This window comes from Astatotilapia calliptera, chromosome 3 (assembly GCF_964374335.1).
Source record: "Astatotilapia calliptera chromosome 3, fAstCal68.1, whole genome shotgun sequence".
Classification (NCBI taxonomy): domain Eukaryota; kingdom Metazoa; phylum Chordata; class Actinopteri; order Cichliformes; family Cichlidae; genus Astatotilapia; species Astatotilapia calliptera.
Window position 1 is genome coordinate 57840106 of NC_137424.1, and position 53238 is coordinate 57893343.

At 41.3% G+C, this 53238-nt stretch overlaps 2 protein-coding genes, 1 long non-coding RNA gene and 2 pseudogenes across 5 annotated transcripts; 1 reads left to right on the top strand and 4 right to left on the bottom strand.

Annotated features, from left to right (window-relative positions):
- Positions 1-2479: 2479 nt before the first annotated feature.
- LOC113017240 (uncharacterized) lies at positions 2480-9475 on the bottom strand. Its single transcript, XR_013906272.1, has 2 exons — positions 7985-9475; positions 2480-5298 (listed from the first exon to the last, which is right to left on the bottom strand). It is a non-coding gene; the product is annotated as an uncharacterized LOC113017240 (long non-coding RNA).
- Positions 9476-15193: 5718 nt separating this feature from the next.
- LOC113017490 (tripartite motif-containing protein 16-like) lies at positions 15194-17908 on the top strand (annotated as a pseudogene). The gene has a single exon (XR_013906262.1). The product of XR_013906262.1 is annotated as a tripartite motif-containing protein 16-like (transcript).
- A 9777-nt stretch (positions 17909-27685) lies between these two features.
- LOC145423392 (tripartite motif-containing protein 16-like) lies at positions 27686-28451 on the bottom strand (annotated as a pseudogene).
- Positions 28452-28724: 273 nt separating this feature from the next.
- Positions 28725-39187, bottom strand: LOC113017282 (uncharacterized). Of its 2 annotated transcripts, none has more exons than XM_026160456.2 (4): positions 39016-39187; positions 36159-36581; positions 35813-36060; positions 28725-30192 (listed from the first exon to the last, which is right to left on the bottom strand). In XM_026160456.2, the coding sequence occupies exons 1-4, from the start codon at positions 39071-39073 to the stop codon at positions 30025-30027; spliced, it is 897 nt and encodes a 298-aa protein (XP_026016241.2). In that variant the 5' UTR covers positions 39074-39187; the 3' UTR covers positions 28725-30024. The 2 variants fall into 2 exon arrangements, with proteins under 2 accessions (XP_026016241.2, XP_080154766.1); XM_080298640.1 differs by having other exon boundaries at positions 35809-36060; positions 39016-39183.
- A 10153-nt stretch (positions 39188-49340) lies between these two features.
- On the bottom strand, positions 49341-51046 carry LOC113017226 (tripartite motif-containing protein 16-like). The gene has a single exon (XM_026160382.2). It carries the CDS (start codon positions 51004-51006, stop codon positions 49432-49434), a length of 1575 nt encoding a protein of 524 aa, XP_026016167.2. The 5' UTR covers positions 51007-51046; the 3' UTR covers positions 49341-49431.
- Positions 51047-53238: the final 2192 nt, after the last annotated feature.

The window sequence follows — 53238 nt, forward strand, 5'->3', positions numbered from 1 at the left end:
CTGTTTCTCTATGTCTATAAGCAGCAGCTACACCACCTACTGAAACTGAGGTGAAGTGCACCAAAACCTCTGTTAGTCGTGATCACGTGACGTGGGTGTTTTGAACCACGCTTCAGAGTTGTGTTTGAAAACATCTGTGCTCCAGAAGCTTGACTCAATGTAGAAACATCTTTTTATAGCGTCCCATCCGCACTGATATCACCTCTTCACTACACTCCAGCTCCAAAGGTTAACTGTAGAGTCAAAGTGAATTCCCAAAGAAGGAAAGCTTGTAACTCTCTCCAATCTCTTCAAATCTTCATCAGTGAGCTTCCACTTTTTTTTTGTGGTTCACTTGTCCAGCATATTTATTCAGGTAAATTAATCATAACAAAATTTAAACCAAAACAAACCTTTCATTCTGAGCTTGCAAGGACCTCTCTCACCACTGACTGGTTAGTCAGTCCTACTTTTGCGCACTACTCCTGGCATTGTAGTGGGTAAAAATCAGAAACAAAGAAAAACTTCAGCTGAATAAGAGAACACTCTCATGCTGCATTCACACATTAGAGCAGGGGTGGGTAACTCCAGGCCTCGAGGGCCAGGTCCTGCAGCTGATTCAAATGGCTAAATTACCTCCTCAACATGTCTTGAAGTTCTCCAGAGATTTGGTAACAAACTAATCATGTGATTCAGGTGTTGATATCTAAAACTTGCAGGACACCGGCCCTACTGAACAGGAGCATACTGAACTTTAACCTTTATAAAAATGTAGGATGAGTTTGGCTGATACAATTATAAGAATAAAGCATGAAACCAAATAAACAACGTCTTGAAATACTGTCTTGAACATGAATCATCTTTTCACTCAGGTGTTGCAGTGATTCGACTTCTGGGCCCTATTTCAGGAAGCCGGTTTAGTGCAAACTCTGAGTAAGTATACCCTGAGTTAACGAAAACTCTGGGTTTTCAGTTTCACAAAGCGAGTTTAGATTCATCTTGAGTGAGTCACTATGACGACACACTCCGTGAAGCTAACCTGCCCCCTAGCAGGTTTACTACTGAGCGCGTTTCCAAGGCTACCGTCTGTCGCGCAGTCAGGAATGTTACAGTTGCACTGAAACGTCTCCTGTACTCGTTTGTGGTGTTCCCCGGTCATAGACCCACAAGATTTATCAAAGAGGGATGCCACAAAATTGCAGGTAGCAGGATGAACAAAACTTAATTTATGATGTGGTGATACTTGAACTACTACTTAAATTTTACATTTATTTTCAGGGTTCCCAGGCGTGATTGGCTGTATAGATGGCACTCACATTCCAATCATTGCTCCTTCAGTAAATGAAGGAGACTATGTGAACAGGAAGTCTTTCCACAGCATTAATGTACAGGTACATAGTTCCCTGTAGCATTTCAAACTAACAAATTATTTCATTATAGTAATGGATGCTAATTTGTGTTCTCTGCACTGTGAAGATCATATGTGATGCTGCCAACATTATCACAAATGTGGAAGCTAAGTGGCCAGGCTCTGTGAGTGGTGGTGGTGGTGGAGGACCCCCACCTGTTTTTCGGGCCTCCGCTTTTTTGCTGTTGGCTATAACGGGCCACATTTGAGCATACAGAGTAAGCAAATATGTACTTGTAATGTGCTCAGATAATTTCAATAAGTGCTTACAGAAAGAAAATTAATGTAGCCTCTAATTGATTTACATGGGACAAACAGACCAAGCACTGTGGCTCATAATACAATTACACCTCACCTGTTTGGACTATATTTTTATATTTCATTTTTACTTGCTGCCAGGAACGTTTGGGGCCTGTTGGGTTGCACCTGCGCTCACATCACGTCACAAAATAAAATGTATAAAATATAAAATAAAATATAATAAAATAACGTGTTAAATGGGTGGAAATCCCTCGATCAATGTTTAAATTAACACTCACGCATTGACTCTGTCGGCTATGTTTTGCCATGCATGCTCCCTTTCTTTTGCAGCTGAGGCTGTGTTACTTTTTTTCTGCAAGATTTGCATGTTATCGGCATATGCTGCCATCAGAATTTCGGCGTCAAGCGCTGTAAAATACATTGACCGCGCCTTCTTTCCCTCCGTCTCCATGGTGACTTGCTTAATCTGTGCTCCACTAATCAGGGCTTTATGTATCCTCGTGCGCGCGCTTAACTTGGGGTTAAAGCAACTCCGTGTTGATTGAACTACTTGTTATCAGCCTTTCTGAAACCGAATATTCCGAGTTGGACAGTTCGGGGTTACTCAACCCTGAGTATCGTTTTTCACTCTGAGGTTTCTAAACCGGCTTCCTGAAATAGGGCCCTGGTCAGGGTGAGTTCTACCACCAACACATTGCTATGACTCAGGGGTGTATCACATTTTCAAAGTATTAAACATTTAACCAGTGTGAATTTTCATGTGTTTCTTTAAGTTCATCCTCTGACTGAATCTTTTACCACAAGTGCTGCAAGGATATGGCCTTTCACCAGTGTGCACTCGTGAGTTTTTAATGTTGATTTCTCATTGAATCTTTTCCCAACAATGTGGCTTCTCTCCTGTGTGAATTCTTGTGTGAGTTTTCAAGTGTGCCAGCTGATTGAATATTTTCCCACAGGTGTTACACGGATACGGCTTCTCACCTGTGTGAATTCTTACATGAGTATTCAATGATGATTTCTGATTGAACTGTTTCCCACAGGTGCTACAAGGATATGGTTTTTCACCTGTGTGAACTCTCAGATGTGTAGTAAGGTTGGATTTAAAGTTAAACGTTTTTCCACAGGTGTCACACTGTACAGACTGTTTCCTTGTGTCAGTTTTACTTTCTGACACAGGGGTGTTGTCCACTCCCTCATTGTGATGTCTCCTCTTCTTTAGCTTTGTATTGCTAGTAAATCCTGAGTCCACGTGATGGCTTTCTTCATGATCTCGGCTCTCTGCTTCAGGAGAGCTGTGAGAAAGGAGCTGCTTACTGTTTAGTTTTTGTTCACTGTGGGAACTTTCCTCATAAGTCGGAGTGTCCATGAAAATATCAGTCTCCTGCTTCATTCCAAGCTTCTCTCTCCTGACTGCTGCAAAGCTCCTCCTGTTCATCTTTAACCTGTGGAGGCTCTGGCTCCTCCTGGTCTGGGCTGGAGTTCCTCTCCTGGTTACAGACCTGCTGCTCATCCAGACCCTCCTCTTCCTCACAGTCATGTTGTTGTGGGAGGTCTTGAGGAACAAATAAATACAAGAAAAAGTCAGTTATGTGATGATAAATGGTGATCAGACCAGAGAGTCTATCATTTGACTGATCGTGAGCCCGTCTGTTTCATGCATGCACAACACACGCACAGCAGCTCAGGCAAACAGTTGTGCATACTCACAGCCACACACTAATATATTGACATTGAAGCTCCTCACTGCGAGCAAAGACCCAAAGTCCACCAAACTAAACTGCAAGGTGACCATTTTTGTGCAGCAAACCTGACCACACTCTTAAACACGGTCATGTTAAAGAAGCTAACAAAAGAAAAATGGCTAAACGTTCCCTAATGGTTCTACAAATGTAAACTTCAGGAAACATTGTCTGAAGGTCATGTGAAAGTTACATTTATGGAATGTGACCATCTCTTCTGTCAGTGAGAGAGCAGCAAAAGAAAGTCCTTATGTGGTACATGGCGCTCAAAAGTCTGTCAAAGAATGTTTCAGTACGACTTTGGTAAGCTATGAAGCTGCACCGCTCGATGGATTGTCTGAGCATTACAGCTACCGTAGTCAGGAGCCTCACGGAGTAATCTGGGTCTAAAGCTCCGTCCGCTTCAGGTCCCAAAATCAAATGAACACTGCGGCATCACTGAGAGTTAAAAACTGTCTAAACTCTTTCATCTTTAATAAAATGATCAGTGTTGTTGCGTTAACAGGTGTAACAATTAATTTTAACATCCAGGCATCCATGAAAACAGAATGTATTAAATTTAACAGAGTTAGAAGTTAGCTCGCTAGTTTCCACCTAAACATGATATAGCATGTTCTGACTGAGAGATTTCAGAAAAAACTTAAAATGGTACAGCTCTGCTATCACTTCCAACAGAAATTAAGACAGAAACAGCGGTGACTTTTTTAGGGTCAGACTAGCTGGTATATAATGATGTGCTACATGATCGCTAGCGACACAGCTATGTTAGCATAATATAAACACAGTGAAGCTGGAGTATGAACGCTAACTTTTTTCCACTTGATAAAAGTTAATGGTACAAATGTAATCGCATGGCAGGATGCTGAAAACAGATCAAACTTCAGTCAGGAGAACAACTGAGATAATCCATCCACAATACAAGGTTAGTCATTAATATACTGCAACAACACGGGAATAGAGCAGCTGCCAGAGAATTCAACATTAATGAATCAATGGTAGGGAAGTGGACGACGCAAGAAGAATGAGTTGAGTAAAGTTTGAGTTATCTGACTGTTTTGTTTAGCTTAATGTGCCTTATGAACTGAAAAGTATGGTACTACAAAAAAAACAAAACAAAAAAAAACAAAAAAAAAACAAAAAAACACAGAGACAAAAATGAGAAAACACCCACAAATGTTTCCAAAAATGTAGTGTTTTGTTTTCTTTTTTGTAATCAAACTGTTTATTAGAGGGGAAGTGTGTTTTAGGACACTCGAGCCTAACATTAGCTGGCATAAAGTTAGCTCAAAACCAGCCGTTATTGTTGTTTAGCAGGCTCCTTTTGTGAGCAGTCCAGAGACCAGAGGTTCACATGTCTGATCTCTTGAAAAATCAGTAATTGCAGCAATAGCTGAAATAAAAAGGATGTTTCTGTCCATGTTCATGTGTTAGTGCTCTGACTTCAGTTCAGGAAATTAGAATGTGAACAGTTAAAAACATGTCCATACCTGTGATGTGTGAGTTTCTGTCGGGTTTCCGGCTGATATCCAGCAGTCTGTGCTGACGGTGTATCTCCTCCTCATACTGGACGATGTTTTTTTTGAACCTCTGAGAAGATTTCTTCACAAACAGCAGTTAGTCTCTCCTTGATGAACTCTCTCAGATACTGAACTGAACTCATTGCTGCTTCCGCTGAGGCTGGACGGATCGATATAAGCATCGATGACGTGAAGCCGACATTGGGATCCGATCCACAGATCGATACTTTAGTTTGTGTCTCTCTTCCGACTTCAGTCCACTTCATCAAATAGCAGCCATGTCTATTCACACTGCTCCACTTGAACAGCCACACTTGCCCTCCACCTCCTTGCTTCTCATTTTTCTGAGCTTGATAGTAGTTGGCAAACCAGCTTACAGGTGTATTACTGCCACCTATTGGAGTAAAGTGTGGACAGGAGAATAGCAGGAAAATTTTTTAATTTTTTATCATTCTCTCCCAGGTCATCCCAAAATTTGATGTTAATACGATGGGTTTTTACAGGCTTTGCCAGTGCCACTATAACTGCATGCTTTCAGACTGATGGGACCGATATAAGACAACTATCATCCCAATAACGATATAAATCACAAAAATGTAAAAATTTTCTGTAAATTCTGTGAATCTTGGGCAGCTGAAGTGTTTCCAGCTGGGTGTCGTGTACCTGGAGTCTAGTGTTTAACCGATGTGTAATGGAGACCAGGGGTTCCATGACCTGGTTGGTATTGTTAGTGATTAATTGTTGGATTAGGAATTTAAAATAGGGTAATAAAGAAAACACATTAGTTCTTATGGAGTCTTTTATTAGGTTATTTGACATACATTTAATAATTTGACAGCTGGTAACGGAAAAGAGACAGTGGGACTGGCCATCCTACCTGTGTCGGAGAAGAGCCAAAGTTAGAGCTAGTGATGAGACGTTCTGTATCGAGGCATCGAAGCTTGTGTCGAGTAATGGAGGGGGCGTTTCCGCGATGCGCGTATCCGGTTGTTCAGTGATGACGCGACGAATCCTACTTCCGGGTCTAAAGTAGTCTGCGTTTAATATGGCTTTTGTGTTGTTAACATGTTTAATGTTATGCATTTTCTTCTATTTGATCTCAAAAAGCTCCTAAAACAGTCAGTGATCACTGTTGACCTCCCTCGGCTTTTATTATCGCTAACCATTTATTTAAGCTCAGTTTTTAAAACCTTAGGATGTAGCTACAGCCCAGCCCATGCAGCAGTATATGAATGACTAACCTCGTATTGTGGATGGATTATCTCAGTTGTTCTCCTGGCTGAAGTTTGGTCCTTTTACAGCATCCTGCCATGCGATTACATTTACAGTGGAAAAAAAGTTAGCTTGTTTATATTATGCTAACATAGCTGTGTCTCTAGCGGTCACGTAGCACATCATTATATACCAGCTAGCCCAACTTCAGTAACCCTACAAACGTCACTGCTGTTTAGTTTTCTGTCTTCATTTATGCTGGAAGTGATAGCAGAGCTGTACGTTTTAATTTGTTTCCAAAACCCCGCAGTCAGGACATGCTATATTGTATTTAGATAGAAGCTAGCGAGCTAACTCCATGCTAACTTCTAACTCCGTTAAATGTCATAAATTCCGTTTTCATGGATGCCTGGAAGTTAAACTCAATTGTTACACCTGGTAGAGCAGAACGCTGATCATTTTATTAAAGATGAAAGACTTTAGACAGTTTTTCAACTCTCAGTAATGCCATAGTGATCATTTGATATATAGACCTGCAGCGGAGTTTAGACCCAGACACGGCTAGTGATGTCAGACTGAACAACCGGATAGAGGCTTGCTTCATTTATGGGAGGAGCTGAAAATGATGACGTCCGAAGCCTCGCTGCCCGGCTGTACCACGTGACTGGTTCATGAAGTGGTTCGAATTTTGCCGCGAGATATGACAGCGATATAAACCCCCTCAGACTTCATTCAAAAATGTGGGTGTTTGATGGAGAGTTGTTAGTGAGAGTTTGGAGACAGTTTGGAGGTTTAGGAGAGTGAGGAGAGAAAGTCAGGAGAGAATGGAGCCAGCTAAGAAGAGGAGGATGTCCTCCCCTGTGTGGGAACATTTTGATGATATTCCTCCCAACAAGGTATGTAAATTTCCACAGAAGATGTATTTTCATAATACTGATGGTGCAATACAATTTATGTTAAGCTGTCTGTACTTTTGTACAAGTTGAAGTGTTTGCTATGTGCCAGGGAGCTGGGATATAACAACAACACCTCATCCATGCTTAGGCACTACAGAGCTTTGCATGAGAATAAGGGGAACACCGATGGAGCAAGACCAGGTGAGCCATCAAATGCCATGATAATATAGCATGCAGTAATGTTACTAAATGATATAACAATATTATACAGCTGTTATAAGTTACGTGTGTGATATTTATATTTGTGCTTCGTCTTTATTGTCTTTCCTCAGGGGAACGATCTCAAATAGATGAAAACCTGGTTAGCATGGTGATTGAGGACTTCCAGCCATTTAGCATTGTGGAGGACAAAGGATTTAAAAGATTTGTTAAATCATTAAATCCTAGCTATGTTCTCCCCACTAAAAAGGCCATAAAAGCAGTGAAAATTTAGTTTTTACAGAATAAAATGTGAACAGGCAGGACTGAGGCTCAGTGTGTAGCTGTCCATACCTCAACGTTACAAAAGCACAACCACTGTCCACACCCCAACCACACCTCACCTCACAGTAAATGATCATTTTAAGCATTTCCAAATAATCATTTTCCATACTGCCAGTATAAATATACACAGTATACTGCATCACTACAATATACATGTTTTACACACTCCTTTTGTTGTTGACATTTACAGGCTGTGTGCAAAAGGCCACACTCTTCAAATTCATGCCAACTAATATTTTTACGTCCAGTAGGTGTCCTACTAGAGCAAATGAAGCTTCAAGAAGCTTTGCACTGGGGTGAACCAATTGGATGGAAAGCTTCAGTGCTTCATGAAGCTTCATCTGCCCATCACTAGTTAGAGCTGCTTGCAGTTAATCACTTATCAATAACCTAAACATATGTGAAATGAGAACTTTTAAAGGTACTCACCTGTCCTGGTTGCTTCTTGCAGGATGTGGAGCAAAAGAGTGAAAGCAGCTCAATCACCTGTTTAAGAGCTCTTGGAGCAGACCAGTGTGCCGGGTTAGGGAGTATGGATAAAGAGGGTTTTAATTTAGATAGAAATGGGTGAAGCTTATGTTATTGGTTTGTTTATAGTACGTGTTGGAAATATGTATATGTTTGTGATGTGCTTTAATGTTATTGTATGTTTGTTTGTGTGGAGGGTTATGTGTTTCATTTTGATTAGTTAACCCCATACTTGGGCTATTCTGGATGCTCACCTGAAAAGGTAGAGTATAAAGGGAAGCCATTTTGTTTAGTTGTAGTTAGTGTTTGTGCTGTTATCATGCTCCTTCTTTAATAAAGTATCAATCCATGGATGTCTTTTACTCCAGTCTCGTGTCATATTCTCTTTTTTTGCTTCTCTTTTTCTTTTTTTTTTGTCCCGTTTGGATCTATAGCCATCAGAATTGTTGTCTTGAGGCCAAGAAAGATGCCAAGCGGATTTATTTTACCAAGTGGATCATCATGGCCTTGCCATATTGGTCCATTTGATTGACCTTTATTATAATTATGGATTTATTTTATTTTCAGTTGCTACAAACGGGACAGACATGACTGTGGGATAGGACAGGGGGAAAGAATGAAAGAAAGAGAGGGAGAGAAAGAAAGAAAACCAAAGGGGAGAAGAGACGGTGAGAAGGGGGGGAAGAGAGAAAAAAACACAAACAAACAAAAAAAAAACAACTCCTGGGTCACCTGTATGGAGAAAAAAAAAACAGAAGAGAAAGCAAACAACAAAGAGCAACATAATAAGAAAAAAAAGCACCATCACAATAAACTAGCTAGCAGTAGATATCAATAGTTACTAAATAATAAACGATATTGTGCAGCACGCAAGATAGACAGCGCACAATGTGCTTTGAGGCAGCAGCCAAGAAAGGCCTGGCTTGCAGTCTCCACTCTAATTCATCTCAAAGGCGTTCTACCGAGTTGAGGTCAGACTCTGCTAGTCAGTCAAGTTCTTCCTCACCAAACTCCCTCATCCACATCTTTATGGAGCTTGCTTTGTGCACTGGTGTGCAGTCATGTTGGAAGAGGAAGGGTCCATCCGAAAACTGTTTCCACAAAGTTGGGAGCATGAAATTGTCCAAAATGTCTTGGTACGCTGACGCATTAACCCTCTGGGCTCTATCCTGGGACTTTTCTTTTTCCAACCATTTTCATTCTGTTAATACAAATGGAATGAAATTTCCCAAAGGTTTATATTTGTTCAGATGTTTTAATTTTCAACATCAGCTCCTTAATAATGTCAATAATATTCACTATACACCAAATTGTTCCTCTTGACTCTATCGTGGCCATTTTTGACCAATTGAAACCCATTATAACCACTTTTTTTGATTCCTTTTTATTGACAGTAGTAAATCATGCAATTTAGGTAAAAATGCTTTCATTTTAAACTCAACACATGAAAATTGTAGTTTTTAATTTTTTTTTTTTTACAAAATTGCACCAATTACCCATTTTTGGTTAAACAAGCAATTTTATTTAATATTCTGAGTTTCTAGTAGCGGCCTTTGATGGCTGACCACACTCCAATGGACCAAAATAATGAAACAATTTTGACAAAGGTTTATCTTAAGGATCTAATAGTTTGTGTTTGTGCATGACATTGGAGCACAAACATATATTTGCAAGATAGACTGGAATAAATTATGACGCATCAAATATTACATAGGCTGCAGTGAATTTCTGTGGCTGCTATTGAGCTTTGAGGTTCCCAGTCAAACTCAGCTTTGCAGCACATGTTAAAAGCACTTTTACTCTTGTATTTTTCATAAAAAGATATCATACCCAAAATATTAAGTCTAGAAACAAAAACAAAAAAACCCAATCACAGGACATTTTGCAGAATTCAAAGAAACAAACAAAGAAACAAACAACAACAAACACTAAACGTGTCCTGGAGTTTCTGCAGGTGCAGACAGAGCTACTGCTGTAAGTAAGCCTAACAGCTTCCACATCATTTATTCTGGCTATATGGCAAGAAGGTCATCACTGCTTCAAGCACTGCCTATATGATCTGATCAGAGAGCAAGGACAGCAAGCAGTTCTCTGCCATTGAAGAAAAGACATCTGCCCAAGATGAAGAAACTTCCTCTCCAGAAGATGAGGGGACAATCTCCAAAGAGGCTGACTGCAACATCACAGATGATGAGTACTAGCCAGTGCTTGAATCCTCAGGATTGGGGTCGGGGGGCATGGAGGTGGAGGCCAAGCAGCTGATGGAAAAGGAGCATTTTCTGAGAGCGAGGAGCCGGTGACTGAGTGGATCCCTCGTGAAAGGAAAACCATGTGGGTCCCACTACTGAAGAGAGACTGCTCTACAATCCAGTACCCACTGGTATCAAACCAGGGGTCACCCTGTATGCAGTTTCCTGCATTAGCAGCCTGAGATCTACTTTTGACTTTTTTATAACAAAGGAGATCTTTTAGCTCTTGTGCACCCTTACAAACCTGCACGGGAGGCGAAGGTGTGAGGATTAAAGGACTACAGATAAGGTAGAGATGTCAGCCTACACCAGAATAAAGCAATACATAGCATGTTGGATGACAACACTGGAAGTTCTCAGGAAGCAAAAAAGCTCAAGGGGTTCAGACTCCAACTGACGGAGGAGCTCCGAGGACAACGTCTTTCCTTCGGTCACCTTGGTAGAGGAACTCCTCAGATGAAAACGGGCGCAGGGGAAACAACCTAGAGCTTCCTCCCCAGCTCCTCCAGTTGCAACAGAGAAAGACTTTGTTGTCTGTCTGTCTTCACCAAAACTACCACGGCGATGTCCCACATGCCAAAGCAACGGAGGAATGTTCTTCTTTTGAGCACAACACACAGTGAACCAGCAGTCAGTCATGGGGAATAAAGGATGTGTGAAAGCAAGAAGCAATCCTGGACTACAATAGGCACAAATACAGCTTGGATAATTTAGAGATTGTGTTGGCACCTCGAGTTGAAGGGAAACTAACTGATGGCTCTTTTCTCCAATCTCCTGGATGTCTTGGGAAACGATGTCTTTGTCCCGTTGGAAACACCTTCACTGAAGTGGGGGAGTCCTCTACAACCTACAAATGAAGAGTGATGCTGGGAGAGCTGGGGCACATGCTGGTGACCTCAACAACTGCAAGACACCCTTGTCCCTGATTCTCAGCCACTTCTGCCATTGATCTCAAGATACAGTAGTCTGAACCAGAGTGTGACCCACACCCCACCAACAAAATGAGAAGAAGGTGCAAAAGGCGCACCACCAAGATTGGAACAGCAGCCCCTTGCACCAGGTGTAGAAAGTGCGCCTACAAAAACCACTCTAATGTGGTTAGTACATCTTGGTGCTAATGAGGATGCACACAGAAGCTCACACACACTGGAATATAAATTTTGATCATTTCAGTGGTTATTTGGTCATTAAATGGCCTTTTTGGCCACTAAAACACCATGTGTGATTTTCTTTTTTTGGCCATTCATTCCCCCCAAAAAATGATACTAACCTACAATGATGATTAAAAATATATTAGGTTTCATCATACATATGCTGAATTTATTTGCTATTCTCCCCCAAAATGTAGTAATAATACATAATCTGACTGGTGTTCAAAGCGTATAATTTCTGAATTTGAATTATATTTTGGTTTTCATTACTAGGAGCGGTGCTAATTTAAAAAAATTAAGTCAATGAAAGTAGAAAAATGTTTTAATATATATGAATTTTATAGCATTTTGTAAACATAAACAGGGGGTGGCCAAAATAATACTTGAACTCCCAGTCCTGTATTGTGTTCATGAAGGAACTGAGGCTCAGAGTCTGTCCAGAATCAGGACTGATGACTCTTGTCTGTACCTGTGTGAGGTGGATCAATATCATGGCTTTGGCAGATTTATCTTAGTGACACTGGTAACTGGATCATGTAATTAAGTAAAATTTTAAACTCCTTCAGTTCTACATGACTTTCTTTTCAGATGAATAATAATCTGCTTGGAAATGTGTGTGAAAATAATTTTAGTGGTTATTAGTGATTTTAAAAACTTGTTTAAGATGTGTTTGTGTCTCTGCAGCAGGGAGAGAAAACCTGAGACATCAAACACAGAGAGTGGAGGAAGGATCGGCCTCTACTGTGGACTGACAGCAGCTCTGCTGCAGATGGTCGATATCACTTTAAATAGAACACGTGTTTGAGTAGAGGCATAAAAAACACAATCAATGAAATATAGCCATCCCAAATCCACTCAGTTGTGTGGATGTGCAGAAAGAAATTAAGAGCAATTAGAGAAAGAATAGAGTCTTCAGAGCCTCTTCTTCTCCATGCACCTTGAAACTATAAGTGAAGTTGTGGTAGAAGTTTTTCATTCTGATTTGTTTCTGTTGCCGTGTTTCCATTTATAAAGCTATTGGTTTATTATTACTTATATTGCAGTAATGTTTCTACTGTCTGCCAGTTTTTGACTCCTCTGATGAAGCTGCAGTGTTTGTGTTCTGCTTTGATCCACAGTGATCTGCTTCTTTATTGTCTGATCTCATAAAAACTGTCAGACTGCAGCTGTGAGTTCAGACCTTCAGGACCCATTTACAGCTTTAATTCTTACACACTATAGATTAATCTTGTTATTGTTAATCTGAAACTCTGCTGCATTCACTGATTTTAATCCTGTGTCTTGCAGCGCGCTGATATTTTCTGTCTGATAATAATTGCTATCCTGTAAATGTGAATCAGCCTGAATTGAAATCAGTGAGTTGTTAACACTGGTGTTGTTTTATTGCACTTTTTCTATAATGAAATCTTCACCTGGCTGCAGGTTTACAGCTGTGTGTGTTTCTGCACCATCGGGATCTTTATGAAACGACCCAAAGACCTCTGACTGGTTCCAGTAACCTGATAGATTTTTGGTTTGTGTTTATTTCTACTTTTGTGTTTCTGATTGAGTCCAGACTAAACTCCAACATTCACTCATGTTTTTAATAATGTGCAACTATTCAAATGTTTCCTGTTTGCTCTGCATCTTTTTAAACAAACCTTTTAGTTTTTTCTTCATTTGTGTTTCCACCTTCAGCCTCTTTGTTCTTTCTTCCAGCTGAGATGGATTTAAGGTGGAAATGAGACAATCGGTCCATGAGCTGCCAGGACGTCAGATATCAGTGGACTGCTGTGCAGTTTATTTATTGTGTTTGACTTTATCGCCTCCATGTGGACATTTATGGGAATCAGTCAAGTGAAGAAGTTGAATGATTGTTAAATAAATGGCAGCTTTAATAATGGACAGCAGGGTGATTGCCAGTCAGCTGCCAGTCACACATGCAGAGCCTTGTAATTAATATCAATGCAATATGTAAATGTAATCAACCCTTTTGACATTTGCAAACCTCATTCCAACTGGATAACCAGACAATGTTACCGTCCAAAGCAACTTAAATAGTCAGTTGACCCATTGTAGTGTCTAAGAATATTGGAGCCTTCAGGTATCAAACCTGAGGCTCAGTCATTAAAGATGTTAAAGAACCATTTGTGACAAAGCAGATAAGATGAAACATTATTTCACTCTGTTAATCACACAGAGGCAGTCCATCAAATCCTGCAGCACTTAAAGGATTTTATTCAGCACAGATGCTGGAAAATCACCCTCCACTCCATCAACCTGTACACGAAGCAACTGGTAACAGAGATGTTTTATATGAAAGTTTCTACTTCATACAAACCCTCCTTTATTATGCAGACTCAGCACAGAGTCATGAGTGGAGAATAGATTTGTAGTCCGTCACATCAATGTAGTGTCACCATCCTGTTCAGCCATGTTTACAATGAATCCTCTAAAATTCTGCCATTCATATCAGTGCGCTCTGTTTATCCACTGGTGGGCCCATTTTACATGTGCTTTTTAAATGACTGTAACTTTGTCATTGTGTATGTTATTAATATAATATGAAAGGTTTTGAAAAGAAGAAAAGCTGCACTTTACGGAGATATTTGGTGTATTATGGTAGCACAAACTGTTCACAAGCTACTGCTGTCTGAAAAAAGAAAAGTCCTCTTAGGTGTTACCATGGGTGATTTGCACCACTGTAGCTCCTCGACCAGTTGGGCAAGAGAAACATTTCAGACGGTTACTGGAAGATGAGAAGTTGTGCTTTACGAAACTTTACGGTGCATCATTAGAAAGCACGAGTAACAATGGTCCAATCACAAGTAAGAATTGATGACGCACGGAGCAGAGACGCAGGTGTGGAGAAGTGGAAATGCCCCCCAAAAAGGCCTGGAGATTTAAAAACCTGAGTGGCCCAGGCTAAAAAACGTTTTTGTAAATATTTATTATAATTCATATTTAACGTTGATGTTGTGTTACATTTTGTTCCTGCTGAATATCATTTTTGACTTAACTAAATATCTGAAAAAACAGAGTCCGTTTATTTCCACTTTATGCTGTTGTTCCATTGTAATAACAATACAATAATGTAAAATGACAGATATTGGAAGTGGAGTTTATTCTGAGAAAAGGGGCAAAAAACATTCACTTATAGTATGATTTCTGACCCTTTTACAGCCAAAATAACCAAATAAGGCAGTCTGTATAATACTTGGTCAGGAAAGAGTTAATATTGACTGGTTCTCACATACCAGTATTTAGCCACGTCCATGCTCAAGATTATTGTTGTGATCAACTCGACCGTAATAACAGAAAATTACTTTTAAAGAAGGATCAGAGTTTCTTTTTATTCCTGTCAAACATTTATCACATTTTTGTGGAGATGAATGTGTTTGAAAAACCTTTAATTTGTTTACTGCCTCATATACCAACTACTACACCTGCTGCACCCTCTCACCTCTGATGGTGTTTGAGGGAGAGAAACAACTGAAATGAACACAAACTTAAATGCAACATAAGCATCATGTCAGTGGCTGCCTTATCTGTATGTTTAGGATCATTATCCTCCTGCATTGACTGAAACTGAAGGACTGTTTGTTAACTTCAGTGAGAACTCTGACATTTCTAAACTGAAGTTTATTTATATAGAATAAGGTGTTAACAAGCTTAAAAGTTGATGTGAGCACAAAAAAAAACAGGTCAAACAGACTTCGCTCTTAAACCGCTCCTCTTTCTGGAATGAGACACAGCCTGATAAACAAGACAGGCTCCATTCACTGCAGAAACATGTTGTTGAGATCAGAGCTCAGACTAGTTTCAGTTATAAGGAAGAGAAACTCACACAGTCACTGACACTGAGAGGAGAAATGGCGCAGAAAGGAGTTCAGCTGGACCAAGAAACCTTCTCTTGTTCCATCTGTTTGGATCTACTGAAGGATCCGGTGACTACAACCTGTGGACACAGCTACTGCATGAACTGTATTAAAGCCCACTTTGATGAAGAGGACAGGAAGGGAATCCACAGCTGCCCTCAGTGCAGGAAGACTTTCACACCGAGGCCTGTCCTGGAGAAAAACATCATGTTTGCAGCTTTAGTGGAGCAGCTGAAGAAGACTGGACTCCAAGCTGCTCCAGCTGATCACTGCTATGCTGGACCTGAAGATGTGGCCTGTGATGTCTGCACTGGGAGGAAGCTGAAAGCTATCAAGTCCTGTTTAGTCTGTTTAATTTCTTACTGTGAGAAACACCTCCAACCTCACTATGATGTAGTTCAGTTTAAGAAACACAAGCTGGTGGCCCCTCCAAGAAGCTCCAGGACAACATCTGCTCTCGTCATGATGAGGTGATGAAGATTTTCTGTCGTACTGATCAGCAGAGTATCTGTTATCTCTGCTTGATGGATGAACATAAAGGCCATGAAACAGTCCCAGCTGCAGCAGAAAGGACTGAGAAGCAGAAGGAGCTCGAGGTGAGACGACTAAACATCCAGCAGAGAATCCAGGAGCGAGAGAAAGATGTGAAGCTGCTTCAACAGGAGGTGGAGGCCATCAATGGCTCTGCTGATAAAGCAGTGGAGGACAGTGAGAAGATGTTCACTGAGCTGATCCGTCTCCTCCAGAAAAGAAGCTCTGATGTGAAGCAGCAGGTCAGATCCCAGCAGGAAACTGAAGTGAGTCGAGTCAAAGAGCTTCAGGAGAAGCTGGAGCAGGAGATCGCTGAGCTGAAGAGGAAAGACGGCGAGTTGGAGCAGCTCTCACACACAGAGGATCACAACCAGTTTCTACACAACTACCCCTCACTGTCAGCACTCAGAGAGTCTACACACTCATCCAGCATCAATATTCGTCCTCTGAGCTACTTTGAGGATGTGACAGCAGCTGTGTCAGAGACCAGAGATAAACTACAGGACATTCTGAGAGAGGAATGGACAAACATCTCACTGACAGTCACTGAAGAGGATGTTTCACTGTCACCACCAGAGCCAAAGACCAGAGCTGGATTCTTAAAATATTCATGTGAAATCACACTGGATCCAAACACAACTCACACATGTCTGTTATTATCTGAAGGGAACAGAAAAGTAACATTGATGAAACAAGAACAGTCTTATTCTGATCATCCAGACAGATTCACTGTATTTTTTCAGGTCCTGAGTAGAGAGAGTCTGACTGGACGTTGTTACTGGGAGGTGGAGTGGAGAGGAGGAGGGAGAGTTCGTGTAGCAGTCGCATACAAGAATATCAGCAGAGCAGGGGGGGGCTATGAATGTGGTTTTGGATACAATGACAAGTCTTGGGCATTATATTGTGACACAAACAGTTATATATTTCTGCACAACAATGTCCGAACTGTCCTCTCAGGTCCTCGGTCCTCCAGAGTAGGAGTGTACCTGGATCACAGAGCAGGTATTCTGTCTTTCTACAGCGTCTCTGAAACCATGACTCTCCTCCACAGAGTCCAGACCACATTCACTCAGCCGCTCTATGCTGGACTTTTTCTTTATGGACTTGGAGCCACTGCAGAGTTGATTAAAGTCAAATAGAGAAGACAGGTTCATGTTGATCCCTGACCATTATATGTACTTGTGTAGTTTCTAAATGAGGCTTTACATTTTAGAAGCTGAGAAGTTCAGTGGTCCATTGATGTGTGAAAATAATATTGCAATGATTCAAACTGTACTTACATTTATATACCTTACATCAATATAAATCTGAATTTGTTCTTATGGCTGATAATCATGTGAGTTTAAATGATACTACTCTTCATATTCAGCATGTTTGAAATCTGTCATCAGTCTGGTTAGTGGTTTTATTCTGTAGTTGCTGTAGTGGGTTGTCAAATGCAACAATATATTGGAGCTGCAGTGATTCATCAGTTAGTCAATGATTAGAGAATTGATTGTTTTATCATTATTTTAGTCACATTTAAAGCTGGTTCCAGTTTCTGAAATGTGAAGATTGTTGGTTTTCTTGATCATATATGACTGTAAACTTAATGTCTTTGAGGTTTGAACTTTTAAAATGTAACAAAAATTAAATATTTAATGTTTGACATTTAATATTTTTTTTCATATGAAAACTTTGATCACACTCGATCATTTATACATTTAAATACAGACACTAAATGATACAGGCCTGTATGTTGTGGAGGATAGACATGTTGCTTTGCCCTGAGCTGTGTCTGGCAGGCAGAGCATCTCCACAAATCTGATGCTTCTGATTTGGAGAAAATGATCTGAGGGAGACACCTGGAATCTCAGCCTGGACACAAAGGGAATAAAATCAGCAGAGTTATAAACAAGTGGTGATGTTGAATGATTGGCAAATAAACATCAGTTTTAATAATGGACAAACTGGATGAAATCGTTTCTCCAAAGCTTCTTTAGAAAATGTTTGTTTGTTTGTTCATTAGACATCTATTTTATTCAAACTGCTTCACCCAAAGCTTTTCTTCTTCTCTCATGCATAAAATACAGTCATTAATCTTACTAACATGAAAAACGATTTTGTTGTCTTGTTTTAAATGTGTTCTCTAAATGTGCCTCCTCCAGTCTGTATCCTGGACCCTGAGCAAATACAAGAATGAACACCAGGCTGAAATAGTCACAGCAGGGACTCAGCAACTCAGAGTCAGCATACAGTCAAAGACAAATCAAGGACGCGGTTCAAAAGTCCATAAATTATAATGACGACCAGCCTGAACTTTTCAGTGTCTGAATGTCAGGTCATGCTGTGGAGTTTCATCTGGTGGAGACGATGTTGTTATTGTTGCAGGTTTTCTGTATAAATTCCACACAGGCGAGTCATAAAAATGTCATTTATATCAACATGGTTAAACAGTACAAGTGCATTTTTCCTTTACAACGGTGTCCTGCATGTTGAAGAAGAATCATGAGTGAAGCACAATTTAAAGTCTTTCACTCATCACACGTCATTTTGAGTTGACAGCTGGTTGCTATAATGAGAGGCCGAGGCTCTGTTTGAACAGGACATCGTATAGCTTACATTAACACACATCCTAACAGAGTTTGTTTTGCATATTTCAGAGAAAAAACAACACAGAGAAAAAACATGTTGACATAAAGCCACAGCCACATGCTGGTCAGGCTTCACTCAACAGTACACAGCTACTCCTCACACTGGAAACAAAACGAGCACCTGGTGCTTATTTTACAATTTTATCTGTCTGTAGGAGCTTAATTTATACCACTGTTTTACATAAACTATAAACTGGTAGAACGAACATGTTTTTTTAAACATCGGTTGGACAGATGGACAAACAGAAGCAGAGCAGAGCATTTGTTTGGGTAGAAGTGGAGGGCAAATGCCGTTTTGTTCATGCTTTGCCTGAAAAGTCTGCAGAGGTTTTAGTGTCTCATGAAGAATGTAAAGTTTTTCTTCACCTCATTATCTCTGTAAATAAATAGACAGTTTAAAAATGTCAGAGTTCTCACTGAAGTTAACAAACAGTCCTTCAGTTTCAGTCAATGCAGGAGGATAATGATCCTAAACATACAGATAAGGCAGCCACTGACATGATGCTTATGTTGCATTTAAGTTTAAGTTTTCAGGTTGTTTTCAAACACACATTACTGTGTATCATGTGTCAGCAGGCATGTGTTAACAGGGACTATAAGACACTTTAGTGGCTTTAATGCATATTTATATGTTCAACACAGTCAGGTGCAAAGGTTCTTTAGACTAAAAAGAGGGAGGAGATGTGCTTCCAAGATTTATTATCCAGACAGGGAAAGCAACTTCACATTCAACCATACAGGGACGAGGAGTTCAGGACTGAGGCTTACCAGCAGGTGAGAATGGTCGACACAAGGGGAAGGCAGATCCATCAAATAAATAAATAAATAAGTAAAAATAGGTCAACAGTAACACTGTTTCGTCTTCCGTGGACTCTGTATCTCCTGAATCAGAAAACTCCGCTACTGTGTGTTTGAACTCTAAAGACATTATTCAGAGTGACACCTCGCTGTCAAGTTGAAACTGTCTTTGGCACCATTAACCTAGTTTGCCCAGTGACTGTTACTGCTCCTGAGCTCCGCTCTGCACTTCCAGTTCCTGTTCCCAGGGCAGCTCGGGCCCAGCTTCCCCTTGCACCCTTACAGTGCTAACAGAGACACTGACTCCTGCACCCGTTTCAGTTCCCTGGGTGGGAGCAGCAGTTTCTAGCTCTATTACTTGTTCAGGCTTTAGCTCTGTTTCCAGGTCCCTCTCCAGCCCAGCCCTGTTCACTTGCTGCCATCCTCTGCTGAAAGCTCTGGTGAGCTCATTCAGTCAGCTGAGGACTGCATCTTTCTGACAAAGCTCAGACAGACTGTTAGCACTGTACGTGTCCTGTGCAGCTACAGTTAGCTTCACCTCAGCCGGACTTTTCTGCACCTGCTGGCTCTGCATTCGACTCTGCTGGGGGTTCAGGAGAACTGCTCCGGCACCTCCTCGTCTCCGCTGGCGGCTCTGGTGAGCCCGTTCATCCACCACCTGCTCAACCATCTGCTCCATCGCCTGCGGCTGCCACGTTGCCATCTGGTCCAGTCTCGTTGGCTGTGGTTACCACACCATCGTCTGGTTCTGCACCCACCAAGCCTCCACCAGTACGCCCGGTGCCCGAGAATCATCGCCCACTTCCAGAAAACAACATGGATGTGCAGTTTTTCACTAAAACATGTTTTTATCTCAGATGTAAATTTATCCAGTGAATCGTTAAACTGTCAAAAATTAGCTTGTTTGTCTTTTGTGACATAAACACTCAGTGTTCACAACACTCATGTGTGGAAATGTGCTGATAATGTGTGTTGGGAGCAGATAACAAGTTAAGACAGCCAGCAAATGTGTGCCCTCGATAGTTGTTGTTTTAACAATGCTGGTTAATTCTGTCGTGTTCATGTTGATTCTTAGTAGCCGTGTGTGGTCAGTGTGGTTTGTGCTCGGCTGCAGGGGAGGAGTGGAGCAGTGGGTTCAGGGTGTGGTGTCAGGGAATACTGGTTGTTACACCCAGCAAGCATCATCTAAACACACCTTCCCTCCTTTAAACAGCGAAACAAATGAGATTCATGGTACGATCCAGAGGATTTCTGAAACAGGTTTCCAGCCTTACATTTCCAGTTTGAATTAACGACACATTAGTGAATGCTCTTTATCAGCTTCCAGGCTCAAGCTGAATAAAGTGCACTTTGTTCTGCGTAACGCAAATGATGATGTGGTGCACAATTCCCTGGATCACAGCAAGTCTGTTGCACAAGAGGAGAAACTGCTGATGTGGGAAGCATAAAACAGGCGCGCACTGCTGAGTGTTTTTGTGTGATGGGGATGAAATAAGATGTGTTAACACTCACAGTCTGACCACTTGTGTCTCATAGCAATTGTGGAAAACACATGACATAAATGATATCATGACCCTGCTCACTTGGTGGGTTTGGGCAGTTTGAATAACCCTCTCAAAGCTGCAGGGGAATAAGCAGGTGTAATGTTGTCACTACTGGAGGTGAAACATTGTCATTGTTTAAAGAGGGAGGATACTTACACACTTCATAAACCAGCAAGAAGACTTTTTCCCAGAAACAGAGTTTTGATTAGTGGAATCGACAAACAGTTTGAGGCTGATTTGGCTGATATGGGTGAATATTGTGCAGATAATGATAATGTGAGACACTTACTGACATGTACAGATGGATTTTCTAAGTATGCATGCAGGTGTCTTCAAACCAAGGCAGCAGCATCTGTTGCATCTGCTTTTGAGGATGAGTGAAGGATGTGTACCTGTTAAACTTCCAACAGATGAAGGCGAGGAGTTTAATAATAAACATTTGCATCAGCTGATGGTTCAGTTTAACATCACACATTTCTCTGCATAAAGCCAGATTGAACCAAGTGTTGTGGAGCATTTTAACAGAAGCTTTAAGGGCCGTATGTGAAAATACTTCACATCTGTTAACTTATGAAGACATGTAAACGTGGTCCAGGACCTTGTGCTGTCAAGGCCAAGTGCTGCAGAGAGGGGGTTTCTCCAGGTGTGTGGTGGAGTGAGGAGAAGAACAACATGTCTAACCTTTCCTTTCCTTTTTCAGAGCAGAGGTGCAGACAGGAGGGCAGGCGGGTGAGTTTTCAGACTTACTCCAGGAAGCTGAGAGGAAGAGCAGCAGCAGCGAGCAGGTAAGTTTCCAGCAGGCAGTGAACAGACAAAGAGGACCAGCATCATCTAAGCATCATGAGCTTCAAATTCATCTCTGCTACACTTGATGTAACCAAACTGAGCATGAAGCCACAGCCACTGTGCAGCAGTCACACACTGTTCTGTTAAATCCATCACAGTGCAGCAAACTAACCTGTTTATCCTGCACTAACCTGCAACTTTCAAATAAACCAGTGAGTCTGAAAGGAACTTTTAAAGAACACCGATCACATGACCTGTTTAATTTTGCCTCATTTATTTTCTGGTGAGAAACGCCCCCTGTTGGCTAATGCTCAACTTATCTGTGAGCTCTGATGAAATGAAAATCTGTTACACTGATATTTAGTTTTTATCTTGCAGGTCAGTGAGTGAAATGCACCGGGTAAAATCAACAGGAAATACTTCACATGTTCTTCCAGGTTCGTAGAGACAGCTGCCAGAGACGGAGAAACACAAGGACGGGTACAGATAAACTCAGCCTGCAAACATCTAAACATGTTACTGGAGTAACACAACAACACACTTCACTCTGATGTCAACAGACAATTTTACATCTTGTAGCTGAAAGTGTGCACAGAACAATGATCATGATTTGGATCATAGACGAACATTAACTCTTTTTTTTTTTTTTTTTTTTTTGTCCCGTTTGGATCTATAGCCATCAGAATTGTTGTCTTGAGGCCAAGAAAGATGCCAAGCGGATTTATTTTACCAAGTGGATCATCATGGCCTTGCCATATTGGTCCATTTGATTGACCTTTATTATAATTATGAATTTATTTTATTTTCAGTTGCAAACGGGACAGACATAACTGTGGGATAGGACAGGGGGGAAGAATGAAAGAAAGAGGGGGAGAGAAAGAAAGAAAACCAAAGGGGAGAAGAGACGGTGAGAAGGGGGGAAAGAGAGAAAAAAACAAAAAACTCCTGGGTCACCTGTATGGAGAAAAAAAAACAGAGGAGAAAGCAAACAACAAAGAGCAACATAATAAGAAAAAAAAAGCACCATCACAATAAACTAGCTAGTCATAGATATCAATAGTTACTAAATAATAAACGATATTGTGCAGCACGCAAGATAGACAACGCACAATGTGCTTTGAGGCAGCAGCCAAGAAAGCTTTAGTCCGCGTCTGTGAATACCCATGTGTACACCTGTGTGCATACCTGTGTGGATCAGCATGCTTGCATTCTAAAGGTTTCTCCATGTAATGATCTGCTAGGGAGTGTGGGGGGGCCACAGCCCTGTCCTCTATGGTATCAAGCAGGTATGGAGGAGATCAAAACTCCAGACATCCAGAGGCCCCCAGAACACAAGAGACCAAGGAAGACCAACAGAGGGGCAGCCGCGCCACTGTCCCAGTGTCTTTTTTGCATCTCATCCGTAAATACTCTGCATACTTTGTCACGTGTTTCATTTTATTTTGAAAAGTCTCAACAGGATCTTGAGCTTTATTGTGAAAGGTTTATGTGAAAAATAAACAAGCGGACATGCGAAGGTTTTACTAGTGATGGGATTTCCGGCTCTTTTTAGAGAACCGGCTCTTTCGGCTCCCAACCGGCTCTTCAGGTTGTTTTGCACAAAAGGAATTACTAATGTAAAAAAAAAAAGTGTTTTTATTTATATATGTTTATATATAAATACATATGGTGGCCCCTAGAGACAAAGCACGTACAAACTTCAAAAAGCACGTACAAACTCCAAAACACATTTCTAGCGTTAACAGAACTTCCAAAACAGCTACCTAGATCACTTAAATTACACAATTGAAAGCATATGTGTATTGTTTGTGTATTTATACACAAGCACTCATATATATTCAAATGATTCAAAAAAAAATTTCATTTACCTGCTACTACCACACACCAAATCCAGTCATTGGTACTTCCTGGCTTGTGTAGCCACTAGATAATAATAGATAATAACAATGTGCCTAGCATTCTGGAGCACTTCTGTTTGGTTTTGTACGTGCTTCGGAGTTTGTACATGCCGTAAATATACTTTAAATATACTTTTATTTATTCTGATTCTGTTTTGTTCTGTTTTAACTGTATTAGGCACAGGCGTATAGATGAGTTTGTTCTGAAAAAAGGGCTGATGCACCTCTCAAATGGCTGAAGTCATGACAGGGAGAATGTTTAGTATGGTTATCAGCTGCAGCTGGAAACATCATGTAAAAGGATAAGATTACTGATTACTAAGTTACTGAAATAATCGCTGACTAATCAAAGGAATATTGGCAGATTAGTCAACTGCTGATATAATCTTTAGTTGCAGACCTAACCTCCACCTCTCTCAGTCTCCCCATAATTCTTGATGGCTGTACACCCATATACAAGGAAATCCCACTGTGGTTTCAACCATATTTTATAAAATATATCTCACGAAGCTTGTCCAACAAATTTGAGATGTTTGTTTATTTTTGTTTACCACTGGCTACAAGGTTTCTTGGTTTGCACGTTAAAAAGGCAAATATCACGAAGATCCACCAGACATGACTAAAAATGGGAGTTTCTCCCTTTAACGTTTCTTCCACTGTTTCACCATGTAGTCCTTTAACATTTCTCAGCTGATTTCACAATAATCATTTTCCTGTCTGTGCTGAGCTCTTTATCCCTTCGACCATAAACAATATGAATTATTTCTTGCTCACAGTCAGAAGATCTTCCTGTATCACCATTTTGCCAGTTTCCACCACATCTGTTGTTATTGTCTGTGCTCTCTGACTCGGGTTCAACCTGCTGCTTGGACACTTTCCCCACACTACACCTCCCTTACACTTATTTAATTCAGTCCTGTGTACCTTGATGAACCACATCCCTACAAGTGCTCATCAGAGATCCGTATCTCAGTATTTTAGCACTCTTCATCTCCCTACAGGCATATTTATCGCTGTTGTAGCTGAATCTGGTTCCACTCACCGAACGACGACCGTCTGGAGACGATTTTATGATCACTTTAAATCCGTCCTCGTGTGTCGTTGTCACGGTTACACTGCGCTCACTGTCCGTTTCCTCCACATTACAGGTTTACTTTCGCTTTTGCTGTTTTCGCCTATTTTTCCACCTTATTTCCGCTCTGTCATGAACATCTTCATCTCTCCCGCCATCTACTTCCTTTCATTACACTTCCTGATACGTCACTTTCTGTCCTCTCTTCTCTCTCTGCTGTGGTTTGATCGAAAATGTGACGTCATTCACGGGTAAAAGTGCAAAGGATTGTGGGTACGAGTGGCAAGCGATACTAGCGCACGGAGGCTTTCACATGAAAACAGTCACACAGCCATAAAAAGAAACACAAAGAATGGCAAGAAGCTTTTGTATTATTAACTGCAATAGCCGGTCGCATGACAGCCTCGGAAAGCCGACGGGTAAAGAGATCGTTTTTTATCGGATTACGTCGTTGAAGAGAAATTGTTTAAGCCATGTTTCCGAAGTAAGAAAAAAGACAAATAGATTGCGTTGGCCTGTACAGGAGATAAAGGAAAAAATTAACAACAGCTGTGAAATGGAATAGTCCAAATCACCAAAGTAAACTGGACCTGGGCTTGTTGCAGGGATCTGAAGTTACTAAACATTTTGTGAGTGTACGCACTAAAACTTAGGACCATATAATAAATAATAAATATGTGGGTGATGAAAGTCGGGCAGCACGCTAACGTCCTTACTCCACTCTGTATGCTCGTATGGGTCTGACCCTTTCAATTCTTTGATTTTTTCCTCGTACTTTTTTTTTTGCCTTTTCGTCAAGTCTGTCTTCATACGGACCTGCCGAGTTCTCCGTTGTTTTGTACATAACTGTTTTGGGGCCAAATAAAATGCAAGTAGGGATTAAAACCGCAGAATTAATGATTACCGGTGCTGGAAATGCTTGCGCTTGATGCAGTGTTTTGATTTTGTTGCCACTCGTACCCACAATGCAATGCGCGAAAGTCACGTGGTCTGTCAATCTCTATTAAAAAAAAAAATCTAGCACGACTGACTGGGCTGAACAGGTAGTTGTTGTTGTTTTTTTTAAAATATAATTTATTTTTTTTGTAATGTGATTTATTCTTCTCAAGTTATTTCTACTTCAGTGCAAATAAAGGACTGTTAGAGTGTGTGCTGTGTGTTTTTCTGAAGCATGACAATCCTTTCCAACAACTATTTCCAGCTGTTTGTCACCTCTCTGCACTTTAGTCTTTCTTCCTGTTATGTCTGTGTTTGTCCACCAGGTGTCTCCGTCGGTTCACTTTCTCTGGGTGACACCTTTCCTTCCGTCCCTCTGCTCACTTTAATATTTGCTTTAAGTTCAGTTGTATGTAATCATTTTCTTACATTCAAAGTTAAATTGAATTTAATTGAATTGAAATTGAAAGAATTTATTGTCATTATACCCAGTATAACGAGATTAAAAACAGCTCCATAAAAGTGTGTATGTACTTAGCAAATTATAAAAAAAATCCATGCAATACTATAACTATACAAATAATATAAATACACAGTACAGGAGTGACATAGACTGACAGCCAGAGAATGACGGCACAGACAGTTTCAGCACCGACAATTTAAGCACAGACATGAGTTCAAGTCTCCCAGGAGCAATGGAATGAGCATAAACAGTAGGGGTAGTTTATGTCTAGAGGAAATGGGATCAGTGGTCAGTGCAGATATTTCACTACATATGTCAGCAGGCTCTCGATGGTGGAGCTGTAGAAGGTCACCAGCAGCTGGGTGTTTAGTTATTCCTTCCCGAGCACCCTTAGGAAGTGTAGCCGCTGCTGGGCCTTCTTGACTAGTGCCGTGGTGTTGACTGACCAGCAGAGGTCTGCGGAGATGTGGACGCAGAGACATTTGATGGACTCCACTCGGTCTACACATTCACTGCAGGGGGACAGTGCTGTTCTGCCTGAAGTCGAGGTGATGTTAAGTCTAAGGTTGTTTAATGCACACCATTCCCCCAGTTTCATGGCCTCATCTCTGTAGGCCGCCTAATTTTCCCCCTGTAATCAGCCCCACCACTGTTGTGTCATCGGCAATTTGACTATGATGTTCTCTGGGTGGGCGGGGCTGCAGTCAGATGTGTAGAGGGAGTAGATCAGTGGGCTTAGTACGCAGCCCTGGGGAGAGCTGGTGCTGAGAGCGTGAGGGGAAGAGTAGTAGGGGCCTAGTTTCACCCTCTGGGGTCTGTTGACCAGAAGATCCCTTATCCAAGAGCAAGTGGATGGCGGGAGCCGCAGGTTGGCTAACTTGGGGATTAAAATGTCCAGTATTATTGTGTTAAAGGGTGAGTTGAAGTCAACAAAGAGCATTCTGACATAGCTCCCCTGTTTCTCCAGGTGACTCAGTGCTGTATGGAGAGCAAAGGCTATGGCGTCTTTGGTGGATCAGCTCAGCCTGAGCTTCCTGCTAATAAAAACTAAGTGCAAAAGCACCAAAGAGGAAAAGTGCTTCACTTATTCATTAAAACATGGTCGAAGTCTGAATGAAGCATCAATAATTTCAGGAATTCTTATATTTTTATAACTGTATTTCTTTTTAATACAGTTTATTTTACAAAATCAGAATTAAGTCACTTACAGCATGTAATGCAACTCCATCCATTCATTTGCCTGAATGAGTGGCTGCTGAAGTATAGAGACCTGTATCATTTAGTTTTTATATTTAGATATATAAATGATCAAGTCATCAAAAGTTTAATTTAAAAAATGACATTAAATCACATTACTCTAGATATAATAATGTGTTATTAGTATGAACATTAAATAATAGTTTAAAAAAATTTTCATTATATTTTCAAAATCGTCAAGGAATCAAAATTGTGTTTTAAAAGTTCAAACTTCAAAGACTGTAAATTTATGATAGAGAAAATCAATATTTAATATTGTTCAGATTTCTGAGACAGGAACCAGTTTTTCCTTCATGTAAGTACAGTTTGAATCAGTGCAATATTTTTTTCACACATCAATGGACCACTGAACTTATCAGCTTTTAAAATGTAAAGCCTCATTTAGAAACTACACATGATTTGGAAAACTACTGAATGAGTCAAGTTGTATGTAGTGCTTTGTGTTATCAAGTAGAGCAGAAAAGTGTTCTATAACAGCCAAACTATTTGCATATAAATGTCAGAGAACGAGTCTATTTGACTTTAATCAGCTCTGCAGTGGCTCCATAATCTAAAAGCCAAAGTCCAGCATAGAGCGGCTGAGTGAATGTGGTCTGGACTCTGTGGAGGAGAGTCATGGTTTCAGAGACGCTGTAGAAAGACAGAATACCTGCTCTGTGATCCAGGTACACTCCTACTCTGGAGGACCGAGGACCTGAGAGGACAGTTTGGACATTGTTGTGCAGAAATATATAACTGTTTGTGACACAACGTAATGCCCAAGATTTGTTATTATATCCAAATAGACTTTCATATAGGCTCCCTGCTCTGGAGATATTGTTGTATGCAACTGCTACTTCAACTGCTCTCCCTCTTCACTTCACCTCCCAGTAACAACGTCCAGTCAGACTCTCTCTACTCAGGACCTGACATATTTTACTGAATCTGTCTGGATGATCAGAATAAGACTGTTGTTGTTCCATAAATGTTACTTTTCTGTTCCCCTCAGATAATAACAGACGTGTGTTTGCTGTGTTTGGATCCAGTGTGATTTCACTTGAATATTTTAAGAATCCAGCTCTGGTCTTTGGCTCTGCTGGTGACAGTAAAACATCCACTTCAGTGACTGTCAGTGAGATGTTTGTCCATTCCTCTCTCAGAATGTCCTGTAGTTTATCTCTGGTCTCTGACACAGCTGCTGTCACATCCTCAAAGTAGCTCAGAGGACGAATATTGATGCTGGATGAGTGTGTAGACTCACGTGTAGACTTTTTTCAACAAAGTAACTGTATTCTCAATATCATCTTTTTAAACAGTAACTGTAACGGAATACAGTTACTCATATTCTGTATTTTAAATACGTGACGGTGTTACATGTATTCCGTTACTCCCCAACACTGTCAAAAAGTCCACTGCTTTCTCACCTAAGCATCTCCATTCCTCCACAGATGTGTCATGCCAAAAAGACAAAGCAGAACCCTCTGTCATGCTGCTTACACAGAGATTATATTAGAGATTACACCTCAGGAAAAAAAACACTCAAAAGATTTTGAATAAAATCTTTATTTGAACCATAATTCAATTCGATTTTGATTTATAGAGCGCCAAAATACAAGGTAGACCCTGCAATAATACTTTAAGAACACATAATAAATAAAATAACTAAACAATGAACCAACAGGCCACGAGCATGCAGAATGTTAACCTTCATGAAATGTAAGACCAGAGTTTGCCTGATACAATTATAGGAATGAGGGGGAAAGGCCTAATAAATAATGGTGAGAGTTCTTCACTATTCTGCAATACTGACTTTAAAATGGATCATCTTTTCATTCAAGCATTGCAGCGATTAATTTCTGCTCAGTGTGAGCTCACACACAGCTGTCCCACATTTTGAAAGTCTGAAAGTTTAACGTGTGTGAATTCTCATGTGCTTCTTTAAGCTGGTCCTCTGAATGAATATTTTCCCACAAATGTTGCAACCATGCGGTTTGTCACCTGTGTGAATTCGTACATGACGGGCCATATCCGATTTCTGACTGAATCTTTTCCCACATGTGCTACAAGGATACGGTTTCTCGCCTGTGTGAAATCGCATGTGTTTTATCACTCCCGAGATGTCAGAAAATCTTTTTCCACAGATACTACAACAACGTGGCTTCTCACCTGTGTGAATTCTTATATGTGTTCTCAATGATGATTTCTCAGTAAACTGTTTTCCACAAGTACTACAGGAATACGGCTTCTCACCGGTGTGAACTCTTATATGAGTTTTCAATGTTGAGTTCAGACGGAATTCTCTCCCACAAGTGCCACATGAATACGGCTTCTCGCCTGTGTGTGTTCTTACATGACGTTCCAAATCTGATTTGTGAATGAATTTTTTCCCACAGGTGATACAAGCATATGGCCTCTCACCAGTGTGAAGTCTTGTGTGGGTTTTCAATGTTGAGTTCAGACTGAAACTCTTCCCACATGTACTGCAAGAATATGGTTTCTCCCCTGTGTGAATTCGCAGATGTGTCGTCAGGTGGTTTTTTTTGCGAAAAGTTTTTCCACAGGTGTCACACTTTAAAGACTTTTTTATTATGTCAGTTTTACTTTGACTCCCTGACACAGCAGTGTTGTCTGCTCTCTTATTGTAACTTCTCTTTCTGTAATGTCTCCTCTCCTTTAGCTCTGCATTTTTAGTAGATATTGAGTCCACATGCTGGCTTTCTTCCTGATCCCGGCTCTCTTCTTCAGGTGAGCTGTGAAAAAGGAGTTGCTTACTGTTTGGTTCTGGTTCCCTGTGGTCACTTTCCTCATAAGTCGGAGTCACCATGAATGAAGTATCAGCCTCCTGCTTCAGTCCAAGCTGCTCTCCCTCCTGCCTGCTGCACACTTCCTCCTGTTCCTCTTTAATCTGTGGAAGCTCTGGGTCCTCCCGGCCCAGACTGTAGTTCCTCTCCTGATTAAAGACCTGCTGGGTTGTGAGAACCTCCTCGTCCTTAAAGACATGCTGCTGGTGGAGGTCTGGAGAGACAAATGAATAAAATAAAAGACAACATATGTGAAATATAAATTACCGTCAATGTAGACAGCAACAGATATAGGATTTTTGAGGATTTATCACAGTTAATTGTTGTATTATCAGACACAGACTGGATGTAATTTCCAACTTGACCTCATTCAGCTGCAGACTGATATCAGACTGACTCAGACTTATGGCACTATTTACGGGAGGTTTTAGTGACAGTGTTGGTGTGCTCATTTTGCAGAACAAAATTCAGTTAGCGTTGACTTATTGAATAAAACAAGCTGACAAAATTTAACTCCAAGGGCCATAATTTGCAGCTGAAAAAAGATGACAAATCACAATATACTCAGTATACTCAGTATATTGCAAAATGCTAAATATCCCTATATCAAATCATGAGTGTCGTATTGTGATAGTATCATATTTTGGGGTGTCTGGTGATTCCCACCTCCCACCATTTTTTACTCTGAAAAACGTTGGATGTTAATTTGATGTCTTCATTGACAGGAGACCAAAGCCACTTAGAAATTTGATTATTTGCCTCTGTTTCATTAGTCAATAATCTTAGCAATTGCTAGTAAATAACAGTTAGCTCATGTGGTCCATGAGGTCAGCAGTGCTTTACTCACACTATACAGACTGCAGGTAGAGCTTCCGCCACTGCCCGGGCCACTTTCTGCTTGGCCTATCGGTACCTATCAACTGCTTCCGAAGTCCCACAGGCTAACAATGCCCGACAGGACTCCTTCTTTAGCTTGGTGGCTCCCTTCACCTCTGGTGTCCACCATTTGGTTCGGGGGTTACCACAACAACACACACCTTGTGCCTTGTGGCCACAGCTCAGTGCAGTGGCTTCTGCAATGGATGTACTGCACATGATCCATTTGGACTCAATGTCCCCAGTCTCCCTCAGAATGCTGTTGAAGCTCTGCTGGACGTGTGCATTGAAGATCTCGCGGACCAGGGCCTCTATCAGGAATTCCCAGCGCACCCTCACTATACGTTTAGGTGTGCCAAGTTTGTCCAACATCCCCCGCCACCTGATCCAACTGACCACCAGGTGGTGATCAGTTGACAACTCAGCCCCTCTCTTCTTGTCTCCAGAACATATGACCTTAGGTCTGGTTATACGATAATAAAATTGATTATCGACCTGTGGCCTAAGGTGTCCTGGTGCCACGTATCTTTATAGACACCCTTATTCTTGAACATGGTGTTCATTATGGACAAACTGTGGTTTACATAAAAGTCCAATAACAAAACACAGCTCGGGTTCAGATCCAGGAGGCTGTTCCTTCCAGTCATACCCCTCCAGGTCTCACTGTTGTAGCCCACATAACTGTTGAAGTCTCCCAGGAGGACAACAGAGTCCCCAGGTGAACACCCTTAAGCACCCCACCCAGGAACTCCAAAAAGGCTGGGTATACTGAACCATCATTCAGCGCATAAGCACAGACAACAGTCAGGACTTGTTCCCCAAACCTGAAGGCGTAGGGAACAAACCGTCTTGTCCAACTGGAGAAACCCCAGTGTACAGGCAGCAAGCGGAGGGGATATTAGGATACCCACCCCAGTCTGCCGCCTCTCACCAAGGGCAACGCCAGACTGAGACAGAGTCCAGCCCCTCTCCAGCAGACAAGATCAAAAGCCAAAGCCGTGCACTGAGGTGAGTCCAACTATATCTACTCAGTACCTCTCAACCTAACATACTTAGGCTCCTGTCCCACTAGAGAGGTGACTTTCCATGTCCCAATCACTAGTTTTGGTAGTTGGGGATAGGTCCGCTAGGGCAGGGGTCGGCAACCTGCGGCTCCGGAGCCGCATGCGGCTCTTTAGTCCTTATACTGCAGCTCCATGTGGTTTGGAAAAAACGAATTGGAAGATTATTGTGATCTTGAAATATAAAACTAAAATTACCGTATTTTCACAACCATAAGGCGCACTTAAAAGTCTTAGATTTTCTTCAAAAAGTGCGGCTACCCTACCCTATAGCGCAGTGCGCCCTGTGTGTTGTAAGGAGGACGTAGTAGAGAACACCATGAGAACGCTAAAGGGTGAAGTGTGTGCGTTGACTTTATTGCACATACCTGTATAAAAGAACAGGTATGTGCGTTATGCAGGACATCGTTGTTTTAACAACCCTGAAAATGGCAAAGAGACACGCTTACGAAGCACAGTTTAAACTGAAGGCCATCAGCTACGCGGAGGAACATGGAAATCGAGCAGCGGCGAGAGAATTTAAGATTAATGAATCGATGGTTCGCAAGTGGAGGAAGCTGGAAAACAAGCTCCAGCAGGTCAAGAAGACGCAGCTGAGTTTCCGCGGACATAAGGCGATCATCGAGCAAAGAACGAGCGGGAGAAGCGTTTCGACGGTCACCATTCGGCTAAAAGCAGTTTCACTTTCACTTTTTATGAAACGGTGCCATTTTTCCCTCCGGACCAGGACTACGGTAGCGCAGCAACTTCCAGCGGATTATAAGGAAAAGCTGGCCATCTTCCGCTCCTACTGCAGCAAACACATCGGCGACAAACACATCCAGCGATGGATGACCGATGGAGACCACAGTTTAACCAAGAGTGGAAACCAGCGCCGGGCGAGTTACGCCACAATTTGCCAATGGATTGTAGATGCTTGGGCTAACATGTCTGCTGGCACTGTTGTTCGAGCTTTCGCAAAAGCCGGCATCATTTCCGAGGAGCCGCACGGCACGGAAAGTGACTCTGACAGTGAAGAAAGTGAACCTGGCATGTTTGATGAAGATTTAGCGCAGCTGTTCAATTCAGACACAGAGGATGAGGACTTCGATGGGTTTGATTGATGATAAAAATGTGAGTACCAAACTTTGTTTTGCTCCTGCTTTATTTTTAAATACGCACACTTGTATGCTTGTGTGTTGTTGATGATGACGATTACTGGTAATAAAAATGTGAGTAAGGTACCGAACTCAGGTTTGCTCCCGCTTTATTTTTAAATACGCATACGGTACTTGTATGCGCCCTATGATCCAGTGCGCCTTATGTGTGTGTTAAATACAGTAATGGCACACATAACTGAGACTGCGCCTTTTAGCACAGTGCGTCTTATGGTCGTGAAAATACGGTATGTTATTATTTATCATCGCTCAAAATAAGTGTCACAAAATAAACCATACCCGCCGAAATACCGTGCATTTATCGAGACTTTCAACCCCAGGCAGGCCAAGTATGGATCTTTGGATCCACATACGAGCAGCTATTCTCCTCCATGAACTATGGTAACAACAAACCCTGCTCACGCCTCACAGACGACAGCTTACTAGCGACTTCGTACAGCCCCAGTCTGCAGACACTGTGCGCAGAGGATCGGGAGCAGAAGTCCCATTGTCAACATACCACAGCAGACCCGATGATGTTTGCATGAACATGCTTTTTTCTTTATTGACCACTTTTCACACATGGTTGCTGTACCCACACAGCCAACTGTAGTTTTGCAGCTCACAGCCCGACACACCAACACAACAGCAGAGAGAACACACACGGCAAATGCCGCTCAGGTGCGTCCGCCTCCCCTGCAGCGGCACTGCAGACCACGCCACACACATTAACCATGTAAAATAAATATTTATGCAGATAATTTGCAAAATATTTATTTTTCATTTTTTTTAGCAGCATAGTGCTTTTTTCCAATTATTTTTAAAAGTCAGGTCAAGGCTCCGCTACAGGCTGCGAAATCCCAAAGGTGATATAAGGATGACGGCTCACTACAGTTTTTGTTTGCTATATGAATAATTTAAGTTCAGCTTTTTAATTCATTTAAAAGAGACCTTCAACTGGGTGTCTTTCCTTTTTGTTATATTTTTTAAGAGTTCAAAATGTGTTCATTACATTAAAAAAATTAAATTTTCTCTGTAGCACTGCATGTATCTCATATGCAACACACTTTAGTTGTTTATACAAAGCATAAAGGTAAAAAACATTAACAGTGTTATCTTCATTTTAGATGTCAAAAAGTATTTACAGCTCCCAGTGTTTTCTTTTCCATGGAAACTGGGTCCAAACAGCTCTTTGGGTGTTAAAGGTTGATGACCCCTGAGCTAGGGCCTCCGCTACTGGCCACTGCCCAACACACACTGCACCCAACCCCTACAGTGCCTTCTGCGAGTGGTGGGCCTACAGGCTGTTCGATCCTTATACAATGGTTGCAGGAGCTTGGTCTGCATAGCCAGCAACAAGTCGGACTTGTTTGCAGTGTGTGATGGACTGCCAGGGCTGCCTGTTGTCACAGATTCTCTTTATAATTTTTATGGACAGAATTTCTAGGTGTAGCCAAGTGGTAGAAGGCTTTCACTTCGGTGGTCTCAGAATGCCATCGCCACTTTTCACAGATGATGTGGTTCTGTTGGCTTCATCTGGTGATGCCCTCCAGCTCGCACTGGAATGGTTCCATGGGCTGGACCAGGTGACCCTGAATCCTCCCTTAGTTATGCTGCAATAGACGTAGGCTGCCGGGGGATTCCCATGATGCATTGAGTTTTTCCTTTCCAGTCACCTTTCTCACTCACTATGTATTAACAGACCTCTCTGCATTGAATCATACTTGTTATTAACCTCTGTCTCTCTTCCACAGCATGTCTTTTATCCTGTCTTCCTTCTCTCACCCCAACCGGTCGCAGCAGATGGCCGCCCCTCCCTGAGCCTGGTTCTGCCGGAGGTTTCTTCCTGTTAAAAGGGAGTTTTTCCTTCCCACTGTCACCAAAGTGCTTGCTCATAGGGGATCATATGATTGTTGGGTTTTTCTCTGTATGTATTACTGTACGATCTACCTTACAATATAAAGCGCCCTGAGATAACTGTTGTTGTGATTTGGCGCTATATAAATAACACTGAATTGAATTGGAGTCTTGTTCACGAGTGATGGGAGAAGTGAATGGTAGATCAACAGACGGACTAGTGCTGTGAGTGCAGTGATGCAGACGCTGTACTGTTCCATCGCGAGTTGAGTGTAAAAGCAAAGCTGTCAACTTACCGATAGATCTACGTCCCTACCCTCACCTACAGTCATGAGCTGTAGGCCTCCGAGCTATGCCCGGAAGAACAAGATTGCAGATACAAGTGGCAGAAATGGGCTTCCTCCAAAGGGTGGCTTGCTTCTCCCTTAGAGATAAGATGAGGAGTTTGGCCATCCGGGAGGAGCTCAGAGTAGAGCCGCAGCTCCAACGAGCCAGTTGAGGTGGTTCAGGCATCTGACAGGGATGCTTCCTGGGCTCCTCCTGGGTGAGGTGCTCTGGGCATATCCCACAGGAGGAGGCCTCGGGACAGACCCAGGGCACACTGGAGGGATTATATCTCGCGGCTGGCCTAGAAACGCCTTGGTGTTCCCCTGGACAAGCTAGAGGAGGTGGCTGGGGAGAGAGAGGTCTGGGCTTCTCTGCTTAGACTGCTGCCTCATTGATCCGGCCCCGGATGAGCGGAAGAAGATGAATGGATGTAGAAAAAGATGCATTCATGCTGCTTATTGCAGTTTGACCTTTAATTCCTGTGCTTCTAAAACTAAATGTAACTTTGAGCTCTGGTTAGGATCCTACATTACTCATATTCATTGTTATTAAGTCCATCACAGTTTTACATACCTACTCTTTGCAACTTTATCACAGGTTTCCAGATGGTCTTTAGCAGTCTGAGTCGCTCTTCCCCAGTCCAGACGATAATGCCTTCAGCCTCCTGCTTCAGTCCAAGCTGATCTCCCTCCTGACTGCTGCAGAGCTCCTCCTGTTCCTCTTTAATCTGTGGAGGCTCTGGGTCCTCCTGGTCCAGACTGGAGTTCTTCTCTTGGTTAAAGACCTGCTGCCCATCCAGACCCTCCTCTTCCTCATGTTGGAGGTCTTGAGGAACAAAGAACCACAAAAGGGTTATTAATCTTATAATATAAAAACACACAAAAACTGTTTACCATGGGTCCTACAAGGATAGAGTTTCTCACCTGTGTGAACTCTCTGGTGTTTAGTAAAGTTATATTTTTCGTGAAAAGTTTTTCCACAGACGTCACATTGAAAAGACTTTCCCCTTGTGCCAGTTTGACTCAGACTCATTGACACAGCAGTGTTGTCTACTCTCTTATTGCAACTTCTCTTTCTGTAACGTCTCCTGTTCTTCAGCTCTACATTTCTAGTTGATCCTGAGTCCACATGTTGGCTTTCTTCACTTTCCTCATAAGCAGGCGTCACCATGAAAGTATCAGTCTCCTGTTTCAGTCCAAGCTGCTCTCCCTCCTGAATGCTGCAGAGCTCCTCCTGTTCCTCTTTAATCTGTGGAGGCTCTGGGTCCTCCTGGTCCACACTGGAGTTCATCTCCTGCTGCTCATCCAGACCATCCTCCTCCTCACAGTCATTTTGTTGTGGGAGGTCTTGAGGAACAAATAAAAAGAAGGAAATGATCATTACTGTGATTACACAAAACTATTTTTACAAAAGCATGTGTTAAAACCTGAAAATAGTTTTAGGTATTGGAGAGACGGCAACCACAGACTGCAATATGAGTGGTGTGCAGTGAGGTGTTGATCGTGTCAAATAAGGTGCTCCCTGGTGGCACACTCAGGTGCCATGAGATACTGCAGTAGTTTGGGGTATAATTTAAATGTATCAATGATGCAGAAATTTTCAGGTATTGATGATGCAGAAAATACATGAATTTTTTTCCATATTTGAAAAAGTCAAGTTCAAAGTTTCAGATCTTAAATGTGCAATTCTCAAAAACAACAGCAACAACAAACCTGATCAGACACTTAAACATGGAAAAAAAAAATGCTAACAAAAGAAAAGTGGCTAAAGCTAAAGTTTCCAGAACTCAGAGCCAACCATAAGCTAGCAGCCTCAGTGTAAGCAAAGCCTCAAAACAGTTAGGAGTGAAATTATAGAAACAAGGGGAAAAGAGAAAAGGCTGGATGTTGGATTTATACTGGTAATGACACCAGCATGTACCTGACATTTGTTTGTTCTGTAAATGTGCTACACCTACTTTTGTTTGCTAAGGAAGAATATGTCAGGTAAAGGTGGGTATACAGAAACTCATTTTCAGTTCATTATTTGTAACCTTTTCCAAAATTACAATTGTGGACTTTAATAATTTTGTGATGAAAACATGTTTTGTATTGAAGAAAAGTTTACTTTTGTTTGTAAATGCTGTCAATCAAAGCTCTTAGAAAGAAATTCAAACTTAGCAAAAGTCTGAAAACTTGGAAATCAGAATGGGCCACAAGTTATAGACTATGTAGGCTGTAGAAACACAGACACACAGAAGACATTACAAAATTTAACCAAACCTATTATTAGACAACACTACAGTAATGAAAGCAGTATTATTGTGATTATGTACACAGCGTTGTATCTTTGCAGTTTTAAATTTCTTTGCATTTTGCTTTTTTTTTTTGTCATTTATCTTTTAGCTGAACCACTTCATTCAAGACTTAAAACTCTTTCTAAGGATTTTTCTGAAATGTCAGTGAAGAAAATGAATGGAAAATTATTTTCTTCACTTAAAGTGAGTCCTTAAAAAAGACTCACTGCCATTGTTGCTTTTGTCAGCTTATGTTAAGAAAGCCTTTCTATTGAAACTATCATTTGCATTATTAAACAAATATACGAGTTGTGTTGGGGCTCACTTGAATGGCACTCAGATATTTTTTTGTTTTTCTTAAACAGATTGTACTTATATAGTGCTTTTCTAGAACAGGTCTCATTCACTCATGCACATTAATTTCTAAACCCAAACACTTCCTGAAATTCACACATTCACAATACAATGGATGCATCAGGGACAGCCCAGGATTCAGCACCATATCCAAGGATACCACATGCAGACTAGGGGAGCCGGGAATTAAACCACAAACCTTCCAGCTATGAGACAACAAGCTCTACAAGTGAAACCACAGTGGAAACAGAATATTCACTGCTTACTGCATTTCAGCTTATGTTACATGTGCACAACAACAAAACAAGCAAGAGTTACCTGCCTTCTTCAAATGGCCTATTAGTAACAAGGTAGCTGCTTCAACAACCCCCAAGACAGCAAAATATCATGTGTTTCATTTGCATCATATGCTTTCTGATATGGCACAGTGTAATTCCTGACCATCTTTAATGCTCTCAAAGCAAACAGTGCAGTAGAGCTCTTTCTCTATCTCAGCATGTAGTCATCACCTCTCACCTTTACCCAGCTTCAGCAGCTCTTTCCCAGTTCTATGGTACTGATCATCAGTTTATCCCTCTGTAGTACTTACTCCTTACTATTCCTGCACTTCCTGATTCACTAGCTGTGCCCCATCTGTTCTTCCTCTGACATTCTCTGCATTCATCAGCTCCTCATTCTTTTAATATTCTCATCACACTCTTTACTTATTTGTATTTCCATCTCTATCCTGACCCACCCTATCTTGTTGCACACCACTTCCAGCTCGATCACTCTGTTTAACCAGTCAATAAAACTCATTTTCTCTGCTAGCTTTTGCTGCAGATGTAAAGACATTAATTACAGCATTATTTGTAATGTGGAGAGCTTGTGTTCTGATGCTTTGGAAAGTCTGTCACTGTGTGTGTTCACTTTGAGGCTCTCATGGAGAATAAAGGGAATAAACAGTTGGTGTGTAAGAGTGTGTGTGCTCTTCCTCAACTATCACCGTTGGCTCCTCTGAATTCATCACCAAAGTGACAGCTTCCTGCTCTCAGCTAACATCAGCTTAGAGAAATCCTGGAGATGCTGATAATCTTTCAGATTTATCACCAATCAACCAAACATCAAAGAATCGGAGCTTAAAGAGAACAGAGTTAAAAACATGTCCATACCTATGATGTGTGAGTTTCTGTCGGGTTTCCGGTTGCTCTCCTCCTCATACTGGACCATCCTCTTCTTGATGCTCTGATCGGTACCTGCGTGATTTGTCGGTCCGTTGGTCCTGATTCATCACACATCAGCCATGTTTCTGGAGCCAACACTTCGCTCCTCCCCATAGTCCCCTGCTCTGCTGTGATTCGCTGTCGTGTGGTCACGTGACTCAGCAAACGCACGCAGATTCGTTGAGTCGAAGAGTTGTGTCATCTCCGGTTACACGACTGCACCTGCGTTTATTTATTTATTTTTCATGGATCCTCTTCTTTCTACAAATGAAGCCAAGTATTTTTCTCCTCCCGGTGTCAGTGGGATAACCGTACATGTACACTTATTCTAAATTTGTCTCACATTCCTACATGTATCCTAGATTATTTTATACAGTCCAATGATGTACACTTACTGATGTCTGAATGACAGTAAAGTGGCTATTCTATTCTATTCTATTCTATTCTATTCTATTCTATATAAATCTACATCGATCACGTGTTTATATGTGATTATACATATAAACACAATTTTATACTCCAATGTGGTAAACCTGGAGTATAAATTTGTCACTTGAATTTGCGGTATGGTGAGGAATATTTTGAAATGAAGATAATTCATGTTGAAATATAACAATAAATGTTAAGGTCTGACTGATATAATGTGGCTGAATGATGAATAGTCCCAAAGAGCTACTGTCTGTATATTTGTATGGTGCAAGACCACATTCTGCAGAGAGAGATAACAGGCTATCAATGGCAGAGTTCAAACAGCAAAAGAGGACAAATTACAGCAGACAACAGGCTTATATGATTTTTTTTTCTGCGTTATCAATTGGATGGAGAAGCTGGTTGATGCTGGGTAATCTTACTAATTTTACTTTCAAACTGATATCTTCATATTTCTCCTTCAGTGCAAATAAAGGAGTGTTAGAGTGTGTGCTGTTTTTTTTCTTTCTTGAAGTTCGACAATCCTTTCTAACAAGTATTTCCAGCTGTTTGTCTCCGCACGTTCTGACGGTATGTGTCCACCAGGTGTCTCCCTTGGCTCGTTTAATCAATGAGCTTAATTTGTCTTCACATATCGTTAGCTTCATAGCATAATTGCCTAAGTCATTTGACTAAGTCAATGACTTAGGCACTTATGCTATGAAGCTAACGATATGAAGTCAAATGAAGCTCACTGAGCTCAACATGAATTTCTAACAGAAACAACAGAAACAAAAGTGAGTGCAAAGGCAACCAAAATATTTGGAGCATGCTGTGAGGAGTGAGTGGTCAAAATTCAGGAATTCCTTTTTACCATCGAGTTTTACTGTGCTGATGTTAAAACATGTTGTTAGGTTTTAATAAGACTCACGTGGCTCTAGATTTGAACTTGGACTGGTTGTATTGTGTCTGGTCAGTTTAAGTCTATTAGTGAGTCATTTAAAAATGTCGTCATGTAAATCTTAAATGGTCTACATGGAGGTAGTGGAGGGCACAAACTAGTGACATAGATGACTGTTTACAGCCATTCAAACATGTTATGATCATAAACTGATTTTTTTCTTCTTCAAAAAAAGCTTTACAGGACCAATAAACACCTGGAACATCAGTTTCCTGGTGAACTTTCAACCCAGAAGTAGTAACATTAACAAGCTAAAATGCATTTTACTCATTCATTTTTAGTTTGCTGTGTAAAAAACAAAACAAAGATAAATTATAAACTGTGTATTGAAAATGGCTTGCTTGGCTTCTTAACGATATTGACTCATACCAGGACCATGTTTCCCCTTTGAATGTCTTCACAGTCTATTTCTAATCCTTTATTCATAAATGTAAGTAGCCCTCTGTGAATTTCTACCTTACCGTGGTGGAGGGGTTTGTATTTCCAGCTGCTAGGATCCCCAAGGATCAAAAATGCTTCACATGAGAGGCAAATTAATAATGATAGAAACACTGCATAACACAGCCTGTGATTACTGTTGTGATTTTTTTGACATTTACTGTGGAATTATTTTGAAACTGTTACATCTTTCTTTCATATGCACATGTAGAAAAAACAACTACTAAATTTAACTTTAGATACAGAAGAAGACTGTATAGTAATTAGGAATATTGGAAGTCAGGAGAAGTGAATTCAAGGCTAATAATAGCTTTCAGCTATATTGAGTAAGTAATCTCTGGTACAGTCCCAGTAAACAGAGGAGAGCAGCTGCCTGTAACATCCTGTGGTATATCTTCTGTTACAATGGAATTTCACAGGTATGCTGCCATTAGACAAAGTACAGTAAAGTACAGTACTAGCTATGATAATATCTTTGTGTATACATGGTATCATTGGTAGGTAAGTTAAAGCCACATTTCAGAGATTCCAGGTGTACAGCTATAATGTAGTTGTACTGGTTTCTTTCGTTATTTGTATTGGCAGTAGATTCAGTTCCTTTGTAGTCCAAACTAAAACTTTTAATTTAACTGCTTCTTGATTGGAATAATAAAATATATCCTCATTTATAATAATCACATCTGTCTAAATTACAATATAGATTTTGTAGAACATAAATTAAGTCTTTCTATTAATAATATGCAAATAAAGAGTAGAGTAATCCCATTCTACTTTTACATACTCTAGGAACCAAAAGTAAGCCCACAGTCTGAGAGTGAACTAATAATAATAATAATAATAATAATAATAATAATAACTGTATTTATAAAGCGCTTTCAAACAAAGTGCTGTACAACTAAAGGGATAAATAAAATAAAAGCGATACAGCAATACAGGTAAGAGACACAATACAAGTTAAAAACAATGAAAATGTAAAAACTAAAAGCCATAAGACATGTAGGATAAGGTGAACAAATGTGTCTTCAGCTTAGTTTTAAAAACCTCCACAGAGCATGCCTGCCGAATATCTTGAGGGAGGTTGTTCCACAGAAACGGGGCACGAAAAGAAGAAGCACGCTCTCCAACTGTCTTTTTTCTGGCTCTAGGAACCTTTAGAGAGCCAGAGTCCTGAGATTGTAGAGCACGAGATGGAACATAAAGGTGTAAAAGGTCGGAGAGGTATGAAGGTGCCAATCCGTTTAAAACCTTGTAGGTGAGCAGCAGGACCTTAAAATTTGCTCGAACCTGACAACGTAGCCAATGCAGAGATCTCAGAACAGGGATAATGTGCTCACATTTCCCAGTTCTTGTTAAAATGCGAGCAGCTGCATTTTGCACCATCTGTCAGGATAATATAGAATTGAATTGTGAGATCTTTAAAATATGATAGGGTGTCATGGCCCTGGATCAGTCACCCAGCGTTTATGTTTTGGACTGTTCTGTTTTGGGGTGTAATAGGCTGAGTTACTTCTTTGGGTAATGTATGTTTGGTTTTCTTGTACTTCTGTGTTCTTTTGATCATTTATTTTCTGTTAGGTTGCAGCTCTTAGGTTCTTACTTGTTCTTTTGACATGTTTAGAGTGTGAGTTTGTTTTCCTTCAGCTCATGGTGATTATATTCTCCGTCTCCAGTGTCTAATCTTGTCCTGTGTTTCGTCAATCTTGTCTCTGTTTTCATTCCCCCAGTCAAAGTGTTAAGCTTGCGTGTCTTGTCTGTGTCTACATATTTCTCATTCTTTTTGTTTTATTTTGATAGTCCTTGTCCTGTGTTCACTATATTTAGTTTTGCTTCCCCTCTGTCTCGCTATGTCAGATCAGGTGCAGCTCTATCTCAGTCTTGTTGCGTATTCCCTTGTTACCCCCAATGTGTATGTTGTGTGAGTTTTCCTTTGTTTGTGGTTGTGTTGTCTGTTTGGCCAGTGTCAGGTTCAGGTATTTCATGTTTAATTTTTCCTGGTGTCCATGTCTGGGTTTCAGGTTTCATGCCTTGGGGTCTCATGTCATCACACTTTCAAATTTCACGTATTCAGGTTTTAGTTGTTTTTCCAGTTTAGGTTTTGTTTGGTTAGACTTTGTTTTGCTTTTGCTTTTTCCTTTGCATGGTTCAGACATCAATAAAGGATCAATTTTAATTTAGTTTCAGTCTCTGGTGTCTGCATTTGTGTCCACTCTACACTCCACATGGTCTGCCAGCTCAGATCCTGACATAGGGTCAATATTTTGTATGTCAGGAGAAGGATTTTAAATCAAAGTCTGGATTCAACAGGGAGCAAATAAAAAGAAACAAATATGTCTTCATTAGTTTGAAAGATGTGTCCGCCTCCTCCGAGAGCCAAAGCAAGATATGTATCATTTAGAATTAAATAAACCAATTTTAATCCAATTTTAAACTTCAACATATTTTAGTAATTTAGTTTAACATGTTTTAGCTTTTGTTTTATTTTATACAGTTTAATAGTACATCAGATGAGTCATTCATAGCTGCAGATGCTTTCCCTGAAAAATGGTGTTCACGACAAACATTGTCTTCCACAACATGTTGGATTAGATAATGCAGTTATTATTATTTTTCTGTAAAAATAATAACAACAAAAATTAACAACACTCTATAATCAAAATCAATTACTGCATTCAATCAAGAAACAAGGACACATCTACTATAATCTCGGGGTTGAAGGACTCCAATATCTTATTAACATTTTAAGAGTTACAATACAAACACCAAAGATATCAACTTTTTGTAATATGACAAGAAAAATCATTGTAGCATCATAGTTCAGAAATGTCACAAATCACATTTTAATCATCAGGAAAATCCACTACAGCGAGTAGACAAGAAAAGCCAGTGAGCAGATTAATCAGACATTTAAAATATCTACAATGTGAAGAGAATTTTAATTTAAACTAATCAACTTTGCAGTGTCGCCATAATCCAAAAGCCAAAGTCCAGCATAGAGCGGCTGAGTGAATGTGGTCTGGACTCTGTGGAGGAGAGTCATGGTTTCAGAGACGCTGTAGAAAGACAGAATACCTGCTCTGTGATCCAGGTACACTCCTACTCTGGAGGACCGAGGACCTGAGAGGACAGTTTGGACTTTGTTGTAAAAAAAAAGGTGGAACTGTCTGCATCACAGCGTAATGCCCAGGATATGTCATTGAATCCAAATTTTCTTTCGCGTGAGCTCCCTGCTCTGCTGATATTCTTGTATGCGACTGCTACTAAAAGTAATCTCCCTCTCCACTCCACCTCCCATTAACAATGTCCAGTCAGACTCTCTCTACTCAGGATCTGAAACCACTCAGTGAATCTGTCTGGATGATCAGAATAAGACTGTTGTTCCATAAATGTTACTTTTCTGTTCACCTCAGATAATAACAGATGTGTGTTTGCTGTGTTTGGATCCAGTGTGATTTCATGTGAATATATTAAGAATCCAGCTCTGGTCATGCACCTTTATGAGCAACATTCTATACTTCCATCATAGCTAAAAGAGCCCTCATTAATTTGATCATATTTGATTCATGTCCTGGGATTCATCTATTCCTGGGACAGATGACAGCGTGAAGGAATTTCCAAACCTGGGTGCATCACTTTGGGTAACTTGTATCAAAAACAAAAAATGATTTCAAGCAGCCATCAACAGACCTTAGATTGCTGCAAAAAGCAGAAACAAATCTGTTTTCTGGTACCAGATAGAACAAAGCCTTTTCCTGACATTGCGTAGACACCACTTCAGAAATCCAGTTGCTGGCCTATGTGTTCTGCAAGGGCTAACCATGTGTCCTGTAATTTTTAAACAAAAGAAAAGGGTCAATAAATTAGGATTTAAAAGATTATCTGCAGTTGTTTGGTTAATGTCAAGATGTTTGTAATCCTGCAGCAGTGAGCTCCAACACTATGGCCTGATAGATTGAGTTTATTTACAAGAAATACTCACTTTTCTCCATAGTGCTCCGTTAAGTGTAAAATAAGTATTTGGACCCTCCATTTTTCATGTGTGGATATGTGCTCTCAAGACTGGCAACCAAAGATTCCCCCTCACGTGTACCTCACAGATGTTCTAAAGTTAAACAATTAAAGTTAAAACATTTTTAGTGTTAATTTTAGAATAATTGAATCTACTTGTGATGGCTGCAGTTACAGCCACACAGGGTTATTAATATCTACCGAACATCAGTGTTACATATATATAATCAAAGGAGCTTTCAAAGAAAAGCGTCTGGACTTCTTACATATATATAAGTTCCAAAAAAATAAAAAATAAGCAAGTGTGAATGCACAGTTTGTGTACCCTGGACTGATCATTCGGACTATTAAGTCAGTGTCTGTGAAGTAATGACAGGCTGCTTTCACCCAGTGTCATAGAGTAGGTAGCTGTTGGGTCTGTGTTTCCACAAACCCCGCTAATTCTAGAGACTTATTCATCATGAAGAAAACAAGACAGTCGATCGATCGATTACTTGCGCAAGGGAGGCCTCGTCTGTGTCCAGCACGACAATGACCCCGATGGTGGCCTCCTCTCGCTGCCTTTTATTGACAAACTTCAAACAATAGTTTACTAAACACCTCCCCTTGCAACCCCCTTTGGTTACAAAGACAAGGACTGTATGTAAATGTATATGTGTGAACTTCTGTAAGAGTGTGTGTGTGTGTGTGTGTGTGTGTGTGTGTGTGTGTGTGTGTGTGTGTGTGTGTGTGTGTGTGTGTGTGTGTGTGTCAGACCTCCTGCTGACCAAAGGGTCGTAAACGCAGGAAGCTTACATCAAACGAAGCAGATATTCCAGATAGGATGTATCTGCAATAAAACATTACAGCCCCCACCAGAACCTCGAGAATCTGGCGGGAAGGACAGTGGAATTTCTTTCATCAGAGTTAAAACACTGTACAAATGGTAAACATAAAAATGACAAACATTTAACAATTTAACTCTAACAGTAGCACTGCCTCCATCTAAGTGCAGAGCAGATCAGCTGTATACTGAGCAGGGTCTGAGTGCAGCCAACATTCTCAGCACCACCAGGTTAACCCTTTAACACCTTAGCCTTTTGTTTTGACTAAGAACCAAAAGGCTTAATAAGGCTAAATGATATTCAGGAGTCAGTAATTTTTTTTGTTGTTGTTGTTGTTGTTTTAAAAAAAAAAAAAGATTATACTTTGGTTACATGTAAACTTATGATGGCAGACCTTAAAGCTACCGAGATCTCCAAGTGAGGATCGAAGATGGTGGCTAAATATTGGTTGTGGCAGTGTTGCCATCACGTTTGTATTAGTAGCAAGCAAGCTAAGTGCAGGGATGCACGTGCCCTTTGCGCTGTCTAATGATCGAGGGAAAAAAGGGGGTCAAGGTAACCTTAAAAAATCTAGCCTTAAAAAATCTTAATGGGACAAATTATCATTTCCTTTATATTTTAAAATGAAAAGATGTTGTTATCAACATAAAGGTAATTTAGGTTAAATTAAATAATGACATTAAATAATAAAATAATTTATTATTAAATAATTAAATAGTTTACATAGACTGTGTTCCTTTTTTTAATTTTAATTTTTTACCTTTTTCCCACAAATGCAACACCCTATCTCATACTTTCTTTGTTCTGTATACAGTGATCTCTAAACAGTTTGTCAAACAGAGCAACATCAGCCTCCTTCCAAATTATAGCTTTAAACGATGATATCAAGCATTTTTAAGTAGAAATAACTTTCATCATCACAACCCAGCTGGTGTTATCTGTTAAAATACCTTTAATGAGTAGGTAAAGTTCTAAATTAAACCAATAAGTTGCATAATCAATCATCATGATTTTTTTAACTATTAGAATTTACTTTTTACTTACCATGTTTTATTTCATAGTAGTGGAGAAGTCCAGTGATATCTGATCAGGTCACAGTCTAATTGAAAAAGGCAGTTTGTGATTAATGATGTGGTTTCTTCTGAGGCTCATTTTCAACCCAAACATTTGGGTAAAATTTGACCCAATATTTTATCAAAGCTGCCCAACCTATGACGGTCATAGGTTGGGCAGCTTTGATAAAATATTGGCTAATTCTGTTGGGTCATAGTATGACCCAACAGAATTAGTCAAGCTGTGGAGTGAATTTAAGAACCCGGCACATTACCAACCCAACTCTTGAGTCATGACTTTTGAACCAATATTTGGTCACAATAAGCCAACTTACGAACCTACAGCTTTTACCCAGCAGTTGAGTTAGGAATATAACCCAGCATTTTTAAGAGTGTATAAATACTCCTAATAGAGCTCTCAGGTCAGGAGACCAGGCATTTGCGATTGCTGCGCCCAAACTTTGGAACAGTCTGCCTCTTCAAATTAGGATCTCTCCAACACTCGACATTTTAAAAGCCTGTCTGACAACAAATTTTTACTCTTTAGCTTTTAATTGTGTGTGTTTGTTCTACTTTTTACTTTTTTACTATGCACAGCACTTTTGTCAGCCTGTGTTGTTTTTAAATGTCCTTATAATAAATTGGTTGATTGATTGATTGATTGATTGATTGATTGATTGATTGATTGATTAAACCTAACCCTGACCTGTCTCCCCAATGTGACGTTTGTGTAATGTATGTATGGATGGAAGTGGTCCAGTTTCACTGAAGGCAACTGCAAGCAAGAAATAAAAGCTCATTCATTCACCTGCAACCCTAGATTGCTCAGGGTGGCAGAGCAATAGAAACAAAGAGAAAGAAAAAAAAAAGTTTATCACATTGGACCTCATATTGAGAGCGCCAGAGAACAAATGCAAGTTCAAGACTTTGAATGAAGTCCAGTTGTTGTATCTGCTTCATGTTTCCTGGAGTAACAAGGGAACAGGTGTCAAAACCATTTAACGGAATGAGGGAAACAAGAGATTAGACTCTCGACGTGACTCTGTGGATGCGGTATGGTGGTTGATTCTTATCTAGCTGGGATACTGACAATCACTGTTACATGAGATTTTAGACTTCGTGAGGTATCTGCAAGAACTGGTAGGTATATTTTAGTTTTGCTTATTTATTTAGACATAGGCTCCACATGCTAAAGGCAGTATGGAGATGTAATCAAATGCCATCGAATGAAAAGGCAGATAGAGTTGCAAAGGAGGCCGTAAAACATGGGGTGGTTGACATGGCTGTTAGTTTTGGCCAAGCAGAGATAAGGAGTATGGTAAGGCAAGATATGAGAGCAAGATGGCAAAAGCAGTGGGAGGAGGAAAGGAAGGGACGATGGTTGTATAAGATTCAAAGGAGGGAGGAATGAGAAACGCAGGACGGACTAGGAGGGAGGAGGTGATCATATCCAGACTGAGATTTGGACATACTGGCTTGAATAATACATTATTCATGATAGGGAAACATAGTACCGGAAAATGTGATTACTGTGGGGTAGAGGAAACTGTAGAACATGTCATGTTGCAGTGTCAGAGGTATCAGGTTGAGAGGAGACAATTGATTCAAAATCTCAGTAACCTACAAATCGAACTGGGTCTTGTTGATTTGTTGCGAAAGGAATCGGGAAGTAAAAGTTATCAGGCCTTATTTCAGTTTTTAAAAGAGGGGGACGTGTTTGGAAGGATTTGAGGATTTATTTATTTATTTATTTTTTGAGCGTCGTTCCAGACCATACTCCATACCAGTTGGTGGCGGTAATGCACCTTTCAGTTGTTTGCCAACTGCCAATACAAATGTAAGAAAGAAGAATCAAATGCCATCTACTCTGAATTATCAGGCTGGAACGCCGTAAGTTACTTTATATGACAGTTTATACAGATAACTTTGGATATTAATGTATATTTTGCTAACATGAATGTTTTAGTGAGAGTAATGCACTTTATTGATGTAAATATGCTTCTGCCTGTTGAGATGGAGTTTATTTTCTGTCATTTCAGTTTTCACCACATGTTCATGGAGACAATTAAACAAGCTGCAACTAAACTCCAGGGTCTTCATTTGTGGTTTAACTCGGTGTCCCCAACATCCTTGTTGAAAACACTACAGTAGTCGATAAAATATGTGTTATTTATAGCAGGTGAAACTGTCCAAAGTACACCAATTTTATTGATCATAAACAGATTAAGGGACATTAAACTTCCAGAAACATCCAGCATATAAACCAAAACAACCATTAGATTGGTTGAGTGTGGTGAGTAAAGCATGCATTTCTGAGCAAATAAAATATTTCCTGTATCATTTTGTTACCATAGTTTGATGTATAAATGAGGAAGTCTGATAAAAAAATCTCTCTTAAAAATCATAATAAAAGATATTTAATGATATCCAAAGGTATTCAGCTTACTAAAAACAAACCAATCAAACTCCAGTGTATTGCTACATCTAATTAATTTAAGACTGATAAAGAATGCTGAATAGGAGTAGAAGTATATTTTAAACTTATAATTCTAGATTATAATGAAAAATTAAGGTTTATACTTATGCAAGAAATGTAGCGACACGTTTATTTACAGCACTATATTTTTTAGACACAAACTTTCAAACAGAAGTTCTAACATAAACCTACCCACTCTGTCTATTTCAATTTAATGAACTCTGCTATGTCTCCTCGCTCAAAAAGCATAAGTCCAGCATAGAGCGGCTGAGTGAATGTGGTCTGGATTCTGTGGAGGAGAGTCATGGTTTCAGAAACGCTGTAGAAAGACAGAATACCTGCTCTATTATCCAAGTACACTCCTAATGTGGAAGCCTCGGGACCTGAGAGCTCAGTTTGGACTTTGTTGTAGAAAAATTTATAACTCTTGCTATCACAACTTAATGCCCAAGATTTGTAATTTAACCCAAATACACAATCATTTAGCCTCCCTGCTCTGCTGATATTCTTGTATGAAACTGCTACATAAACTTTTCCTCTCCACTTCACCTCCCAGTAACAACGTCCAGTCAGACTCTCTTTACTCAGGACCTGCCAACAAGGAAGAAATCTGTCTGGATGATCAGAATAAGACTGTTGTTGTTCCTTAAATGTTGCTTTTCTGTTCCTCTCAGACAATAACAGATGTGTGTTTGCTGTATTTGGATCCAGTGTGATTGCACATGAATATTTTAAGAATTCATCTCTTGTCTTTGGCTCTGGTTGTGGTGGTGACAATAAAACATCCACCATAGTCACCACCCGTGAGATGTTTGTTAATTCCTCTCTCAGAATGTCCTGTAGTTTATCTCTGGTCTCTGACACAGCTGCTTTCACATCCTCAAAGTAGCTCAGAGGATGAATATTGATGCTGGATGAGTGTGTAGACTCACTGAGTGCTGACAGTGAGGGGTAGTTGTGTAGAAACTGGTTGTGATCCTCTGTGTGTGAGAGCTGCTCCAGCTCGCCGTCTTTCCTCTTCAGCTCAGCGATCTCCTGCTCCAGCTTCTCCTGAAGCTCTTTGACTCGACTCACTTCAGTTTCCTGCTGGGATCTGACCTTCTTCTTCGTATTGGATCTTCTTTTCTGGAGGAGACGGATCAGCTCAGTGAACATCTTCTCACTGTCCTCCACTGCTTTATCAGCAGAGCCATTGATGGCCTCCACCTCCTGTTGAAGCAGCTTCACATCTTTCTCTTGCTCCTGGATTCTCTGCTGGATGTTTAGTCGTCTCACCTCGAGCTCCTTCTGCTTCTCAGTCCTTTCTGCTGCAGCTGGGACTGTTTCATGGCCTTTATGTTCATCCATCAAGCAGAGATAACAGATACTCTGCTGATCAGTACGACAGAAAATCTTCATCACCTCATCATGACGAGAGCAGATGTTCTCCTGGAGCTTCTTGGAGGGGGCCACCAGCTTGTGTTTCTTTAATGGAGCTGCATCATAGTGAGGTTGGAGGTGTTTCTCACAGTAAGAGGCCAGACAGACTAAACAGGACTTGATGGCTTTCAGCTTCCTCCCAGTGCAGACATCACAGGCCACATCTTCAGGTCCAGCATAGCAGTGATCAGCTGGAGCAGCTTGGAGTCCAGTCTTCTTCAGCTGCTCCACTAAAGCTGCTAACATGGTGTTTTTCTCCAGGACAGGCTTTGGAATGAAAGCTTTCCTGCAGTGGTGGCAGCTGTGGATTTTCTTGTTTTTCTCCTCTTCATCCCAGAAACCTTTAATACAGTTCATGCAGTAGTTGTGTCCACAGGGAATAGTTACTGGATCCTTTAGTAGATCCAAACAGAGTGAACAAGATAATCTTTTTGAATCTTGCTGATTTCCTCTCTGCGCCATTTCACCTCTCAGCAACAATGATTGGCTGTAGAATAGAGTGGATACCCAGCTGTGTGCAGGAAAAAGCACAGTTTGAACTTTGGAAGCAGCTTGTCCCTCTTATAAACTTTATAATCTGTACTTTGAAAGTTTTAAGCCATAAAAGTTTAACATGTGATCATACAGGATCACAGGAGACTAAATCGCTTTGTATGAACTTTGAGTAGAGTTTTTTTGTCCATGCAATGTCTTTACAATTAGATGTGCTTTATTTAGGTCAAAATAAAATTTCTGTGTTTGTGTTGCAGCCAAAGTATGACAAACAACATAGCTCAATGAAAAAAAATACAACACTTGTCATGGCTCCGTAGGGCATTGTACCCATCCCCTCTCCTTTTGCTTTCCTTGTTCTTGGTCCCTTGCATTTGAATTTGAATTTCTCTCCAGGTCTCAGGTGTTCGTGTGACTGGGGTTTCCAGCAGGCATGGTCAGGAGCTGCAGTTTTATTACGTCTGAGTGTCCTCACCTCATTTCCTAAAGTATTTATGGACAGGCTTTTTTTCTCCTTTCATCACCAAATTATTTAGTTAGCTATGAGTAGTAATATCTAAGTCTAAATGTCTAGTATGTATTTGTGTGTGATTGCCTTGTATTTTGGAGAAAGTCCTCAGTGTGCTGAACTCCACTTGTCCTGTGTGGCGGAGGTGTGGTCCCGGGCGCGGCTGCAGGGGAGGAGTGGTGCAGTGGGCTCAACGGGGCGGTGCTGGAGATGCCGGTGAGAACAGCTGATGGCGATTTGGACTGATAATGGTTTCCTTCCCTTTTTATAGGGAGACGGAGAGGAGCGGAGGGAGAGGGAAATCAGCTGAGACCGACAGCTGTCAGACTGTGTTCATATCATAACCTGGGAAAACTATAAATAAATGTGGAAGCTGGTGATAAAGACCTGTGTGTGTGTGTGTGTACCTGTGTATAGTGCATTTCACAAGTGGTGCCAAAACCCAGTGTCCGGCCGGCGTGGGGATGTCCGACCCACAGGCTGCGCCGCCCGCCCAGCCTTTGCAGTTTCTGGCGCAGATGCTGGCAGAGATGGCGAAGATGGGCCAAGACCAAGCGGCGGCCCAGCGGGCTCACCTGGCTGCGCTGCAGGAGCAGACGGACCGGCAGACTCTGGTTCTGGAGCGGCTGGTTGGAGCCGCTGCCCCGCCGAAGCCTCCGCCGCTGTCGGTGGCGATGCCCCGGATGGGGAACGGGGATGACCCCCAGGTTTTCCTGGAGACTTTTCGTGCCACGGCGGAGGCCTGCCAGTGGCCGCAGGGGGAGTGGGCTCCACGTTTGCTTCCTCTGCTGTCGGGGGAGGCTCAGACGGCGGCCCTGAGCCTGCCGCCGACCTCGAGGAGCAGCTTCCAGGACGTGAGCCGGGCGGTGGTGGACAGGTTGGGGCTCACCGCTGAGGATCATCGCCGGCGGTTCCGGGCCTGTCGGCTAGCCGCGGCGGATTGGCTGTTTGCTTGGGCCCAGCAGCTGCACGACGCGGCGGTGCGCTGGCTGCAGCCGGGATCGTCAGAGGGCGAGACGCTGCTGGTGGACAAGGTGGTGCTGGAGCAGTTCGTGGAGGGGCTGCCTGCGGAGACGGCGAGATGGGTCAGGTGCCACCGTCCCGCGAGTCTGGAGGTGGTGGTAACGTTGGCGGAGGACCACCTTGCCGCTAGAGCGGGGGAGCCCGGGGACAGCGGCCGGAGGCCGAGCAAACAAGCCCCAGTGCCGGCACCGAAGCGCCGGGCACCGAGGCGCCAGGGCAGGCAGAGCGGGCGCCGGCGCTGAGCCCCACTAATCCTTTTGCTGCGTTTGTGCCTTCCCGGGGATCAGACATGAGCGGTGCCGCCCCTGAGCCACGGAGAGCAGCACAGACGCCGGGGCAGGAGTGCTAGAACTGCGGGCAACTGGAACACCTGAGGAGGGACTGTCCTCTGATGGAAGTGGGGCAGGTGTTCCGGGTTGCCGGTGCCCCAGCACCCTCTCCTGGTCCAGGAGGGACATACAACATTCCGGTAAGGACTCGAGGGGGTATACGCCATGCTTTGGTGGACACGGGCTGCACGCAGACCCTCGTGCACCAAGGCTTGGTCTGCCCCGGGGCATTGCTGG

Bases quoted from the DNA above. Each gene is read 5' to 3' on its own strand.
- LOC113017282 (XM_080298640.1), bottom strand. From the start codon at position 39,073: ATGGTCCAGTATGAGGAGGAGAGCAACCGGAAACCCGACAGAAACTCA. The intron at 36,582-39,015 runs GTATGGACATGT...TTGTTCCTCAAG, and splicing joins CAGAAACTCACACATCATAG to ACCTCCCACAACAAAATGAC. The intron at 36,061-36,158 runs GTGAGAAACTCT...TTGTTCCTCAAG, and splicing joins ACACCAGAGAGTTCACACAG to ACCTCCAACATGAGGAAGAG.
- LOC113017226 (XM_026160382.2), bottom strand. From the start codon at position 51,006: ATGAACTGTATTAAAGGTTTCTGGGATGAAGAGGAGAAAAACAAGAAA.